At 42.6% G+C, this 72089-nt stretch overlaps 3 protein-coding genes and 2 long non-coding RNA genes across 6 annotated transcripts in view; all 5 read right to left on the minus strand.

The window, feature by feature from the left end:
* Nucleotides 1-6635, minus strand: part of LOC108882539 (UTP--glucose-1-phosphate uridylyltransferase) — a 9396-nt gene extending 2761 nt beyond the window's left edge. Inside the window, exons 1-6 of one of the 2 annotated variants that reach the window (XM_018675079.2) lie at nt 6433-6635; nt 3779-3894; nt 2821-2928; nt 438-623; nt 223-356; nt 1-143 (exon numbers count right to left, since the gene is read on the minus strand). The exon at nt 1-143 is cut by the window's left edge and continues 155 nt beyond it. In XM_018675079.2, coding sequence (XP_018530595.1) covers nt 1-143; nt 223-356; nt 438-623; nt 2821-2928; nt 3779-3877 — 670 coding nt within the window. In that variant the 5' untranslated portion in view covers nt 3878-3894; nt 6433-6635. Of the gene's footprint in view, nt 144-222; nt 357-437; nt 624-2820; nt 2929-3778; nt 3895-4837; nt 5006-6432 lie in introns of those variants that run through there. The other variant, XM_018675078.2, reaches the window with a different exon arrangement.
* Nucleotides 6636-7907: 1272 nt separating this feature from the next.
* Nucleotides 7908-15301, minus strand: LOC108882538 (malate dehydrogenase, cytoplasmic). Its single transcript, XM_018675077.2, has 9 exons — nt 15149-15301; nt 13987-14085; nt 13189-13285; nt 11813-11988; nt 9712-9834; nt 9458-9634; nt 9256-9369; nt 8617-8706; nt 7908-8372 (listed from the first exon to the last, which is right to left on the minus strand). The coding sequence occupies exons 1-9, from the start codon at nt 15149-15151 to the stop codon at nt 8250-8252; spliced, it is 1002 nt and encodes a 333-aa protein (XP_018530593.1). The 5' UTR covers nt 15152-15301; the 3' UTR covers nt 7908-8249.
* A 17359-nt stretch (nt 15302-32660) lies between these two features.
* On the minus strand, nt 32661-46656 carry LOC108882537 (uncharacterized). The gene is made up of 3 exons (XR_001960808.2): nt 46371-46656; nt 34737-34987; nt 32661-32780 (listed from the first exon to the last, which is right to left on the minus strand). It is a non-coding gene; the product is annotated as an uncharacterized LOC108882537 (long non-coding RNA).
* A 4568-nt stretch (nt 46657-51224) lies between these two features.
* LOC108882536 (homeobox protein OTX1 B-like) lies at nt 51225-56304 on the minus strand. Its single transcript, XM_018675075.2, is given in 5 exon segments — nt 51225-52270; nt 52272-52585; nt 53614-53765; nt 54268-54462; nt 55963-56304. Coding segments are annotated over 4 exon segments (1065 nt in total). The 5' UTR covers nt 54365-54462; nt 55963-56304; the 3' UTR covers nt 51225-51768.
* A 15636-nt stretch (nt 56305-71940) lies between these two features.
* LOC108882535 (uncharacterized) overlaps nt 71941-72089 on the minus strand; it is a 39342-nt gene continuing 39193 nt past the window's right edge. The window contains exon 4 of the long non-coding RNA XR_001960807.2: nt 71941-72089. This exon is cut by the window's right edge and continues 672 nt beyond it. This is a non-coding gene — a long non-coding RNA (uncharacterized LOC108882535).

A 72089-nucleotide genomic window follows, 5' to 3' on the forward strand; every position in this document is an offset into this window, starting at 1 on the left:
TGAGTTTGTCCAGAAGCCCGGAGTTGTAGAAGCTGGCGTAAATGTCTCCGTGACCCGGCGGGTACCACGCCTCTGCGTTATCGCCGCTCATCCCCATGTTTTTGGCGATCGGAAGCAGGGACTCCCTGTTGATCCTCGGATACCTGGGAGAAGGAAAATGTACCGTCTTTATAACAATTCAATGACAGAAAAAAAGTGGAGATTTGAAAGTTCATGTTGTACCTGCTCTGGTTGAAGGTGTGGATGTTGACCCGGTGGTGCTTGTACTTCTGCAGGATCTTCTTCGTGTCCTCGTCTGTGTTGAAGGAGTTCATCAGAACCAGCGGCACGTCGGCATTAAAGGTTTTGTTCAGATGCTGAAAGGAACACAAAGACAGCACATGGTTCTGATCAGTTCGGACTGATTGTTGTCGCTCGTCGTTCGGTTGCGTCTTTACCTCGATCTGCTGCACAGTCAGGTCCAGGAAGGTGTTCTCGTTGCGGACGCTGATCAGACTCTTGGGGCCCTTGCAGCCCATGCTGGTTCCCAGACCACCGTTAAGTTTGACCACGGCAAGCTTGTTGAGGCTGGCAGCGATGTTGTCGGGGAGACCCTTTGTCCTGATCTTCTCATAGGGCTGGATCTGATGAGACATAGGAGAGTCTGGTTTGTACTGTGTTACAAACAAAAGCTGAAAACATTTACTCAACTTAAAGAGTTAAAATCCTCAATTGAGTCTTTATCATCAAAGACAGAAAATATTGGCCAGATGGCCGGACACTAACATTTTCAGCCTACTTTCAGCCATTCAGTGGTAGAAGCAGTATTTGCATTCTTTATTTAAGTGAAAGTACCACACAATAACACAAACTAACAGATGGAGGCAGTGGTATTCCAGCAGCTCCTCCTAAAATTCCTGTTTCTGTCAATGGAGTCTGGTAGTTGGAGATGTTTCCGTTCAAACTCTTTAATAAAAAGCTCTATCTCTGTGGGAATCCTATCATAATGCTTAAACACTTAGAATAACAACCTGAGCCTACCACAAAAGTAATAAAACAACACCTGGTGATGGAGGAAAAATGAATAAATAAATAATAAATCAATAAATCTGCAAACAAACGTGAGTGGATCCAGTCCTCAGGAGCAGTTTTAGGACTGACGACCCTCTGACCTTTAAAACCTCACCAGCAGCACATGACAGTCAGACACACAGAAAGTACACATGTATTTATGGATACTATGTGTGTGTCATTATGTAATCTACACTACACTACAGCAGCACTTTGACAGTATCCATCCATCAGCTTTTAGTTATTTATGTTTCTTCATTTTTACTTATCTTAACCAATTTTAGGACAGTTTTTCACCAACTCTGCTTCATTATCACTTCATATAGTTTTTGAATTCTATTTTACAGTTTTTAATGTTAGCATTTTATTAGTTTTGTTTGTTTGTTATTATCGGTTTGTTCTTTAGTCATTGCAGTTTTTATTTTTGCAAAATAAATCTGAATGGTAGCACGGTCCTGGGACGAACAAATGGATGGAAATTGAAGTGACTATAATGTTTCACAGGCTTTGTTCAGCCGTCGGCCTGTGGATCAGACTCAAGACATTGGTTTTAAGGTCATTATCAGCTACAGTTGGGACTGGGAGGGTAACGGGGGGGTCGGTGGATGTGGGTGGAGGTGTGGATACGAATCCCACAGGAGATAAATGTCAGCGTCTGCCCAACCTCGCCGCCCTAAAACCCAGACTTTGAATGCTGCAGCGGTCAGACTATTCTTAGTCCTAACCTTCACTCTGCCAGGGTATTCTGGGAACACTGAGGGACGGACTGAGAGAGTGTGTGTGAGGGTGTGTGTGCTGTGTGTTGTGTGTGTGAAGGGGTGTGTGTGTTGTGTTGTCTGCGTACGAGTGAAATGTCACCATGCTGGATAAATAGTTGGCTTTAGCCCAAGAGTTCTCTGGGTGCTCAGATCTGGTTACGTTAGCTTGTTTCTGAACAACGTTAGCTTGTTTCTCAATCCTGCAGTCGCTGAATCATTTAAAGAAACAGTGCAACATTTGGGGAAATATACTCGTTTAATGCAAGAGGAAAAGTCCAATGACGGGATATCAGTTTCGTGTGTGTGTGTGTGTGTGGGTGCAGGATGGGGTTAGCCTAGCTTAGCACAAAGACTGGAATGAGGGGGAGTTACGACAGGTGGGAGTGTGGAGATGCAACATTATGGAGAGGATTCCTACAGAGACAGAGCTTTTTATCAAAGAGTAATCACCAGAAGCATCACTATATATCTCTACCAGACTCCATTGACAAAATCAGGAATTTTAGGAGGAGCTGCTGGAATACCACTGCCTCCATCTGTTAGTGTGTTTGTGGTATTGTGTTGTATTTTAACTTCTGTAATTTTCCAGCAGCTCCTCCTAAAATCCCTGTTTTCATCAGTGGAGTCTGGTAGAGATATATAGAGATGTTTCTGGATCTTCCTCTTTAATAAAAAGCTCTGTCTCTGTAGGAAAATGAGAAAATGAGACGCAGATTTAAAGATCCAGGAGTTATCCTTTAATCTGTAGACCATCAACTGACTGAGTTTTCTCCTGTGATGATGCCGACACACCTTGTGATCAGAGTTCACCTGGATCCACTCAGGTATCTGACACAGAAACCTGAGACCTGCAGTCATACAGGACTCTGCCAGACCTCCTTGGACCGAGGACCTGGGTTGAGTGTGTTACTCTGCCGTCTGACGATGACCTTGGATTACGGCAGAGGGTTGCAACATGAACTCCCCCTCCTCGCTCTGGTAAACAGTGTGACTGGAGGTATCTGGTGCTTACCGAGTCCTCTGGCGGCCGGTTGATCTTGGCCCACTCGACTGAAGGACCTTTGACCTGGAGGAACCTGTGGAAGAGCTTCTTGAAGCCATCGAAGTCTTTCCTGGAGATCTGAAACAGAGGAAACCAAACGTCACCTTCTGCTGCGTTTCCTCAAACACAGCACAGGAGTGTGTGTCTGTTTCTGTGTGTCTGTGTGCAGGACCTCTGGGTTGTTCACCTCATGTTTAACCATCAGGTCAAAACTCCCCCCAAACAGAGTCTGTGTGCTGTGTGTGCAGATAACCTCATGGACCCTCTGTATGCAACAACAAATATTTGTTCTATATATGTAACAGATACATCAATCTGTCGCCCAAAGAACATAGAAAAACCTTTTTATTAAAGAACAACATCCTTTTTATTTAACCAGAAATATCTGCTTTATAGCAATACCAGACTCCACTGACAAAAACAGCAATTTTACTGAAGCAGAATATGGGAGTTGCTAATCTACTGCTGCCTCAGTCTGTGAGTTTCTTTGTGTTACTGTGTGGTACTTTTATTTCAGTAAAGTATCTGATTACTTCTTCCTCCACTGAAAGTCACACAGTAACACAGACACACTAACAGATGGAGGCAGTGGTATTCCAGCAGCTCCTGGTTAAATCCCTGTTTTTCTCTATGGAGTCTGGTAGAGATATATAGAGATGTTTCTGGATCTTCCTCTTTAATAAAAAGCTCTGTCTCTGTAGGAATCCTCTCATCATGTTGTCAGACACTGAGAATAATCTGATTTTAACCACCTGTTACTTAGTTTTACACCATAACTACAACTTGTGGTTCAGAGGTCGATTTAAAACTTAAAAAATGTTGTAACCACGTTCCTGAGACTTTAGACAGCTGATAATTGAGCTGAACGTATCTGAGAACACACAGGTAGAACAGGGAGGATTTACTTCTTCCTCACGCCGTCTCTCACCTCCGCCTCGGCCTTGTTGGCGGTGGCGAGCAGCGCCTCCAGCTCGCGGTGCATCGACTCCTCGTGCTGCTGACGGAGTTTCTCCTGGAACTCAGTCATCACTCCTCTGGTCAGGTCTGAAAACACAGACACAGAGAAACTACTATAAAAACAAAGAGTGAAGTTCATCTTTACAAAAGAAAAGTACAGTTAATGTGAAAAATAAACTACAACTTCAGTAGTATTTCCCCAAAACACATAAAGTGTAATCAGATGAAACTGTTTTTAAAATGTGCGACTAAAACAAAGTGAGAAATCTTTGTATAATTTCTGTTTCTCTTGGATATTTGCTTTTAAAAAATCTACTTTTTCTCCACTTCACTCTGTCCTGCTTGATCAAAATTCAAAGTTTAATGTCTAATCCTGGTCTGTGCACAATTACACACAATTAGACAAAAATAAAAAGGCGATTAACAACCGCAACCACATCAAAAACCCACCAAACTAATGACAACATGTGATTCTGATTGTATATTTTTATATTTACTCATCAAGTTCCTCTTAAGTTGCAAAGTTAAAGTCAAAATGTCGTCAGTTCAGTTCTTCGCTTCAACTTTTTCCATTCATTTGCTGTTTAACTGAATTAAATCAGTTTTTTTTCAATGAATTTGATCATTTTTAAAGCAGATTGTGCAAAATCTCTGTAAGAAATCATTAAATTTAAGCTCAAATATAAAATCTGAAGCATTAAAGTAAAGAAAATATTAAAATAAATATTCAGTGACACAAACATATTGTTACAGAGTGAAGTTTGGATGCAACAATGTACCAGTCAGTGTGATTTAAAACAGTAAAAGTGTCTCATGTTCACGATGAAGTTACAGCGACAAACGTCTTAAAACGAGGAACATTTAGGACTGAAAGCTTTAAAATGTTCTGTCTCTTTGGTCAAACATGTCCGACCGGCTGTGAGAAAGAAACAGGTGACCAGCACAAACCAGAAAATTACTTATTAACACTCACAACAAATCACAACAAAAGAAAAACGTGTCCCAAACTTCACTCAGGATGAAAACTCACCAGCTACAAGCAGAGACATTTTACCACAGTTCTGCTTAAAAGAAAAAGAAAAACACTAAAGAAAATGGTCCCAAAGAAAAGTCAAAGTCAGCAGCAGCCGTCAGAGAACAACAGACGTCCTCCTCATCCTCAGCTCAGAGGAAGGTCAGAGATCTGCAGCTCCGACCCTGAGCTCAACACGAGGCCTGCCCACAGACACACACACCAATCACACACAGCCAGAGTGTGTGTGTGTCGTGGGTAGGTTGGTGTTATAAGTCTCACCCACTCAGTGTTGTTCTCCAACATAAATGAACAACAGTAACAGTAAAATCCTTTTAGTTTAACCAGAAACATCTCTATGTATCAACTACCAGACTCCATAGAGAAAAACAGGGATTTAACCAGGAGCTGCTGGAATACCACTGCCTCCTATCTGTTAGTGTGTCTGTGTTACTGTGTGGTACTTTTACTTCAGTAAAGTATCTGATTACTTCTTCCACCACTGAAAGTCTCACAGTAACACAGACACACTAACAGATGGAGGCAGTGGTATTCCAGCAGCTCCTGGTTAAATTCCTGTTTTTATCAATGGAGTCTGGTGAGTGATATATAGATGATATCTGGATCTTCCTCTTTAATAAAAAGCTCTGTCTCTGTGGACGTACTTTAACACTGGATCACACTGCAGCAGCTGTTCACTGTCTGGATCAATACTGAACAATTCAAAGATTTTGTTCTTATTAATCATTTACAGCCAAAACATGGAGATAAAGCTCAGCAGCAGCAGCAGCCATCCTTTAACTTCCTGTATGGGCTGTTTACATTTACACATTTAAGTTAAAAGAACAAAGATTTTAAAGTAGTAAATTCATATTTCTCAAAGTAACGCAACTTCTCTTTTTTTTATTTTATTCTATTTTGTTGTGGTTACAATCAGTCAGGTGCTTTAAAGACGTGTGAGCCTATATCAGTTACTTTTACCTTGACCTTTAGGGCCCCATGTAAAGGTCAGAGGTCAGGGAACCTCGGAGGAACAGTTCTGATTTAACTGTATTTTAACACAGTGTCAGGATGTTTTAATGATTCACAAACTGAGCTTTAATTAATCACTAAAGCAAACAGAACCTGTTTTATTTTGAATATTTTTAACCTGTTTCAGCTCAGATTATCTTCTTCTAAATCGCTTTATTATTTTATTAAATGTTAAACACCTGTCTCATGTGACAGGAAACTGAAAATCTCGAGGTTCTGGACAAAACAAGCAAAGATGATTTAATTTAGGCAAGAAATGATCGATTAATCCCTAAAATATTAGACAGGTGTATCGATAATAATAGGTGCAGTTTGAGGTCTTACACGCTGATTTATTTTGATGTGTAGTGAGTTTAAATGGAGGTTTGTGTTTTTAAATGTGAATTTATTGGTGAGAAGTTTCTGGCGTTTGCACATGCGCAGACACACACACGCAGGGCAGAAGCAGCTTCATGTTTCGGTGCTTTTGGATTTTCCTTCTTTCTTTACATAAAAACCTGTGAACAACATTTGTTTTGGACGAACTTTTCTCGCACGCGCAGCCACAGGTGACAGGTCTGCGTGACGGAGCCGTTACCCACCTGAACACAGCGTTAGAGCAGCGGGAGAGCCTCGACAGCACGGACAACCTCAGCCCGGGACAAAACCACCACCTCAGACCCTGCAGGACTCGGCTTCAGGACTAAGTGAAGGCAGGTTAAACGGTTTGAAGTCGCTGTGGTTTCATCCTCCTGCTGTTAGCTGCCGCTGTAGCACACACACGCACACGCACAGCCGAACGTGCTGCCGCTCACCCCGCCTCCCCGAAGACACGTGACGTAGCAAGTTCGAATGTCAACGGAGAGCGGTGATTGGTTGAAGACGCCTGTCAATCACATGGAGCTGACAACATCTCACGCCCACCGCACCTGAAGCTACAGACTATTTTTACTCCGTTTCTATTTTCACTACAAGACTTTATTTAAAATTTAATTTCATTTAAAAAAAACTCTAAATTCTAATTTTAAGAAAAAATAGTTTTATTCATTCAAATTTTTATAATTTTAGATGTTTTAAATTTTAAATAAAATAAAATGTGTATTACATTGTTACATTTTAATTTGATTAAAATTCACAATGCGTCACATTTTACACCAGTTTAATTTAATTTATTTTGGTTTCAGCTGCATGATTTTGACTCTCTGATTTAGTTGAATTTAAATCATTTGTATTAACTTATTTAATTCTTCTTTTCATATTTTCTTTTTTTCATTTAATTTTTCTTTCTTTTTGCTTGTGCTGATTATTAAGTATAATTACTCAGTCTGATAATATAGAGTTTTATTGGTATAAATTCACAGGGCAGCTGTACTTTTACTGCATAAAAAACTCAGTCTCAGTCCCATAAAGTTACAGAATCATAGAGGACAGAATGAGAGCTGTCGTTGAAATGTTTCCAAATACTTAGAGAAAACTGAGTAAAGAACAGATCCTGCTCTCATGGTTAATAAATAAATTAAAAATTAAGAATCACACAGCTTCATTTTAGATTGATGCTGCCCCCTTGTGGGTAAAATGATTCACTGCAAAACACTGGAGAATAACAGAAATCAGGTAAATCGAAACAGAGCCTGGATTTTATTTTAATTTCTCAGGTTCTCCATCAGATTTTTAAAACCCGACGTACCGTTTAAAAACGTACTGAGATTTTATTATTTATTTATTTATATTGATGATGGTGGAAAGCATCAGTGCTGCCTCATCAGGACGTACACATTTATCATATGAATGTATAGTGTCTGTATAACTCACCTTAACTTTAAAGAGATTCTGTTCTTCTTTTAACCTTTCACTCCTGTCTTGTTTAGTTGCTGCAATGACAATAAAGTTCTTAAATCTTGAATCTCGTTTTACGTCACAATTACAGAACAAAATGCGTCACTTTACATTTCTTCACATTCTGCCGTTTTGTCGTCTTAGTTTAATGTTTGTGATGAGAACTGAGGCTGAGCTAACGCTGAACCACGTCCAGTGAGTAAGAATACGTCAGAGTGAGAATAAACGAGACTGGACTCCGTCAGTTTCCTCGTTGTTTTATTGGTGATAACGTGTTCCCGTACAGTTTCTGAACAGCTAGTGTGTGTTATTGTTTTCATCTACAAACAGAGACGTCGTCTCTCGGTGTCCTGCAGACGGAGGAGGCCAGGATGTGGTCGTTAAACAGGTTTCTCTGAAAACCTGAAGAAGTGGCCAAGTGACACACACACACTCACACACACTCGCACACAAACGCACACACAGAGACCAGCTGGGACGGTTATAATGGGGGGTGGGGGTGGGGCGTTCGTCTTTAGAGTCGAGAGCAGCGAGTCTTCAGGGGGTCTAAGTGCTGCTGTTGTTGACCAGCAGGGGGAGACAGTCACTGGGACAGGAAGTCCAGGGCGGTGTCTCGCTCCTCCACCAGCTCGGCTGCTGTGGCGTCCATCTTGGCTCTGGAGAAGTCGTTGATGGAGAGACCGTCAACCACCTTCCAGGTCTTGTTCTGTGGGGCGACGACAGAGAGAAAGAACTGAGGCTCCGTACAGGTGTTTTTCACTCACAGGTGAAAATCAAAAGAGAAAATAAAATAGAATCTAACGAACACGATTTACCAGACAAACTAGTGTCAACAATAAAAGCCTGGATCTGTTCCACACCCTGTGGACCGGATTTTCAAGCACAGCGCTGACAAACATGGAGGTTGTAACGCCCTCGTTGCCGGCAGCTGATTGGACGAACAGACTCACCTTGATCTGGACGGGGAAGGAGTAGATCAGATCCTCTGGGATGCCGTAGGAGTTTCCACCAGCGTACACGCCCATGGAGATGAACTCACCCTGTCGACAGGAAGCAAAAAAAAATAATAAAAAAATCAATCTTTATTTACAACAACAAAGTAAAAAGTAAAAGCATCTTTAATCCAAAGATGTATTAAAAAGATTTACTGGTCCTTGGTCTGACATGTTGGGCTACTAAGGCTTGTTCCAAAAAAAAATAAAAGCTTTTATTAAAAAGTAAAATCCTTTTTGTTAAACTAGAAAAATAGCTTTTTATCAATACCAGACTCCATTGACAAAAACAGGAATTTTACCAAGCTGTTGCAGAAATAGCACTGCCTCCATCTGTTAGTGTGTTTGTGTTACTGTGTGACTTTCACTTCACATCAGATACTTTATTTAAGTAAGTACCACACAAGTACCACAAACAATCTAACAGATGGAGGCAGTGCTATTTCTGCAACAGCTTGGTAAAATTCCTGTTTTTATCAATGGAGTCTGGTACTGATATAAAGCAGATTTTTCTGGTTAAATAAAAAGGATGTTGCTCTTTAATAAAAACATCTCTCTGTCTTTTTCTCTGTCAAACAGAAAAATTCAGGCTCTGACCTCCTTGGTGCCGAACCAGATGTCCCTCATGTGGTCGCAGATGGCCTTGGCGGCAGACATGGCGCTGGACAGCTTCCTGGCCTTGATGACGGCGGCACCGCGCAGCTGCACCGTCTGCAGGAGGAGGAGGAAGAGGAGGTTGGACAGGAAGATAGAAACTAAAAAAAAAAACAATCTGGATGATTAATCAGTGGGCGCTCACAGAGATGAAGTCTCCTCTGAGCCAGGCGTCGTCCTTGATGGCGTCGTAGGCGGCCATCTCGGAGCCGTGGACGTTGACCTTGGCGTGGTGGACGTCGGGGTACTGGGTGGAGGAGTGGTTCCCCCAGATGATGACGTTCTTCACGTTGTCGGAGGAGACGCCGCAACGCATCGCCACCTGCAGGTCGACGGCACAGGTGTCAGGAAATGGAATATGTAGACTCAGGTTGAGGTTAAAGGTCAGAGGTCGTTTACCTGGGAGCTGGCTCTGTTGTGGTCCAGTCGGGTGAGGCAGGAGAAGTTCTCTTTGGGGATAGATGGAGCAGACTTGGAGGCGATCAGACAGTTGGTGTTTGCTGGATTTCCCACAACCAAAACCTGAGAGGATAAAAAAAGGCTCAGTGTCTGTTATCAACAGTTAGAAACACGGAGATAAATCAGTGAGGAACATCCAGGTGACTTTCTAACGCAGGCTCGTTAAGTCACGTTTTCCTTTAAACTTTCATTTAAAGGAGGTAAAGTCTGAAGCTGCTCTGTTAAAAACCTGCTCCTCAGCTCACATGAAAACCACGAAAATACAGTTTATCTCCAGACACAACATCCTCCCTCATTTCCCAGAATCCTCCAAAACACAACAGGAACAGATTTATCACCTGCGTCTAAATAAAGACAGAAAATTCTGCTCTGCTGTGTCTTTGTCTCATGTGAACGTCTGATCACATTTCTGACAGGAAACCTGAATAAACAAGGTTTTCTACTGATGAATAAATAAATAAATAAAAGGCCACACAGAGGCGAACGTTGTGTGAAACATCCTGATTGAATCTGTGGCAACTTTATCACTTGACTTTAAAAGAAAATGTTTATTTCTAAATTAACCTTCTTGTAAATTTTAAAACTGGTTTCCTCTGGTGCAGAAACACGTGAACAGCATCAGGCTGTTTTTCTGCATGTGAAGCTTTGACCTTTGACCTCAGCAGAGACTGAGCCTTTTTCGTCACGCTGACGGGTCATGAGAGGCCTTCCTGCTGATTAACATGCTGTAATACGCATTATGGTACAAGTACATACTACAAAGTACACAGAGTACTCAGAGGAACTTTGATCTCTGAGCTCTGGAGGCCTGTTGTTCTTCAAGCTGCTGTTAACATGAAACAGGAAACAGTTTTGTCTTTTTAAGCTCTTTCATTTCCCCATGTTTACAGCTGCAGCTTCACCAGGCTCAGTCTGATTTAATACCAAACACAAAGCAACTTCAAACCAGAACCCACAGGACCTGGACCTGTTCTCATGTTCACAGACGGCTTTTTTAAAGAATCTACTCATTTTTATTTGACTTTGACTAATTATTACTTTTTGAGTGCTGCGTCTTCGCTCTGTGTGGACTGGAACAGATGTCGGCGATACAAAGAAAAGCACAGTATGGGATTATTTTTAGGGGTGGGACGAGATCTAGCAATATTAAAAAGTTACGACATTTCTTGTGTCGCAAGAGAGTATCCAGCTGCAACTAGCACGGCCGACGAAATTATGGTGTGTTCCAGTTGTACTCGGAAGTTTCAACTGGAAGTTTTCCCTGAAGTCGGATTCACAGCTCAGAAAGTCGGAAAAACACCACCAACCCCGACATCATAATAAAAAACGAGCTCAGAAACTCATGAAGCCTCAGACTCGCTTCAGACCTGGTAAAAATTTACATATTTTAGGTTTATAGTTTGTCCTATGTAAACAAAATTCAGACCACATGTAACATGTCCAGATGTACAAAAAGTCTCTTGATGTCACAACCTATCACCAACAGGAAGTCGGCCATTTTGATTTTAATACATAAATTTAGCTTAGTTTTCGTCTTCTGGGGACGATGTGTTTGAACAGATTGAGAAAAAGTACGAGGCAGCTACAGCTCTGAAAAACGACTCGCAGCACAGATTTTTACTGTTATTTAGGTTTGGGTAGAGGCACGTGTTAACGATGACGTCACGACTAATCAACTTAAACTGGCTTCATTACCCGACAGTCTAATTAAAACGTTCATCCCCTGCATTACGTCACCCAGCTGCTAGCTTGCTAAACTGTTAGCCTCGCTGGCTTCTTTTGGCGTCCATGTTGCCATCGCGGTGAGCAGTGGCGTTCTCAGGACTGAACACCAAAAACATCGTGAACATGACTCCCCAGGAGGAAGCAGCAAATTTACCAGGTAACATGTGACATTTATTTCACTTTGATCCAGGTTTATTAAATAAATCCTCGTTATACTCGACCTGGACCAGATATCGATGTAAAGCTCCGAGACCAAGTACAACATCTCCGCTCTCACTTCATCAATAAAAACAATGTGATCGGACTGAAGTGTCACCTTGACGGTCTTCTTGGCGTACTTGTCCAGGGCGGCTCCCTGCGTCTTGAAGATGGCCACGTTGGCCTTCAGCAGGTCCTTCCTCTCCATGCCCTCCTTCCTGGGCATGGAGCCCACCAAGATGGCGGCGTCCAGGTCCTTGAAGCCGACCTCCACCTTGTCGGTGGGGATCACCTCTGTGGGGAGGGAAGGAGGACGCACGTTAGTCGTCATGGAAACATAAACACGAGGACATTTTGTTTGAGGGATCAGAGTTTAACTTTCTTCTTCTCTGAAGTATTTATCGCTGCATCTCAGAGGGAACTTCTTCTTCTACTTCTTATTTGAGATTCTAGAATTAAATTCTTCAGCTGCACATTTATCATTAACCTGTTATCTGCTCTGAACAAAGGCTCCACTGCCTCTACATATTGATAAGGACAGGGTGATGTATTGGCGCTGATAAGCCGTATTGATTATTTTTTTAAACTCTCCTTCACTGCCTTGTTTTTATGATTTCTCTGGGAGATTTCAACGTCATTTCACCAGATAAATTCCTGCCACTTCGGCGGATCCTGACGATAAGATGAGAGAGGGAACTCTGCTGCTATCAGACTGGACTTCAGCCTCCTCCTCCTCCATTGTCCCACCACTGCTCTGATTGGCTGCTGAGGTGCCTCAGTCGTCAGCCAACCAGAGGCCCTGTTTTAGACACTCCTTCCTCCTCCTCCCCTCAGCAGCAGCAGAGAGGAAGCTTCTCCCCCAGAGGTTACAAAGGACAAACAACACACACTGACAATCACACACACACAAACAAAGTGTGTGTGCAGTGTTTAAAATGAGTTATAGCACGACGAGCCGCTGATACAGGCTCATTTAAAAACTGAAGATCAGGACTTTCTCTCGCACTGAAACCAGAGGTTAGACGCCTAAACCCCAGGCACCATTTTAGAAAAACTAACAGGAATTTTACTGTTTTAATCAAAATGTACTAATTTAACTGTGCAAGGAGAATTGTGTAAACAACAACTCCCACGTTTCCTTCAGTGAAAAGTCAAATTTTAAAGGCTTCAGCTCTAAAAGTATCAGCTCAGACTCTGTATCAGCTGATATCCTGTATTTAAGTGACTTCAGTCTGGACAGGGACACAAACACTGTTTTGTTCCAGAGAGGAGTTTAAAGGCGGTGCACACCCACAGCAGATGATTTCTATTTAAGCACAGGCCGGTGTCGTGTTGACGTGTAAAGCTACAAACCACCGTCCTGTTTCCAGACGTCGACTTGAATCAGTGCCACAAAAAAAAAGAATAAACAAAAAGAAGAGCAGCGTTTATGTGCGATTCACTGCTCAGACAGTCGATGAATATTCGTCTAAGTTCAGGTGTAATCTGCCTCACCCCTGAGCAGTGGGAGGGCGCAGTCCTGCAGCTCCATGACGACTCCGTCCAGCACCGGCAGCATGGGGGGGATGTCCAGCAGGACCAAGATGATTGGCTGAGGAGAGGACAGATTGTTGGCGGTTGGTAACAGTGGCTGTTATGTGCAGGTGCAATAAATCATCTTGGTGAGTTGCAGATCAACACCTGCTGAACAAGGCAACTTTCAATGACTTTCAAGGTCTCTCCAGGCCGCATGCAGTGACTCATAAAGGTCATGTTTTAGATTGTAACACTGACACAGAGTCGAGCTCCACACAAACTCTCATTTCAAGCCACTTTATCCAGGTCTCATTAAGTTCTTTAAAAAACCCAAAAAGTTTCCCACATTAATTTCACAACTTCTCCTTCACTTCCATCACAAAAACCTTCATGTGGTCATTTAAACCTGACACCAAAGCAGAACATTATTATTTTAATTTCCAGAACCTTCCCACATCTTTAATGACCAGTTCCACTGAGAAAGGCTAGGACTAACCAGACTCTATTTAAAAAGTCTTGTAATGTAGCATGACCTTGTGTATACAGGACATTCAACTTGATTTAAGTTCTAATGAAGTATGTGATGATAATCTTTTAATTTGGCAAATCATCACATCCAGCAGCAAATAAAGAGTTTCTTCTGTCTGAAGGCATCCCACCATTAAAACATGTTCATTATTCATTACATAACAGTGCATCGGCCAGCTGTCAGTCAGTGGGTGAGGGGGGGGTCTGCTGCTGCCACAGGTTATGCAATCAGCTCAGACTGGGTCTTACCTGGTCCTTTCCAAACACATCTCCCTTGGCGATGCTGTACAGCAGGGAGTAGGCGATCTGGCCAGCAGCGCCGGTCACCAGAACACGGATCGGTTCAGCCTGGAGGGAAATAAAACAGGAGTGGTTCACATGTGTCAGTGACCTACAAAAACAACAAGGAGGGAGGAAACGAAGCAGCAGAAACCGGCACTGTTGGTCTGAACTGGGTGGATCGCTCACTCTGACTTTTTAAAATCAACTTATAACCACTGTATCTAACAGATGGAGTCCCACAGAGAGAATGATGAGGATTCATCACCAAACTCCATTAAGAAAATCGTGAATTTTAGACTGACCTTGCCTATTATCAGGGGTAGCTCTGAGGTTAAGTTTAATTTTAGATGTTCACCCTTAACAGTTGAGGTCTCTCTTTAATTCGGCATCCATACAATCAATCAGTCAATCAATGACTGGTTCCTAGAGCTCTGTCATTACTGTGCGAAATGATGAATAGAAAGGGGCAGAGCGGTAGCAGAAATGATGCAGAGTGATTTATTTAAGAGCCGAATTGAAGGATGTTTCCAGTTCAGTCAGAAATCACCGCGCATCCTGTTAAAAACCTGCTGCAACTTGTCTGACAAACAAAGAATCGTTAAATCTCCAGATTTGCGAACAGAGATTCAAACCGGATGAAGCTCCTGTCACGATTGGTTGCCTCGTTTGAATAATAAAGAAAAGGCCGATGATGTAATATGACGCCGATGCCACGCCACAGCCTGTCCTCATTAAGATGGAGGCAGATGAATGAATGTACAGTGAACTATGAAGTGTTAAAAACAGCGGAAACAAACCTGCGCTCTCTGCTGCGGAGACCAAACCCACATCTGCGGGTTTTCATGCAAACATCACTTCCTATCTGCGTTAGAACTGCGCAACAAACTGCGCCCCGCAGCTCTGCCTTTTGTTATTTTAATCACGGAGCAGAAATCCTCCATCAAAGCTCTGGATGTGTTATTAACATGAAGTGGAATTAAATCCAGACTCCGCCGGCCTCTCGTCAATGTCAAGTCTAAATGCATCTCTGAGCACAAACCGGTGCAAATAACCTCAAGGAAAACGGCGCCGATATATCGTTAAATAGATCTTTACTATCTGACGATAAGCAGCTAGAGATCCGTCTTACCATTTTGCTGGATGAGGATGCTTTAGGTGTGCGGTGCCTGCTCTCCCTGCTCAGAGTCGGACTAGACGGAGGGGTCACCTCTATCCGCGTATTGTAAAGTCAGGCGGTGAAACGAGTCCTGCCCCCCTTACGTCGGGACTTGTAGTCGTTTTAAGACACTGAGTCAGCCATTTCCTGCCAAGTAACTCCACAAAACGAACACACTCTCCCATAATGCACCGCTCTGGTCAAACCGCGCCCACCTGTGCCACATAAGGCAGAGGTTTTTCTGAAAAGGCTGCTTTTTAAAAACGAGGAAGCTGCAGTTTGGCGACATCTTGTGGTCGATCTGAGGAACTGCAGCGCTTCATAACACTGGGCTGTAGTCAGTGTGATGTTTGATTCCCTCTCCACAACCAATCAACACTAAGTAACTAAAAAAAACCAGCTACTTCCTGTCCCTTTAATGCTCGCAATAACAAGCTCAAAGACCACTTGGTGCACCCACAACTCCAATGTAGACCCTCCACTTAAAATCCCCTGAGGCACATGAACATCCTCAGGTGCCTGTACAAAAGCTGGATTCCTGGGACCCTTTCAAACCCCTCAGAACCCTTAAAATGTCCATGAAGACCCCTGGAACCTCCTCAAAGAACCACACACCCACCATAGATCCTCTTAAATACTTCCAAAGCACTGTTAGAAACCCCCCAAGAAGTAGTGGAACCCCAGTGAACACCCTAAAACCCATGCAACCTTCATGAACAGTCTCAGGGACCAAACCCTCTCAAGGACCCTAAAACCCTGGGAGTGCTGAAGCCCTCAGGTATCCCTGGACCAGTAAGTAAGGTCCCTTAGAATCTCATCAAAAACTAGAACCACTAGTAATCCCATATGGACCCTTACACTCTGGGACATTGGAACGCCTTGAAAAACTCAACGCATTGAGGAACCCCCCAAGAACCAACAGAACCGCTGTGATCCCTGGGAACCTTTCAACTCTCCCAGCACCACGAAACCTCCTCAAGAACCGCACAACCACCAGGAATCCTCTTAAATATTTTAAGTGCCATTAGAAACCAGTCAAGAACTAGTGGAACCCCTGTAAACCCCCTGAAACCCATCAACAACCGTCATGAACCTTCTAAAGACCCTTAAACCCTGGGAGTTCTGGAGCCCTCAGGTATTCCTGCATCACTTATGATATTTAGTACCTAAAGGTAGAAAGTTATTTTTCCATGTTGTTACCACGTGTTTGTAAATGTTACATTAATTTAATGTGTTTATATCAAAGTCAAAACTTTTCTCTTGCTGTTAATTTGTCATAATTATGAACTCTAGGGCGTAGATTATTGTGTGCTTATTTTATTTACATTTTTTTACTTTTAGATGCCGAGGTCTGGTCGTTGGTATTGTTTATGGGTATTTTGGGGTTATAATGAGCTGAGTTTACCTCACAAACTCATCACAGCTGGTGTGTTATGAAGTTTAACTCTGATATTTTTTAGATAAATGGCTTTAAATTTAGCAGTTTTTTGGCAAACAAACAAATAAAGGGGTTTACTATTTCTGCAGAAGGATTATATTTCTAATACATCTAACATCTGACAGAAACATATAAAATTAGATAGATAGTTAAAACATTCCACAGCGAGGTCTGTGGATTATTCTGGCTGACTTTTTTCAAATCAGGGTCAAAGGTGAGGGGTCACTTGAGGTCAGGTTCACTTCCCCCAGACTACAGGAAGTCGTCGGGTTCAGTCACCAGCTTGTTAAGTTGCTGGTGAGCCTGTTATCTGCGGCGTCGCAGGAGGTAAGTCTGAGCCGAGCCGAGCCGTCTGATCTGCTGACGTTTATAGAGAAGAACATCACCATGATCACAAACAGGCAAAACAATGTAAACAAACTGTGCCACTGTCCACACCAAAGTACGTCCACTAAAGTTCTGTTTTTTCCTCTGACAGGCTCAGATTGTTATCATAAATATTTGATGACATTATGGATATGATTCCTACAGAAAGAGACGTTTTTATTCACCAGAAATACCGCTTTTTATCTCAACCAGACTCCATTGAGAAAAACAGGAATTTTACCGAGCAGAACGCAGGAGCTGCTGGAAAACCACTGTTAGTTTGTTCGTGTTTTTAGTCGTACTTTTACGAATGTAAACAATCTGAACACATCCTCCATTGCTGAAAGTTGCACAATAACACAAACAAACTAACAAACAGAGGCAGTGGTACTCCAGCAGCTTCAGTGGTAAAAATCTGTAAAATTCCTGTTTTTCTCAATGGAGTTTGGTGGCTTTGAACATGGTGATAACAGTTGTTTCTGGTTTAACAAAAAGGATCTTACTCTTTAATAAAAAGGTCTGTCTCTGTGGGAATCTATCAATCATTTACAACAAACGTTGTGTTGTGTTCAGGTGCCCTCACACTTTGGACCATGTAGTATCAACCAGCAGCTACCTGAGGGACCAGGATAAAGTGAGGGAGACGGGTCTGAGGGATGTTCTTTCTTTCACACAGAGTAGAGAGGGGAGATCAGTTTCAGCTGGGGACAGGTTTTCGGTTACAATCAGAGCCCTCTCCAACCTTCAGCCCATCAAGGACACCGGCAGCCATGTTGGATCTGAGTGCTGGGTTCAGTTTCTGTAAAGCTGCCTGGAGCTAAAGCGGGCTGCAGTTCTGTGCTGCTGGCAGCCAGGCAGGCACTGACCGCGGTGCTGATAATCTGCAGCCCGGGCTGAGGCGTCAAGGCGGCGGCAAACACGTGGAACACCACCGGAAGCTCTGTAATTCCGCCTTCAAAATAAAAGCGCAAAAACTTTAAAGCTTTTTGGGGTAAACAACATTTTTCAAACATATTAACATTATTTTCCTCTGGATAAATAAAGCTCTTCATTTAAAACATTTAAATACAACATTTAATGAATTTTAAAAAGGTGAAACTTATTATATAAATAGAGCTAAAAGCTCTGGAAGCTGAATTATGCCATGCAGGTTATTTAAGACAGATGAACCAACATTTATAATATACTGTATGTTATGTTTATATTTAATATAATCACTGCTCTAATTTCAGAGTTAATTGCTGCTGGTAATCATGAATTTAATCAGTGCCGCAAAGAGCAGAGAATAATGTGAGTAAACATCATTAAACTAATGCATTCTAAATGTCCCCTTCTTTGTTTCATTACACTGAACTCAGGACAGACCAGAGAGTTAAATCAGTTACACACAAACTGCACCTTACACCTTGTATTAGTGTGTATTTAGTAGTTTGTTTGGACTTGGCGCAGTAAGTTAGTTATTCACGAAAAGGAATACAAGAAAATAAAGAAATAGTTTTAATTATATTTACACATAGACCCATTTTCATTCAAAATTTGAGCTGCTGATTTTAAAAAAAGTCAAATTTAAAAGATCCTGATTCAGACAATGATTTATTATCTCATAATTTCTACTGAGTATTTACAGTCAATATGTCTACTTCTTTAATTCTTCATATTTTTAATTTTTTGGCTTTTCTAGCTGAAATAAGTTTCCTAATTATTTGAACCATGTAGTAAAGACTCATCTCTTTAGGTTGTTTTGCATTATTTTGAAGTTATGCTCTTTGCAGTTTTGTGTCTTTCTGAGGACATTTTCCTTTTTGTGGAGGTTTAGCAACAGTGCAGCAGTAATCTGTGTCTAAGTGATTGTTTTCCATCTCTCTGCAGTCATTGTGTTTCATTTAGTCTCTTTCTTGGATGTTTTTCAGGTGTGCCCAGTGGCCTATTCAGTACCCCAGCCCTCTGTATATATCGTATTAGTATATTCATATTTTAAAAGTACATTTATGCAGCAGATTTTGTATCTAAATGATTAATCAACTTTCTTGGATAGTTAATAGTTGGATAGTTTCAAAGTTGGGCTTTTATTTTGAAGGCTCGTGCCGGATGTTGTGTTGGTTACTCTGCTGAACTTCACCTGAACACCTGAACACTTTGCCAAAGCTGCCAAGTGAAACGACTCTCACTGAATTAATGATGACGGGGTCAGAAAAAGACGCAACGTGCCGAGTTCCTCCAGTTCAACGGAGGCGGTTTAAGGTTTCCGGCGGCCATTTTCACACCTGAAAATGAACGGGAAAAGGCCCCCCGCGTGAGCTGTTCCCGCGCCAAAGTTCCCTCATCTGGTCACCACTGCAGCTCGAATAAACAGTGGTGAGATACACCTGACGGACTGACGCACACATGTACTCACTAACCGCGGGAAACGGGGTCACACCGGCCGGTAACGGTCCAGTTTAGTTACAGAATCAGTCCTCGGTGCTGCGTTCAAGGACGCGCGGCGAGCTCCGTCCCCGCGGTGGTCACGCTGAACGGAGACCGTGCGCTGCTTCCAACTCACCTGCGAGGAAACCGCCCGCACCACCAGATACATGGATGTCAGCAGCGTCAGCATGGTCCCGCCGGTGCTCCGCTGTGGGTCGTTCACCGATTAACTTGACGTTCTCTGTTGCAGAAATGGCGTCTCAACCCGACTCGGTACCGGGGAGGGAGGAAGATAAGACAGAGGAAGAGGTGGTGGTGGTGGGGGAGACAGGTAGACACCCACAGATGCAGAGGGAGAGACAGGCAGACCGTTACCCCGCGCTGCAGTTCGACTTTCACGGCTTCTTGTGCCTCGGTTTCCCGGGACTCACTCACTCACACCTCCACCCCCTACCTATACACACACATTAATGCACGCACGGGCGCGCGCACACATGCACATGCACGCACACTGCTGCAGTCAGTCTAGTCCCTTAATAAGATTCTGAGGACGTAAATAGCCGCTGACCGCTAAAGCTTTTCATGTGTGATCACAGGTGTAAATTAATAGTAATGATCGCAGCTTAAATCCTGGAAAAAATCAATGGAGTTTTGAATGTGAGGCCAGGTGACGTCAATGCGGGGGAATTGGATGTTACGGCTGCTCCAACCCAAACTGTATGTTTCAGGGTCACATGAGGACACAGAGGACTGCTGCAGACACAACATCACTGCATGTACATCTACATTTTCAGAATAAAATCTTAATTTGAAAAGGAACAAGTGATCACAGCTGTCAGATTAAGTGCCTGAAATATTGTCATTAAATGAATGGACTTCCCACCGTGTGGTTTAGACTCTTTAAAATGAATCAAAATAGAAATTTAAAGAGATTCTTCTTTAATGTGTTTATGTTCAGCTCAGAATCAAACTCAGCTCCAGCAGAGTTCATCCAGTTCTTCATTTCATCATCTGTTAATCTGCAGATTCATTTCTACTAAATAGATTCTTTTAACAGTAAAAGTTCACACAGCGATATTCTGTCACTGAGGTTAAATACGAGTCACTGAGGTCATGTCCAAGTCACTGAGGTTAGATACGAGTCACTGAGATCATGTCCAAGTCACTGAGGTCATGTCCAAGTCACTGAGGTTAGATACGAGTCACTGAGATCATGTCCAAGTCACTGAGGTCATGTCCAAGTCACTGAGAATAAATACGAGTCACTGGGGTCATGACCAAGTCACTGAGGTTAAATACGAGTCACTGAGAATAAATACGAGTCACTGAGGTCATGTCCAAGTCACTGATATCATGTCCAAGTCACTGAAATTAGATACGAGTCACTGAATTCATGCCGAAGTCACTGAGGTTAAATACGAGTCACTGAGGTCATGTCCAAGTCACTGAGGTCATGTCCAAGTCACTGAGAATAAATACGAGTCACTGGGGTCATGACCAAGTCACTGAGGTTAAATACGAGTCACTGAGGTCATGTCCAAGTCACTGAGATTAAACACGAGTCACTGAGATCATGTCCAAGTCACTGAGGTCATGTCCAAGTCACTGAAATTAGATACAAGTCACTGAATTCATGCCGAAGTCACTGAGGTTAAATACAAGTCACTGAGGTTAAATACGAGTCACTGAGATCATGTCCAAGTCACTGAGGTTAAATACGAGTCACTGAGTCATGTCCAAGTCACTGAGGTTACATGATCACAAGTCACTGAAATTAGATACGAGACACTGAATTCATGCCGAAGTCACTGAGGTTAAATACAAGTCACTGAGGTTAAATACGAGTCACTGAGTCATGTCCAAGTCACTGAGGTCATGTCCAAGTCACTGAGAATACATACGAGTCACTGAGGTCATGTCCAAGTCACTGAGATTAAATACGAGTCACTGAGGTCATATCAAGTCACTGAATGTACAAGTCACTGAGTCATGTCCAAGTCACTGAGAATACATACGAGTCACTGAGGTCATGTCCAAGTCACTGAGATTAAACACGAGTCACTGAGATCATATCCAAGTCACTGAAATTAGATACAAGTCACTGAATTCATGCCGAAGTCACTGAGGTTAAATACGAGTCACTGAGGTCATGTCCAAGTCACTGAGGTCATGTTCCAAGTCACTGAAATTAGATAGGAGTCACTGAATTCATGCCGAAGTCATTGAGGTTAAATACGAGTCACTGAGGTCATGTCCAAGTCAATGAGGTAATGTCCAAGTCACTGAGAATAAATACGAGTCACTGAGGTCATGTCCAAGTCACTGAGGTTAAATACGAGTCACTGAGGTCATGTCCAAGTCACTGAGGTTAAATACGAGTTACTGAGGTCATGTCCAAGTCACTGAGGTTAAATACGAGTTACTGAGGTCATGTCCAAGTCACTGAGGTCATGTCCAAGTCACTGAGGTCATGTCAAAGTCAATGAGGTCATGGCCAAGTTTGAGGCTGAATATGAATCCACTGACCTCGAACACAAGTCACTGAGATTAAATATGAGCCACTTAGGTCAAATGGGTCAGTTAGGTCCTGTCCAAGTCCCTGGAGTCATGTCCAGGTCACTGAGGTCAAGTCCAAGTCGCTGAGGCCATGGCCAAGGATTGGGTCAATTGCAAGTCACTGGGATCACGTCAGAGGTCATGTCCAAGTCACTAAGGGTAAATACAAGTCACTGAAGGTCAAGTCTGAAAGCAAATACAAGTCACTGAGGTCATGTCCAAGTCACCAGTTAAATACGAGTCACTGAAGTACTGTCTGAAAACACCTTGATGTGACAGTTGTGCGTTCATAAAAAAACTAAACATGTGATAATGAAATATTCAGAAATGTGTCTGAATGTTTATGAGTTTTTGTAAATATTAATAATTTACCTGATGGAAACTCAGTGTATCAGACAAGTAAAATCTTTAACATGAGTTCCAAGTCCCAATAAATAAATGTGCTCATGCCAGCAGTCGCTGTGTTTATTAACCCTGTTTAAATTGTGGACTGATCCATGGTCGTGTGTTTATTTTGTCATTACTGGCCAGCATAATTATAAGGACATAAAAATACAGGCGGATATAAGATGGGGGGACCCGCTGCTCTCAGGACCATTCTGTGAAATCTACATGGATGAATGAGTGACGGCGCCGAACATCTGACACGATTCAGACTCCGAGGTCCAAAAGTCAGAGGGGGAAAAAGCTGTTGGCTTCTTTTTTTGTTTTGCTGCAAATATTATTATTTTTTCCCTAATTTATCAGTTTGAAAATCAGCCAGTATCGCTCTGTTTGACGTGTTTTCATGTCGACCAATCGGACCACGAGGAAGACGGTCAGGTGATGTTCAAACGGTGGTAATCTGTTTATCTATTAAACGCTAGTAACAGAACAAAATATGTTTGATGCAGAAAATGTCAGTGGATGATATAGATAAAGACCTAAAGCATGAAAAGGAGGTCAAGATCGCACTGATGTCGACACTATCTGTTATTTTTCTGGTCCTGTTTGCATTAACTGTTGCACACTCTCAATATTATCATATTTATTTATTTTAAATTCAACAAATGTTGTTATTTAATGGAAGAGTTGACTAATTTTATCTCCACATTTGCCCTGTGGCACTGTGACTAATTCCTGTTCTTCCAGATACTGTATCATCTTAAAATAAAAACTCAGACATACTGGTGTTTGACAGTTATCAGGGTGAGAAACCGACATGTGAGAAAGATTAAATCCCCCAATATCAAAAAACGAAAAGCATATGAGTGTGATTTAATGTTTGTATTTTACCTTTAACAGATCTGTAAAGATGAGGATTATTTCTCTACTACAGTACAAACCAAGGGAATATGTCTGACCTTGTAAAACTCTTATGAATCTGAATGAAGTCTGGTTTAATTCTGTGTAGTTTGACGTGTTGTTTCTCCCTGCTGCCAGCAGATGGCGACACATGCACGACAAACTGATTTTAGTGACGGAAATGAGGCCGTTCTCTTCTTGTTGGAAGTTGTTGGTTTGAAGTTGGCCGGCTGCTGGTGGTCAAACATTTACAGATTAATGACTTTATTCATGATGCAGAACTGGTTTTAGCTTTAGACTTAAACAGCAAACAAACATCCCATAATTAACAACAGAAAGGCTGAGCAGAACCTTTGATTAACTCTGATTATTTAGACTGTAATGACTTAATTTCAGCCATTTCTGTGAGTTATTATCATCTTTACTTTAATGCTCAAACTTTAGTCTGATAATGTGTCTACAATTCTGTCTGTGTTTGTGTTATTTGGTTGATTCTGTTGTTTTATAACTCCCATGTGTGGGATGAATCAGTGAGTTATTTTTATTCTGCAGTATGTGCTACTGAACAGACGGTTTAACCTTTGTTAGGTGGAGGAGGAGGACCAACATGAAGGAAATATCACACGTGGTGTCTTTCAGTCGGTTGCTGAAGGTTTTTCTCCTGATTTTTGAGGCTGAACATGGATTTTAAAATGTTTCGACTGATTCTCCGGCAGTTCACTCAGTGTTAACATTAAGGATTATGAACTGTTTTCACTTTTTAATCCCATGAATTTGTAGTTTTCCCATAAATGTTTCTGTTTATCAACACATTGTTTCCTTTCTTTAGTCATATTTAATCAGAATTTGTCCTGCGGCTGTGCTCTACAACAAATAAACTAAAAACCTAACAGACCTTAATTTAACCACTGAAATTAAGAATTATTTTACCAAATAATTTTGTGTATTTGTGTACATGTATGTATATATACAATCAGGCTTCTGTAAACTGCCTTATCAAGTCAAATCAAACACCTTTCAAACAGGTTAGTGCCTTGCAGGTGATTGACAGCCTAATAAAAAGACTGGACAAATACGAACACTCATTGTCACACCTGTATTACAGCTAATAACTGATACTTAACTCATTATGTCTCTGATACATAGATATGGTTTCTGAGCGTGCTGACACAACTCTGACAACTAAATTACAGTAGTCTGCAGCCAGAATCCAAACATTTGAAGAGCAGTTTTAATTAAATTAAAATTAATTTTAAAAAACTGAACAACTTGTTCTGCAAAACAAACTGTTCTTAAAATTAGCAAAACCACAACACAGGCTAACAAGTTTTAGAGTTGTATTAGTTTCTTACTCTCAGAGATTTTCACATGAAATTAACTTGTTAACTTTAGATGGTGGTTAATAACACATTTTTCTGTGTTGCTGCTTTACACAGACTTTAAGATTCATTTTAAGGTGCTTCACATACAGAACCCTGCATGGTCAGGCGCCTGCACACATCTCTAACCTGCTCCAACCTTTTATCACCAGAGGGTCGCTTAGGTCTTCAGACCGGGGCCTTATGGTGCGTTCCAGTTGTTCTCGGAAGTCGGAAGTCGGAATTTTCCGAGTTCCTAGTCGGAAGTTTCAACCTGAACACTCCCTGAAGTTGGATTTCCAACTCGGAAAGTCAGAGAAACCCCACCAATCCTGACATAAGACTTCAAGATGGCTGCTACTCACAACATTTCAACTGGTGTTGCAAATGATGGTCCGGGATACATTTGAATCGGTTCATGTTTATGGTTTAACGTTTCCTTTTCTTTCTCGAACCATCAAATATGAACAGTTTTTTAAGATTGTTCTAAAGTGTTTGAATTAAAATCTAATGTTCACAACTGAGGTGTTCTTCAGGTGGAGCAGATTTGTTTTGAAGTTGTCTATTCTCTCATAGAGCAACAACAACAAAGGCTTTCCTGTGAGCGTCCATGTTTTTCTGACTTCTCAACTGGAACGTCATCAGCTCGGAGGTAACATCACTTCGTTCCGACCTCCGATGTAAATGGAACACAGCGTTACTGTTCGTCTCTCGCGCTTGTCTTAAAGGTCATTTAATCAAACTGGCTATTCTCACCTCAAGTGTTGTTGCTTCGTTTGTTATCTTTACTAATCTTACTTGTGCAACTTTTCTGTGTGAAAGGTACTTTGCTAAATAATCTTTACTCTCTTTGTTTAGTCTAACTGAACTGTTGTCTATGTGTTGTGATGTATTTCTGATACAGGACTTTAAACACAGTCTGTCTGGATTCAAACACAGGACGTCACGGTTCGATGGAACCTGCAGGACGTCTCCAACATGGGTGGTCCGACAGGGAAAGTGACAGCGCCTGTCTCCACTGCTTTAGCCTATCAGTACATTGATGATTTAGTTAAGCATCATGCAAACATGGCTGTGATTTAAAAGCACAATGCTTGTGATGACAGAGACGATCAACAGGGGAAGTGCAGCTCCTCTGACCGACTGGACGGCCTGTCACTGCTTGAATCCTCGAGGCCCGCGAACAGTGACTCCTCTGACCGCGAGGTGAATTCTGGCATTCCTTCACGCAGCCATCGCTGGCACAGACAATGCATGATTAGGCAGCCTTGAGTGATTTGCACAGCAGGTCCCAACCTGCCGGATAACAGCCAGTCAGTCCAGTCGGTCAATTAAAGTACGAATCCTGGACTGTGAAAATCAAACACACGAGCTAGAGCCTGATTTTTGCAGCTGTAATTATAGTTGGAGGCAGAAAGTGGAGTTCAAATTCAAGGAGGCAAGGAACCAGTTTTTCATGTTGCTGTCATGTTGTGGGTGTGAAGATGCCGCATACTTCAAAGGTGGAACAGAAACAGTGGTCATGTCAGGTTGATTAGCCAGCTACAACAGATTCCGCTTAAAAACACCATCAAAACTAACCAGAAACTCCTCCACTGTTCAACCACAAACACTACATGTGTGATATGCTGCTTATTTTTCAATCCTCATGAACAATCAGGACAATCAAGTTTGCAAACGACGACCTCGTCCAAGACCTTTTGCCGAGAAGCGATTCTTCTTGTTTTGACCGTCACAAAACTACTTTCACCTCCACTGTCCTGGAAGCCAAAGGATCAAGTAAAATATGAACATGCATGTAAACTCAGTGACTGATGATGTACCCCCCCCCCCCTTGATCTTGCTGGATGTATTAATCTGTTTGATGTCTGATGAATCATAATCTGTGTGTGATGTAACCGTCACCTCATGAACCCACCCAGCCTTCCACCAAGCTGGTAAAACCAACTGGAAATACATCAAATGACTGACAGGCACACGACTCTCTGGATTCATGCTTGATTAGATTCATGGCTCCTGTGTAATAACAGAATATCTGACTGTTTTTTATTAACTGACCACAAACAACTGCTGCAATGTAATCCAACGGGCAATCGTCCATGTCAAGTCCATCCACTAAAGTGCTTGTTTAAGTGTCTGACAACATTCTGATAGGATTCCTACAGAGACAGAGCTTTTTATTAAAGAGGAAGATCCTTTTAGTTTCACCAGAAACATCTCTATATATCACTACCAGACTCCATTGACAAAAACAGGAATTTCCTAAATCGCAGACTTGTACAAATCATATTTGCCCTGACCCTGATTTGAGTCTTTGGTATTGGATATCTACCAGTAACGACCTTATTTACCTAAATATTGAGTAAACGGATCCAAATACTCAAAGTCCTGGTTCGACACTATGACGTTTAAAAGCTTAAATTATTGATGTGAAATGAAAGATTAACTGGGAGAATGTGACTCCTGAACTTAACGTGACACTAAAGAGAAGACACATCACTCTGTCGGACTCGTTCAGACTACGAAAACACTCGGTCCACCTGCAATCGTCCAGTGGATCGCAAATGACCTTTGACACCAGCTGCAGAGAGGCCTTGAACCAGACAAAAGATAATTTTTATCTGTCTGTTATCATGTTACTCGCTGCATTAACATTAATTAGTGACAGCTGATATGATCTGCCACGGGAGACGTTTGTCTTTTTAACCAGTGATGCTCCCTGAGTGACCGAGGGAGGAGGAAAGGTAACAGCTTTGTTAGCAAATATCTTCTGTCATCCTCGGATCTTTGCTTTGACTTTGTATACAGCCTTGAAATTTGCTTTGTCTTCAGTATTAACAATGGATGTATCTGAACAAATAGAGAGCTGCAGGAAAGAGCCTAACCCCGAGCATAAGTTAGCATGTTAGCTCTTCCTGTTCCCTCGTCCCAGAGTCAGTGTGTTTCTGGTTAAATGTCTGAAATAAGGTCTGTGGTTTTAACACAAGCTCAAGACATTTTCAGGTTTGATTCTCCGACATAAAATGGGTCAGTAAATCCCCCACTCCTGATGTTTGAAGCTTTTGAAGACTGAAGACTACAGAGGTTGTCGAGGACGTTAACATGAAAACCCATCAAGGTTTCTGTTGATTTAGGCAGAATTTATAAAGTTAATTTCTCTGATAGGTTTTGCTTTAATTAGTTTAATTAGTTTGATGCTATAAAAAGGGAGTATGACATCAGGATTGACAGCTGACCCCCAATTGGTCGGGCAGGTGTATCTACAGGAACAGTTTGGCTTAATTTTTCTACAGTGGGAGGAAGTGGAGACACATCGTCCATCTTTATGGACAGTCTAACATCCAACTGCTGACTCTTCATTGATTTAACTTCGTCTTTGTTTACTACAGATTTGGGCTCATTTAAATACAGAACAAGGATCAGATTTAAGGAGTAATTAAACTCAAGAATATATAGAGAATGAACGCTCACCGTTTGGGGGGTTGAAACTGGAATTACACATTCTCTTCTTTTGTTCTAAAGTTGACCCTAATTGATTATGACATAGTGAAGATTTCAAGATGCTCTGACCTTATTGGACACAAAATGATGAGCTGGTGTTGTGCAAAGCCACATCCCTCAACACGCTTTTACTCTAAAGTCTAATAAACATTTACCAATTAATTTTTTCTGCTTTCCCAACAAGAAAACATTGATGGAGACAAAAACATCCCAATCAGTGTAAAAGCAGAAAGCAGACAAAGCTTCAGCCGTGTGTTTTGTCCATGAACACCTGTCACATGTTGGAAATATTAATCATCGTCTGGTACTAATGAGAGCCTCTTTTCCACTTCAGTTCCCTCTCGAAGGTTTGACAGGTGATGTGTATACAAAGTGCCGTGGCGTGGAGCTGACATGTCACGTTAGCTGCGGAGGCATGGCCGAGCCTGTTTACCACATCTCTCATTACTCCACATTGTCTGTCCTCCCTGCCCTCCGCTTTAGCTGTCAGTCACCGGCAAACGCCTCGGGACGGGGATGACTGCACCGCTCACCTGCCCACGCTGCCAAATAACCCCCCCCCCACACACACACACACATACCTGAGTCATACATGTACAGCACACACACAAACATGTAGAGGCGTTTATGATCACTTCCTTCTCTGACAGGCAGTTTCTGATGTTTAGAAACACTCTTCACAGGAGAGTGTGAGGCTCAGACTGAACAGTTTCCTCCATTGACAAATTATGAGACATAAATTTGGACTGTTTTTGCAGCTGAAAAGAAAACAAATTCTTCTGGTCTGTGTCTCTCCCTGTCTGACTATTTGATAAACGTCATCCACGAGCTGATACAAAAACAAAACAGATGAGTTTGTGAGGATAGAGTAGGGCTGGGCATTCGTCAGACGTCTGCAAAATACGTTGATGATCATTCTTTGTTGATTGTTCCAAAATAAAATTCGAGAAACGGTTCGTCATCGGTTTTGTTTTCCCCACACGAAGACAAAAATTGATTGGTCGTTATGTACATGGACCGACCACACACACGACGACAAATAATGTCAGATTTCACAGTTTTGTTCTTGTAGTGTGTGATGTGAACAGCCACACCACACACTAACAGATTCACCACCAACAACCAGAGTCTGGACTCCCAGAACTCCAAATCTGACGACTTCAGAGTAAACAAACATGGTGGACGACAACGTCTCTTGTTTATTCTGCTTCCGTGCTTCTGTCAGCTGCTTCCTGATTGGCTATCATTCCGTTCCATTTGACAATCCACAGAGACAAATATTGAACATGTTTAATATTTATCGGGGTGGCTTCAGGAGCAGATCAGGGAGGGTAAACTCACTCTGAACACACCTCACACCACAGGAGAATCTGACAAGATCATCCTTACAACCTTCAGATAATCAGACCTGATGACTTTGATTGGGAGGAGGCCAAAGACAAAAATAACTAGGACCCACAGTGTACAGTCACACACACTGACACATGCTGGATGTAAAGGAGTTCAGAGAGAGAGAGTTACTTCATCTTCATTTTCACACAGAATTTGGGTCGAATCTGTGGGTTTGCATGGATGAAACCAAACCTCTGACTTCATTTTATCTGATATAAGAGTCAGAGATCGACTCATGCTCATTCATGCATGCAGATATGTTGCATAAGAATTCTTATGGCCATTTCCCACCATATCACAGTCTTCGACTGACGCTTATAGAAAAGAAAATTTAGTATCAGCTCACTAGACTTTAAGAGTAGAATGCTGCATCCGAGTTATATTTATGTGCATGTTACCAGCTTGTTTCTGTTCATTACTGCCCTGCAGACAAGCTGCTTGGGGAAGTACAGTGGTTTGTTGATGATAATATTTCCTGTGAGCATTGGCAGTAATTTCAGCTCTCAGTGAAGCCATCTGTCAGCAGCTCAGGTTGTCAGGACGGAGGAGGAATGTGGGGAATGTGGTTCTCTGACCGCTGAGCTGGATCTGAGCTCCAGCTTTCATCGCTCCTCCGCTGAACTTATAAGGACAAACAAGTCCGTTTGGTCGTCTGAGCTGACTGTGACCATTTTCGGGGCTGGGCTGGCATCATGCGGCGCCATAGCTCATCGTTTTTGTTTGTTATGTCTTGCGAACCCAACAATGTGGGGATTATGAATATCTTTGGGAGCTCGCAGCGCCACAACAACAACACAGACAGCAGAGAAGAAACGCGATTGCATCGGGGGACGGTTTTCTTGGTGGCGTGGCCGATGCTGGCGTGGAAACAAGGGGCATTGTGGGAGCATCTCCTGGCCTCAGGTTGAACTCTGTGTTGGTGATCTCACCTGCGATGGCCGGTTATCTCCTCCTCCTTGCGTGACTCAGATAGCAGAGGCAGGAGAGGGGCGGGCGGCCTGGTGTCTCCGAGCTGCCGCCGCCGCCGCCGCCACCTTTCCTCCTCACCCCTATAAACCCAACACCCGGCGGCCATTTTGGTGCCTCTCCAGGCGGTTACACTGCACCTGCGCTATCTCGACCTGGAGGCGGTTTGGCTTTGTTCGAGCACTCTGTGAGGCCGCTCGGCAAGGCCACATCAGTCGATCGGTATCTCGGTGAAGGCGACATGCGCCCGGCCACATTCCAGCGGGGATTTGCAGAGTGGATCGGGGAAACTCATCTCAACCAAGGATTAAAACTCTGAGGCTGTTCAGATGCTCTGATAGCAAACGCCGGCTGCTTCCCCGTCACTGTTGTGTTTTGTTTCATGGGAACGGCTGTCAGGGCGGTTGGTGGAGACAAACACAGGTCAGGAACACATGACTCACCTCCACCACAAACAGAACTCATCGACGAGCTCCTGGGTGAAGCTGGAAACCCGTCATTCGACTCTGAAACTTTGTCAGAGCGCCAACACTTGGCAACCCTTTGGGATAATTAAGAGTGGTCACGCCCCACAACCCCCCCCCACACCTCCCAATTCACCGCACCCTCTTATCCCCATCCCCACGCTCCCTGGCAACTGTATCCGCTCTGTCGCTGCTTCTTCCACTTCTCCTGCCAATCACACTTACTCCACCATCTGCCTGGAAAGGCGCTGATAGAAAAAACGCCCTAAAGTGCTGGTGCGGGGCCAGAGCCGTCTGTCTCTACGCTGATTAATGGTTAATGGTGAAGACGGGGGAACGAAAAGCGTCCTCTTCTCTGGAGGCTGGAGCGATGCTTCACCCTAAAAGCTGCTTGACCTCAGACGAACACAACAATGTGAAGAATTCTCCGTCTGTCGCCTCAGATCACGTCGCTGTGTCGGTCCGGGTCAACACCTCCACTCAACTCTTACATAAACAAAAATTCATTATTTCTCTCGCTCTCTGCACAAACCTGCCTTCAGCGTCACAGAGCGAACTGTACATGCAGCTCCGGTGCACTGAGGAGCTGCATGAATACAACAAAATGTGCAAGAAATCGGGGTTGGGCAATATGATGGCAAACAATATATAAAGAGTGACTGGGAGAGAGTTAGTTGCATCATTTATCCCGGCTGTATCAGCTCCTTTAATATGTTCCATACTGATGTGAACAGTTAATAAGCAGGACCTTCTTATGGTTACATTAGTCAGGTGTTTAATCTGCTGGATTTGACAAAATAACATAAAGCTCTGGTTATTTTATCCATTATGTAGAGCTGTCGACGTTTCCACTTATCTGAGTGTTCAGTATCTTGGTCACACATTTGTTAAATAAGAAATTTACACTTTAGTACAACTTTGAGCTTCTATTTTACGCTACTTTATGTTTTTACAGTAATCCACTACACTTCAGGGGTAAATATTGTTCTCTCCATTTCATTTATTCAACGGCTGCAGCTTCTCATCAGTTACAGTTACAGCTGTTTCCACCTCCATGAGTTTGTGTTAATGCATCAACGATAATAATCCACGACAGATATCAGACACCAACACCGACGATTCTGCATAACAAGATTTACTTTTGAACTTTTAAGTACTTTTGTTCTTGATCCATGATCCAAAACTTCAGCTTTAGCTTTGTTAGTTTCTAAAACCGAACGAATGCTCAGAATAAATTTTTAAGACATTTTTTTAAAACTCTTTTTAAAGTTAAAATTCATTTAAGAAGCTTTAAGGAGCTGCACGCAGCCGTCAGATCTAACTTTATATGTAGAACTGTCACTGTTTATTCATGTTGTTGACTGTGGACTCACAAACTTAAGTGATAAAATAGAATAAAAAACAGAATAGAGTAGAAAAATCAGGGTCTGGAAATGATTACTCAGCCCAAAGGAAGCACACACCGTCTCAGTTTACGCTGTAAAACACTCACTTTTGTACTGCCTATTATTTGTCCTCTGTCACCTTAGCCCAGGCTAATCCTGTTCCCCCCACCCCCCAGTCCTGTCTTCATGTCAGATTTTTGCATGACTGCCTCGCTCACCTTTCTCCTCCTCTATGGATGAACTTTTCAACCCTTCAACTCTGCCCTCGTCCTCGGGGACAGAGGAGACCGAGTCCCGAAGGGGCATTCGCGTCTTCTTCTGTCTGAGTGTGACCTTTTAAAGTCTGCCGTCTCACAGAACTCACCCTGACGCCGCCCACGCCGTCATGTCACCTCTTGCCCGGCTGCGAGTCCCGCGGCCATGTTGGATACACCTAGACGCTGCGACCGACAGATGTGCTCTCTCTCTCTCCCTCCGTCATTGACGAGTCTGCACACAGAAGAAGCAGATTTCAGAGGAGTTCAACCGTCTGTTGATTAGAAATTCACATTCCAGGCACGTGCACTGACACGACATCCGTCATCCTGCGGACACTTTCACCGAAAACACAATTCTGGACTGTGGCGGTGCACAGATCAGTCTGGGAACGAAAGCTCCCATGTTAATACTAGTTCTGTTTTACATGGTTAGAATAATGTACAGGCCCTTAGGTGAGGAATCAGACCTCAAGGTGAAACCAGTTTGTTAAATTTGGCTGAAGATAGTTTTTAAGATATTTAACCTACAGATCAACAGCATCTAAACAACTTATTTCAACATGAATCAGGTTTGATCTACAGGCTGAAATACAGTCTCTGAAAATACTGAATCAATGCAACGTAAGCTTATTAAAATCTTTTACTTTTCAAGTCTTGAAAACGGAGAGAATCCGTTGCGTAGATCAGACGTTTCATGGGTCGACTCAGAACTTAACAAGTGAGACCTGAACTCAGAACTCCAGTCCTCCAGGTCATATTTAGTCTGATCAGTACTGCTTCATTTGTTGTGTAGCTGCAGGTCAGAGATCTGTGTCTATACGTCTCATCTGTATCTTCTGATCTACTTCAGACCGGGTCTGACTGTTCTAGAGTCCAGTTTACATCAGATCTCCATCTCCAGATTAGACGCATGAGGACATCTGAGGCCTTTTGAGCATGAATCTCTACCTCAGCCCTGCAAACTGTGTCTAGTGTGTTTAGTCCACAACGCACTGAGCTGATCATAAGAGAACAAACTGCTGCAAAAACCCCAACAGAGAGCTGCAGGACTGATCCTAAAACCAGGAAGTCACTTAGCATGTTAGCTCTTCCTGTTCCCTCGTCCCAGAGTCAGTGTGTTTCTGGTTAAATGTCTGAAATAAGGTCTGTGGTTTTAACACAAGCTCAAGACATTTTCAGGTTTTATTCTCCAACATAAAATGGGTCAGTAAATCCCCGCACTCCTGATGTTTGAAGCTTTTACGTGTCTTAAAAAAGGCGGTTGCTAACGAGTGTCTAAATGAGACTACAGAGGTTGTCGGGGACGTTAACATGAAAACCCATCTACTCACCAGTCCACCTTTACAGCCTCGGTTGTGTTTCTACTCACGCTCTTTCAAACTCTCACTAACTTTCTAAGAAGAAAGGCTTTTGTAGAAGAGCTCAGAGCTAAATGAAATGACCAGTTGGAAGCTTAGTGGTGGAGACGTTGACGTCATGTGACCGTGGTGTAGTTGGTTTATAGCCTAATCATTAGCTTCTTACTTCAAACATCAGAACAGTGGTGTTCATCTGTGAAGATGATCTGATCAACTAAACCTGAAGGATCAGAAACTTTAGCTGCTCACTGTTTATTTTCTGGAATAATCCAAAACACTATGAATAAATCCCACTGGCTTTTTGTGGAGGAACCAGGCTGATGCTCACTTCAGGACTGGACTACAGAAAGTCCCTCCAGGACTCTATAAAGACGTATATTTCTAAATGTGTAGATGTTGGTGCGACTTCAGTGGAAATCTAATAAAAATGTGAAGTCTTACAGGTATATATTAGACTTGACACATAGGAGTTGAGTCTGTGGTGCACATAAAGCAAAAGCAAAGTCAACAAAAAGAAAACATTGGATTCAGTTACACTCATATTTCTACAAGCTTCACCTCGACATCCAGCTTAAGTTTTGGGCTTCCTCCTCTTTGACTGGGAAGAGTCCAGTGTTTTTTAAGTGCTTTTTAAAGGCTCAGTTCACCCAAAAATGACAAAAAGCAGATGTATTTTCCTCTTGGTATCAAGCCATGCAGATTGTTTTGGTCTCAGAGGGTCAAACCAAAAGAAAGAACAAACAAAATATAAAATAATCTTTTTGTTATTAAAGGAGAAAATCATGAATAATTGAAGCATTTCTGGTTCTGTAGCGTCAGTCCAAACATACCAGTATCAGCGATGACACTTCTGCAGCGGGTCAAACTGCGGTTACTTTCACCTGACATGTCACGTCTCAGTCTGCTCCCGGCGGACCTGAGGAAGTCGGCTGGATTGTGGCGGTGTGTGTGTGTGTGTGTGTCGGTGGCGCCGCTCTGTCCGCCCTACGCCACGTCCACCTCCTCAGGCTCCTCGCTCCTTTATGTTGCTTTTATTTCGCCTTTCTTCTCCGTAAGAAATGAGCCAAAAACCCCAGAGGGTCTAAAACAGAGAGAGAGAGAGTAAAGGAGAAATGAGAGATAATAAGAGAGAGAGAGAGGGAGAGAGAAAGAAGGTGTAATTTAAAACTTGGAATTAGAGTGACGCAAATTGGGGTTAGGTGTCAGGAGAGCAACAACATGGCCGCCAGCGAGTGCATTTATAGTCCCACTGTTTACAGAGATTTCCTGTCAGTTCTTTCTGTGCAAACTGTGTGTTACATAAAGACATGCAATGGGAGAAAGGCACACACACACACACACACACACACACACAGACAGACATACAGACACAGATGAACAACACTGTCAATTTTCAACTGACTATTGTCATGGAAGTTTAACAGTTTTAGTGGTTTTTGTTTAACCAGAAACATCACTATATATCACTACCAGACTCCATAGAGAAAAACAGGGATTTTACCGGAGCAGCTGCTGGAATACCACTGCCTCCATCTGTTAGTGTGTCTGTGTTACTGTGTGGTACTTTACTTTTTTCCGACCAGGTAAAATTTGAACGGTGTTTTAAGAACGTTCTAAAGTGTTTGCATTAAAATCTGATGTTAACATCTGAGGTGTGGAGGTGGAGCAGTTGCTGACAGTTAACGTAGCAAGTGTTGGTTTAGTTATGCTAACACTGATGTTTATCTAAATATTTTTTACGTTATGATGCTGTTTTGGTGACCAGTGAATTAAGCCAACGTTAGCAAGGTAACGTTAGCTATGTAGCTAAACTTTAACATTAACTGAAATTAATTCGGCCACAGTTCAAATCTATAAAAATTTATTTGATTTGACAGAAAATTCATCTTCTCATTTGACGCAGTTTATCGTAACACAAAGTATAAAGTTGGTATTTTTCTTTGTTCTTCTTTACTTTTTAAAGGGGATCTCGTGACTTATAATAACCTAAGGATTGTTCGATTGTTTTCACTAAAAAAGAAAGTGTCTTTTCTGTGATGCAATAAAAATATTTTATAAGTGATTTCAGTGTGTTTTGGAGCCATATTTTAAAGCATATTTTCACGATTATCACAATAATACAGTTTATCGCAATTATTTTGACCAGGATAATCAAGACATGAAATTTTCATATCGTCCAGTTGCAGATTCACCAGTAAATATATATTAGGAGAAACATTATGATGTATCTGCAAAGTTGGACCCTGAACGTATCATCGCAATGAGAAAAAATGATCTGATGTTGCAAATCACAACTTGCATGAGGTGAATTTGGTGAAACAGGACTCGGGAAAACCAGTTTAGATGCAGATGCATGAGTTTATAGTGCAGCCACAGAGTTTCTCTTATCTATTGTCATGTCAGTCAACACTTTATCTTACTTTTCATTGACTGGCGTTGTTGCTGTGGAGTCATAACAGACAGAAATAGCCTCACACTCTGTATCTGTATGAATACGCTGCTCAATCACAGAGAGCAGGATACCAGGAAGAAATTAACCCCCTTTAAATGAAGGCCAGATGGATGGATGAAAGGATGAGAAGAAGAGGGAGGCAAGGGGGGGTGGAGGCATGTATGATCTCACTGCTCATTCTAATGAATACATAAAGGCGTCTTTCCGAGCCCCTCGGTGTCCCACCAGAGCCGGGGCATTATGGCGGCGGCGGCAGTGCGTCTTTGTTCTTCCCCCGCAGACGGAGCGACAGTGAAAGCAATCTGTCCTGTAGCGGAGCTGCATCCAGCAGCCCAGCCCTGATAAGGAGACCCCCTGGCCTCCCCCCTAGTATCTGGTCCAGCGGGCTAAGCTTCGCCTTTCTAATCCCTTTCAGAGGAGAGAGAGAGAAAAAAAAGGCGCTTTGATTATTTGCTGACCAATAAAGCCCAAACTGAGAGCAGAGGTGTCGTTTGTTTCAGGGGTTTTAGAGAAAGGTGGAGGTCTTGATTGGCACGTTTATTGGACGGCGTTTATCGTTTCTGGTGATCTGTCCGGCCACTTAATAACGTCCGCAGCATCAAGAGCAAAAGGGGTTTGTGCTTTTTGTTCATCCCCTTTCTCTCTTCTCTTGTATAAAAACAACTACTTAGAGAATGGATGCACTCTGAAAGAAGCTAATCTCGCCGTGTGGAGGGGCTTGGTTCAAAGGGCCACTCGGGCTGCAGTGGCAGGTACACGGTCCGGTCCAAAACTCAACCACAAAGGCCTAATTATAGCACACACAACCCTGCTCCCCCTTCATCCAGACTCGCAGAAACCTCCCGCGCAAAACCATCGACGATGCAAATGAACCAACGTAGGTTTGGGCGAGATAGCACCCGCGCTTTAAGCTATGCAAAAATATTCACAATTCCAAGCTGCAGAATGAACAGAAAAATAATAAGATATGAAAAGTAGGAGAAGAAATTATTATATTTTGCTTTGCTGGCTGTATATTTAGGCTGTCTGGAGTGTGCTGGGGATTTGTTACCGTCTATCACCTTTTTCCTCCCTCCCCTTCCCCTGCATCATCTTCCTCTAATTAAAGTGTTTGTTGTCACCCTCAGATCCGGGGTGTGAAATCAAGTTAGCAGTTTATGTAAGAGCCGTGGTGAAAATCAAACACTTTGTTCATCAGAAAGACAGGGACTTCAATCACTCCGAGCTGGGATATATGTTCCCATTGTTGACTTTGCTATCTGCATGCTAAGCCAATTTTCTACTTAAGTCTCCCAGCTTTTAAAAAATGTTATTTGGTTCCCTATGTGGTCTTAATTCTTACCCCTCGCTGATAAGCACAGCCGCGGCAGGCCGGGAAAATATAGGCCCAATTATAGAGGACTTTAAATTCCAAATCATTCTTGGGAAAATGGAAAAAAAAAAATTCTAATGAAAAAGTAGAGGAGGAGATCCGATGGTCAGACGGTCCAATGGTCCATTTCAGAAGCCCCTCACCCCCAATACCCCCTGTTCCCCAGAGGGACTCATCCAGCGGAGTTTAATACTTTTACCAGAAGAGCCAAGGGACACGTGGGGAGGAAAAACGACAAATTACAATCAGTTATTCTCGCCCAAGAGTCACCTGATTTCTACAAACCTCTGAATATTTAAAGCAATTAATCATATTTACACCCAGCTACTCTTAAAGTCAGTTTTTTGGGGGAGTAATGGTGGCCATGTTGGAGGACATCAGCTCCATGAGCAGACATATAAAATCTGTCTGATGCTAGCACAGATGCTAATATAAAGCAAGTATGATATTTATAGCTAGCAACACTAGCTGTTGTTTTTGGCTCTTAAGTATTATATGTCCTATCATTTCCTATCTTTTCAGGTGGTTGAAAAGATTTGTTGTGTTTCTGATGTTTGTTGGTACTGACTGTCTAAAGGCCACCACGCGTTAGAACGTCCGACATCAGTACTTCGTGAACTCGAGTGTTGAGTGTCACAGACTTAGTAAGATGGCTGCCGTGACTGTTTCGTGATTTCATGGGTTTGCGTATAAACAGTGCAAACTCACGTTTCACGTCTTCGCATTTTAAGCTTTTCACGTGTCATTTTACGCCTTAAGAAGAGGAAGATGGATGTGTAAGAAATGACGTGGTGTGAAAAGCAAATATTCGTAGTGATAATGCTAAATTACTGAAGGAAATAGGCGCGTTTTTCGTACACCATTAAGAACAGCGTTTTTTTCATGCAATTAATTCACACATCAATTAATTTTTCCAAACTACTGTTTTTGTCATGAGTACTTTCACACACGGCAAAAAAGCAACGTAATTTTTTTCAAAAGGCATTTCACATTTTTTATTCACGTTGTGCTGGATGTGAAATGGTCTGCTTTAAAAAATGTGACCAGGGTGCTTATTCAATCACAGGACCCACATGTTAAAGGATTTGACTCTAACTTAGCATAACTCAGGTTTGTTTGTTTATGAACAGGTTTTTACAGCCTCTCAGCCGTGACTTCGTTTGAAACAATCGGCCTTTAGAAAGTTGAAATCCATCCATCCTCTCCTCTCAGAAACTACGCACAGAGTCACAGCAATGCAGCACTATCTCTGATTTCCTTTTACCCAGGATGCCGTGCTCGCTGCACATTATTTTCACCCAGCGAGTTCCTCCATTATGGTGCCGGCTGCGGTTGCTAAGAGATTTGTGATGAAACTCCAAAGCCTCTATTGATATCGGTCAGCAGTGTTATTGTCCAGCTGGGCGGAGGCTCGGCCAGGTGTTGCGTCCCGTGAAGATAAATAAGCCGGCGTGGCGTGGAGAAGACCTCGGCCCGGTCCGGAGACTCAGACCCCCGGCCGGAGCTGCAGCTGCTGCCCAGACACAAATCCTGAGGGCGTGGGGGGGGGACAGGTGTGGCCTGATGTGGGCCGACCGAGGTGCTCCAGTGACAGCGACCTGGCAGAGATCTAACCTCGTCGTACCACCCACCCCCCCACTGCTAACCCCCCAACCCCTCCTCCCCCCTTTGCCCCCCCCTCCCCTCGGGGGGAAACAGGATCTGGTCCAGAGGGATAACAGAAGAGGAAGAGAATCCAATTCCTTATCCAGCCTGGCAACTGACTTAATTCCATTTTTGGCAGCCGACAACCAGACGACTGCTGCTGCTGCTGCTGCTGCTCCACCGCCTGCAGCCTCCCTGAGCTCAGGAAAATATGTAACTGTCTGGAAACAAGGAGGGAAGGAGCGGAGGAAGAAAGAAAGACGTCTCACAGGTTTTCATTTAGAATAGATTGGTAAAATCTTCTCATTCTCATTCTTTTGGTAATAAAACAGCTATAAATTAAATAATATTACACTGGACAAACACCAGCTAAAGGGATATTTCACAGCCTGGCAGCCCGGACGTCTTTCATATTATGTGGTTATAACCACCTCCATAGAAACCTATGAGGTTGCTGAGGTCTGGACCTCTGTAATTTTTCCCTCTCAGGCTGACGTTTCAATGAAAATGATTTTATTTTGTGAATTAAACGCAACATAAATCCACCTGCGACACATCAATCAACGGTCGAGTCAATACGTCAAATAAGTCTTAACTTCAAACAGTCAGAACTTCTTTCTCAGTGGAGGGAGGAACATTTTAGTTTCTTCAAAACCATCACATAATCACCTTAGGTACATATTAACACATTTACCACGTTCACATATCTGTTGAACCGGTCTGTTCACAACCTGTGGGACAGCAGTGCCTCCGAGTGGCATTTTCTATCAGCTAAACGATATCAAGCTAGCTAGCTAATTAGCTAGCGTTAGCCAATTCAATCTAGTGTTAGCTAGCTAGTTAGCTAGGCTTACTAGCAGTGCTTAATTTGTAAATCAGGAGGTCCTGAACACAGAGAGGGAGCTGTTCAGGTGGGTCAGGGGTAGCTAGCTAGCTAATGGTGCTAAAGATGTCACAACAGGTTGCTTTCAATGAATTCTGATGATTTGTGATATTGCTCTTGTGGACTTTACTGAAAACAAGTGTGTTTAGCTCATGTTTAAGGCTAAAACCAATACTGTGTTTGTTTTGGGTTCATGTGTGATGAAAATAAGTCAGTTTATATTGTAGTTAGTTATTTTATTTACTTATTTGTTTCAGAAAACTGTTAAGATAAACTATTTTCCCAAAATATTTTCAACTATTTGTCCTACAATTTGATTTGCTTTCTGTTTGTAGGTTACACTGTGATTCACATGCATCAAAAATTCACCAGACTGCAGGAGATTACATGTCTGAAACTCAAATTTACCTGGAAAAAAGGTAAAATAGTACAAATGTATAGCTACAAGATAAGCCACTCCACTTATGCTTTTGGTTAAAACTGATCTATAAATAATAATAAACGGGACATGGAAATACACATATAAAAATAAAGCTTGAAGAATAAGATCAAGAATAAACTAATTTCTGGATCTTGAGTTATTTTTTTAATTTGTCGGACGACTGAGGTCAAGAATTAACTCTGATGGAGGGAGGACAGAAATATGTAAAGCAGCAGTGACGGAGGAAAAATAAAATAAATGGACATCAGGAGACAGGTGAGTGACATATGGAAATATCAGAGAGTTTGCATAGGAGAGGAGGAAGAAAAAGATGAAAGCATGGAAAATGGAGGGATGACAGAAAATATGAGGAGGAAGGGAAGGAAGCAGGAAACTGCATGAAAGTGGCTTGGGTTGATATTGTTTGTCTAACGTCCATAAAGGAAAGAAAATGAAAAACAAGACTCAACCAACACAAAGTTAGGAGGGAGGAAAGGAAGGGAAGGAAGGAAGGATGAAGGAGACACCTCTTAAACCCCCCCCCACCCTCCCACCCACACATGAGAGGGAACAGCAACAGTTCCAGTCCGTTCGTCCTGTAAGAGTCGACCGCTGAGCCGAGCAGATTGAAAAGGAGGAGCTGAGGCCGTGGAGCATGAAAGAGGATAGAAGAAGAAGAAGACAACAGAAGAAGAGAGAATAAGAAGAAAGGGGATAGAGGGAGGAGGGGGGGAGGCAAGAAACAAGAGGGGAGGGTCAGTCTTCAAACGACCCCCCACTCCCCTTCACTTAAGAGACACTTTGTGGTGGTGGTGGGAGGGGGTCAAATTATTAACACTCCTACGGCCACTTTAAAGATGACAAAAGAGAGAGAGAGAGAGGGACACTGACGTTTCACCCAGTCGGTCACTTTCTACTTTAATTAGTCACTAAATTAACCCAACACACACACACACACACACACACACACATTATTAAAGAGGAAGATCCTTTTTCTTTAACCAGAAACATCACTACATATATCTGTACCAGACTCCAAAATCAGGAATTTAACCAGGAGCTGCTGGAATACCACTGCCTCCATCTGTTAGTGTGTCTGTGTTACTGTGTGGTACTTTACTTCAGTAAAGTAATCATGATTACTTCTTCCTCACTGAAAGTCACAGTAACACACACACACTAACAGATGGAGGCAGTGGTATTCCAGCAGCTCCTGGTTAAATCCCTGTTTTCATCAATGGAGTCTGGTAGAGATATATAGAGATGTTTCTGGATCTGACTCTTTAATAAAAAGCTCTGTCTCTGTAGGAATCCTATCATCATGTTGTCAGACACTTATAACAACTCAAGCACTTTAATAGACATACTTTTTAAAATCCCTATCAATCATTCAGACCCAAAAACATGGGAAATAAGATTTAAAAAGTGCCTCAAAACAATTTAAAGTTCTGGTTTAACAGAAAGTTAAAGGACATATTATTAACTTGTAATCAAAGCTGTGACATAAAGAAGCTGTGCAGGAAATGCACACAAAGTAGTATAAAATTAAAATACTGGAGCAAAGTACAAGTATATGGAAATTGTGCTTAAGTGTAGCACTTGAGTAAATGTATTTAGTTACTTTCCACTGCTGCTCATGTAACTGAGGGAGGAGGAAAACTGTCTTTCAGTGGTGGAGGAAGTATTCAGATCCTTTACAGAAGTAAAAGTACCACAAACACACTGACAGATGACAGCAGCTCCTAAATCCTGTTCTGTCAATGGAGTCTGGTACTGACAATTAGTTAAACTAATTTTCACTTTTTAATGCATTAAAGTGAAATTTATAAAGGTTCTTGCACCATAACAACTGTGCACCTGACACTGGCAAACTTTTACTTTTAAATCCATCCACGGCCACGACGACAGGAAGTGTGAGATGGCGTTTTAAGAACGGAGAGAGAGAAGGTGTACGTATGTTCGTTTCCTCTCTCTAATCATTAACATTACCTCGCTGTGAGGTCCAGATGTCGTCATCGCACTTTTCCAAATTGATTCCATTTAACGGAGATCTCATCTAGATTGGCTCTCAGAACTTAATTCTTTGTTTTATAATTTGCTCTTAATCGCCTTCCCTCTCTGCTAATGATAAGGCTGCAGCTCTGCTTAGACTAAAGCCTCTCATTGTGAGCCCCCTAAAGCTCTTAAATAAATAAGATTAGTGCATATCCCCTGTTACATTTGTGAATAAGACGAGTGCTATCAGATCTGCCCGTGATCCGTTTTATCCTCAACATCCCTGCCTGCTCCATCCCTCCATCATTTCTATGTGTGCCCTTTACTTGACCAAGACAAACTGAACTGAACAGGAGTTACTGGAATACTGCTGCCTCGATCTGAATACTTCAACAAACAAACTGAACGATCGAGGCAACTGTTATATATCACTACCAAACTCCATTGGGAAAAACAGGAATTTTACGAGGAGCTGCTGAAATAAAAAATGTAGAACAACAATCTGAGCACATGAGCAGCGGCCGGATTCACCTGTCAAACATCAGAAAATAAGGCCCAGGTTCAAGTTAACCTTTAGGTGTTTCCTCACAACAGAGCATGGTTTGCCAGCTGCAGATCTGTAGATCTGAGGAATTACATTAAAAAATGTCAGGATGTTAATCAGAGCACGTGGCGCTACGAGTGTTCAAAACCTGCACAGGGCACCTTTAACCTCTGCAGGACGATTTTGTGTTTTTGACGTTCCAGTTTCTGGCTGCAACAAACAAAGAAGAAAAACAACAAAACTACCCAGGAAACGTGGGCAACACGAGGCTACAGAGGCACCGGCAGCTTCCTGTTATATAACTGAATGTTTACATCAGTTACAATCAGTTGGCGATGGAGGGGGGAAGAGGTGAGTCTCACCTGGAGACCGATGAAGCTGAAACATGTGTGCACCTTTACGTTTACTGTTTCTCTGCAGCTGTGGCGTCTCTCTTAGAGCCACTCTTTGTTGATTTATCAACAACATCCCCAGAGTCTGGACTCTCCTGCTCTTAAAAAAACCTCAGTGTTTGTTTACACTCAGCCAACTTTAATCCCGGGTTCCCTGTGTTGCGCCAGCCCTGTCAGTCAAATCGGTGACAGCAGCACCGAAGGGCTCCTCAAACAGCCGGCACCCATAAACAAGCACCGACTCGTTACTGAAGCACCGGGGGAAAGTCGACCACAAACAAACCCCTCCCTGCGTGAAGCTCAATTAGCAAAACGCCTTCAGAGTGATCGGATAACGACGAGAAGTCACTGAAAATGGATCAGGGGATTCAACAGTTTACACTCAGTGTTGGTTACAGGCAGAAACGCTGCTCCACCACACTCCTCAGCGAAGGTTTATTAACATGCTGTGGGAGCTTCTTGTCATGTTCTGAGGTGATGGTGTTGGGTGGTTAAAGGTTGTTGCACAGGCAGCAGGAGAGCTGTTTTAACCCAAACCCTAACTCTGCCCAACATTTTAACCCACACAGCATGAAAGAGTTGGGTGTACGCACTGCACACGGTTTAAAAAGGTAAAGTCCTGTTAGTTATACGCAGACTGACGAGGCTGAGTTTAGAAGTTATTCTAAGGTGGTTGAGATGTACGTATTTATGGTACGTTCTGTTTCTATCGGAGGTCGGAACAGAGAGCGACGTCACCTTGAGTCAGAAAGTCAGAAAAGCTTTTGTTGTTGTTGCTCTTTGGAAGAATCAGAACACCTCAGAGAAGAATAAAAGGTGCTGAGATGTTTGTTTGTGCTGAGTCTTGAATTCTTTTTCAGGGTTGGTGGAGTTTCTCCGACTTTCCGACTTCAGGAGGCGTTCCAGCTGAAACTTCTGAGTACAACTGGAACGCAGCATGAGTCCAACATCAAGCTGTTGAAGCATCTTTAAACAGCATCCCACATTTTTAGGCCATTGTTGTGATTCGGTGACAAGTTTCTGCTTTAAACATCGACCATGTGAACACACACACTTCAGTAGAAACAGGTTTAACTACCTGAACAATTCCTGCTGTGACTCATCTCCCAGTTTGTTTCCAAACTGTCAACCTAAACTTTACAGAGCTCTCTGTCCTACAGTAATAACGTCTGAGCCCTACAGCTGATATGAAACCTAACTCATTACAGTCATTATCTTAATTTAGACTCATTCTTCCTTATTTTTTGTCCTGACCTGTCTGACGGTGCAGATTTATGTTTATCAGAGGAATCCTCCTTCACAGGAATTAAACCACGCCGCCATGTTTCTGTAAGAAGTCACAGATAAAATGTTGGAGCCCAGTTTTCCATTAGCGCTGAAACAGACCTGGATCACAGCTCAGCAGAAACACATTCCTCTCTGGCACTCCAAGACTCGACTTAATGGGGATTCCCTGGAAGGCACCGGCTCTCTTTTTTCTTTTTCTTCTTCTTTTTTTTTCTTCCTCTGCTGCTTCTTTAAGTGTTAATCCTTGGGAAACTTCCACCCGTAGCGGCTTGTTTGAAGCGAGCCAGTGGCTATCCGGCTAAGTACGGCCCCCAGTCATCTGAATCATTAGATTAGGCTTAGGCACGGCCCCGACAAAGAGATTCCCCATCGCCGTTTGTTTCGAGGAGAGGCCCCCGCTTCAGCCAGCACGGCCTCAGAAGTGAGAGGCACTTGGAGAGCGAATACATCAAACGTCGGAACCTGAAAACAAGATGCACTCCAGGTCTGCAGGGTCTGAGTTATGGTCCACACACCGGGTTACAGAGGAGGCCGAGAGCGCAGGAATCTGCTGCTTCCATTATTACCCTGAGGGCAGTTTACTTTATTGATCTTTTCTCATTATCATTAATCAGCTGGTCAGTGTCAGCCCCCTCTGATATTGATAAAGTAATAACGATCGCAAAGGGAATGAATGATCAGTTAATTGAAGAGAACAGACAGAAGTAACAGAATAAACGTCTACTACTTGGAGGATGAATGAAGCAGTAACAGTAATATATATATACATTATACAGTGGTGGAGGAAGTAATCAGATTCTTTACTTGAGTAAAAGAAGAAAAAAAAACACAGACACACTAACAGATGGAGGCAGTGGTATTCCAGCAGCTCCTCCTAAAATCCCTGTTTTTCATCTATGGAGTCTGGTAGAGATATATAGAGATGTTTCTGGATCTTCCTCTTTAATAAAAAGCTCTGTCTCTGGTAGGAATCCTATCATCATGTTGTCAGACATGTATAACAACTCAAGCACTTTAATAGACATACTTTTTAAAATCCCTATTATTCGTTCACATCCAAAAACATGGGAAAAAATTTAATAAATGCCTCAAAACAATTAAAAGTCCTGGTTTAACAGAAAGTTAAAGGACGTATTATTAACTTGTAATCAAAGCTGTGACAGAAATGTGCAGGAAATGCACACAAAGTAGTGTAAACTGATAAATACTGGAGCAAAGTGCTTGAGTAAATGTATTTAGTTACTTTCCACTGCTGCTCATGTAACTGATGGAAAACTGATCACTTTTGTGTTTTACTGCTTCACAGAGCTGATCTGTTTTCACATTATAAATAATCAAGCAAAAATCTCTAGTTTGAAATGTTGTTTTAGTTTGAAATGTTGTTTTTGGTTTTAAATTAGACACCATGAAGATAAATGAAGCTGTGGTGGATGAGGTGGAGTGTGTGGATGTTAAAGGAGGTTTTTATACTCACTGAGAGCTCAGGTTCCAGGTGTTCCAGGTCAGTCCTGATCAGGCCCCGCCCACCTGTAAGAGAAGAGGAAGTGACTTAAACGTCAGCCGAGCTTCCTCACATTGATCCATCATGTTTTCCGTCATCTGACCTTTGACCTCAGCTCTCACTTCTCCTCGACCTCGATAGGAAAATGAGGTGAAGAAGAACTGATAAGGAATCAAGAAAAGAAAGAATCCCACGGCACTAACACCGGGCTTCTTTTTAAATTAACTTTATTTATAACACAAGGAATTATGGGACGGCATTCTCTCCTTTCCTGAACATTTAGAGACCTGGACCAGCTCTGATCAGGGCTGGCACTCAGGATAGTTAAGTGTTAAAGTCTGACAGAAGTTTTGAAAACACACAAACTTTCATTCCACCACAGCCTCAAAAGTTGCTGGAATTTGAACTGAAATCACTTCAAAGACTCTGGTTTTGTCTCGTGCAGCATCTAATCTTCCTCCTTTGAAGACAAACGTCATTGTTTTTCCCGTCGCTGACAGCCCTGATAGGAATATTCATGTTGGTGGCGGCGGTGAGGAGGGTGAGGAGGGTGAGGAGGGGGGCGGTGTGTCTTTAGATTGGCTTCTTAAACAGCCGAGGAGCCATTTTGTGCAGAAGGAGTCCCGGACATGTCAGGGCTGTTGACAGTCTGTGCTCGGGATTAGTGGGCCAGCGGCGAGGCAATCCCTAATCCCTCACTGTATCGTAATCTATTTACCCGCCGTGCTAAAAGGATTTCCATATGAAACTATACACACAGAGATGCTGGAAGTCTTCAAAATCATAACTCATCATTTGGCTTTTTACCCACTTTTCCTCTGCTTTTTTTCTCCCCCTTCAACTTCGACCAAAGCACAGCTGCTGTGTTAGTTTGACTCGCAGCAGGAAATAAAGACGAGGACGAACCCACGAGAAAAACATCTCACACGACCAGAGAGAAGTTAAAATCACTAAAATCATTCTGTTATTTCTCTAAACGACACCATGGATTAAAGGAAACTGTTGTTGGCTACGAGAGGATTTCCTATATTGTTTCTTACCGTGTTAGATTATATTTCAGTATCAGGGATCATGTTGACAGACCTGCAGTGTTTTGCAGCGCTGCTTCATTTGAAGCTAAAAAAACTCATTATTTTAGGTTTTTTTAATGTATACAGTCAACTGTTGTCACAGCCACTTCAGTGTCTGTGTTTCCGCAGGCAGCAGCAGTGCTGTGTATTTAATATCACCTACCCACCTGTCTGTTATCAGTTGTGTTTAGTGTTAGAGAGCAGAGCCCTTATTTTCGGTTTACCGCTGTCGCCCATTTGTCCAGTGTCCTGCACATGTCCCATCATGCACAGCCTCTTGAAAAGTAACGCTGTTTGGCTCTATTTAAAAAAATAATAACAAAACAGCGCGTGTCTTGCTCGTGCCTGGGACAGAAAGACATTTACAGCAACCTGAGGCAAAAAATAACTATACCAGCAACAACATATGAAGGCAAGTTTGATATATTGTACAAATAAAGCACCAAACAGGTCTGTTTAATAACTTCAACAACCTGACGACACATTCTTCACCAATAATCCAGGTTCAGCTCCTCAAACTAAATAAAAATCTAAATAATTAAATGAAATAATTCATAGATTTCTTAATATGGACGCGCCGGCGAGTGACAGACGAAACCATTTGTGCATCATAGGGGGAACAAGTAAGTCAATAAAAACAACTAGGTCAATAAAAATTAGGAAGATAACAATAACAAGCAAATATGACTCGTAAACACATTAGATTGTCATAAATATGTATATTTGGCAAATTATTCAGGCAGATTATTAAAGACTTAGACAGCCCCCGTTGACCCAGGGCTCAGGACAACTGACCCGGAAATCACTACATCAACCCCGTTAGCGGCTAACCGTTAGCTGCTAGTAGTCGGTAACACAAACTCAGTAAAGTTGAAAGTTCAAACCTGGCGTTTTCAGAGCAAACAGTTCTGGGGTACTACATACCTTACAGGACCTTCTTCTGTTTCCATTCGGCTCACACCGATGAAGTGACAGAAGCTGGCCGGTGGTTAGCATGTTGTATTTCCCCGTTGTATAAACACTCACTCAATAAAGCCTGGATTTCACTGTCGGTGAATTGGTCCATGTTTTGTTCCATTTTTAGGAGTTAAACGTCGTTACGAGATGTTGTTTACACGGAGAACGTCTTACGTCCGTTTTTTAAAATGGCCGCTCGTTTTCGACCAATCAACGGACATTTACGTCACTCAAATTTCTTGACAGTCTCTACTGTGAAGAAGAAGCTCAAGATGTCCGTCAAAATGGCGTCCTAAGAACGACGGTCGCTCTCAGTTCTCGCAGTGAAGACACTGAGAGAAAGATCGTGTGATACGACCAAAAGCTCCAGAACAGCCATTTACAATCCTCAGTAATTCCAGCAATCTCATCGCACAAATGCTAACAGTTAGCTTAGTTGTTTGTGTTATACCTCCCAGCCACTGGTGGCAGCACTGAGCGCACTGAAGCGGAGCAGCACCTCAGTCAGGTAATGAGGAAGAAATCCAGCCACATGTCAGATTTTATTCATGTAGTTTTACCAGGTGTTTGATAATTATTGTATTTATATGATAATTTAGCTTCACAGCCTTTAAAAGTACTAGAAATTAAACGAGTTTAGTTTAATGTTTTTTTTTTGTAAGAGTAAAATGACAGAAAGCTAATTTGGAACTAGCCTCAGTATTAACCCACTAAACATGTCAGTAATGTACTACTGAAAACTGACTCTGGATCTGCCGTTAATGATCACCACTGACATCCAGTGACTGACCACTGTCGCTACTCTCAGCCCAGCCACCTGTCATTTTATTTATTAAAGAAACCTCCTAAACCACGTCACCCACAGGTGAGCCACATGGTGACACCTGCACAGCATCTGACCAGTCCTGTGCTCACAGCGGGGCGTCAGGCGACTGTGTTGAACAGCAAAACCCTCTGTCTTTCCAGACCCAGCGAAGAGTCTGTACACAAACCTCCAGCCTCCTGTCATGGTTCAGGTCCACATGAAGCTGCCTCCTCCTCTGTGAATCATTTATTCTGGGACCGTGGAGCTGCTTCTTCAGGAGGCCTGAGAGGACACTTTGATGTCTTCTGGCCTTGTCAGGAAAACTGAGGTGATCCCCTGAGAAGTGTTTTCTCTTTTTCTTTTTTTTTTGTTCCAGGGGCTTTCTGCAGGATTGAAAAGCTAAAAAACCCGAGTCACTTTGTCACTACAAAGGCGAGGAATAGAAGTTCATGCCCCCGGGGGAGAGGCTGGTGGGGTAATAAGACATCCAGAACAGCTGTTCAGAGAGGGGCGTCCTCTCCGCCTGAACACGGCCTGGAGATTAGTTTGTCCTGGTGTGGTAAATCCTGGCTGGTGTTTGCACGAGGCCGGTGAAGCCCAGCAGGACGCAGAGCGGGCAAACACGCGGTGTGGACGCCATGTTTACCAGAAAACTTGTTTGTCCAGCTGCTGGAGGGGACGCCGCCAGGAAGCCGGGGACGGATGTTAATTAAAATCGTGATTCGTGCCTTTTTTCCTCGGATCAAATGAGTTGTACATTACCGACGACACGGACAAACAAACAGCGGCCGATGCCAGTGTACATGTTTGCTAACCTGCCGGGCTGCGAGTCCACCTCTGCAGGAGGGGAGGGGGGTTTGATTATTGACTCACCGGCTGGATATTCCTCCGGGTACCAGAGATAACATTCACACTGCCGTCACATCCCGGGAGCCTCGGCAGGTTCAGATGATTGTTTCAGGCTGGAAACACGTCACTGTGTGTGTTTTAAAGCATCTTCATTAAAACTCACAGTTTGATCCACGGCTGTGTTTTCATTTCTGGTGTTTGGACAGTCGACTGACATTTATACCAACGAGGACAGGAGTTTTAAATCAGAGCTCATGGGGGTGAAGTTAAAGGACATAGACCTGTACAGAACAGAACAGCAGATGATTTAACTGACGACACATCTGATCAGAAATAATCAGAACCAATGTTTGGTCTTTTCTCTTGGTGAATAATCAGTTTATTCAGATTCAGTCTGCTCACTGTGATATTCATTTGACTTGTTTTAACACTCGTGATTTTGCACCGTCAGGACCTGCTCTGTTCCCTTGAGCAAGGCACTTAAAGTTTGCTCTCAGGATTGTGCAGCTTTTCATTTATGGAGAGGATGTTTTTCTTGTCTCATAAACGTCTGTAACTTCTTCAGTTTGTACGTCACATGTTAGAGAGACGTTAAAGAACATTTTTGCCACAGGTAATAACGTTGGTGATCAGTTCTCCTGCAGCTCCGGGTTCAGATGAACATCTGCTCAGGAAAAAGTCAAAGATTCGAGTTTCACATAAAAAGTTTTTAGATGAGACTTTAACTACGACTCCCATGGTGCATTCAGCGAGAAACATTCAGCACTGAGTTTAAACCTGTCAGGTGAGCCGTTTTCTCCTCTCTGCAGCGATCGCCGAGCTCATGGTAGTGTAGTGTTAATTATAAAGCTGTAGTCCTGAGAGTGAAACAGGAAACAGAAACCAGCTCTGACTTTGCATCAGTTTAAAACTCACATCAAGTTAAATTTGCCGCAGCAGATGAATCTGAGTTGACTGTGAAATGTTGCAGGTTTTTACTGAGACGGATCCTTTAATCCGACAGTCAGCCTGTGTTTACACTGGGCAGCTTCCAGGTGAGAATGTGTGTGAATAAATAAAAGCAACAATCGTTTGTTTCTGGATCGAAACCTGCTGCTGATTTGAACTGTTCTGCTGACTCGACACAATCACTGCAGAAATAACAGGTGTTTTAACAAGACTTTATTATAAAGACACGAATGTACATCTCTCAGATCTCCATCGAATACTCACATTGCGTGTCTAAATTCACATTGTTATTTTTATTTTTTCCTCTGCAAAGAACAAATAACCAAAAAAAAAAATCTTTCACCTTATAAACAAGTGCTGCAATTCAGTCTCCAAAAATACAACACCCACAGGCCGGACGACGAGTTTCTGAACAAGATTCAAGTTGGAAATCAGATAGAAATGAACATCAGCAACCTGAAAATCATAGCAGCATCATGTTTGTTTTTAAAGAGGAGCCCACTGAGTCTGATTTCTGACTTTTTGTTTTTAATCTCAGGTTCCACTGTTAAAGGCCTTCAGAAGTTCTGGAGTAGAAAAATAATCCCGGTCATAACGTCGCCTCAGTTCGTTCACAAATAAACTTTTCTTTTTAAAAAAACGTCTCTACTGTCAGTTTAAAGGATCTTCAAAAAAATAAAACCACCGACGACGGAGAGAATACTTCTTTGAGAGCGTAGAAGAAGAAGAGGAGGAGGAGGAGTCACAGCACCTGGAAACGCCACGACGCCTGGTCTTTGTAGTCCAAACAGTCGGAGGCGTTGAAGTTGAGCTTCCAGGCCGAAGCCGCCGTCTGCTCTTTGTAATCCAGACAGTCTGTGGAGTTGAAGGCGAGGCCGGGCGCGCTGTACGCCTGGTGGTGGTGGTGCGGCGGGTGGTGGTGGTGGTGGTGGTGCCCAGACGTCTGGCCGATGTGGTGGTGCGGGTGCCCCGACATGGAGCCGCCGGTCATGGGGCTGAGCTGGTGCGGGTGGTGCGGGTGGTGGTGGGAGTGCATGGGCGCCAGGTACGAGCCACAGTCCACGCCGCCGAAGTAGGAGCCTGAGGCGGAGGCCGGGTAGCCCTGACCGTACGCCGCCGCCGCTGCCGCCGTCTGGCTGTACGACACCGGATAGGAGGCGGTGGAGGAGGAGGAGGAGGACACGGAGCGCTGCATGCAGGAGGCGCTGGCGGGGGCGGCGGCAGCGGGGTCCGGCAGCGCCGCCTGGAGCCGGGGCCGGGGAGATGGGCGCCGGGCTCCAGATGGACGACACGGGGGCGGTGACGGAGGTAGAGGAGCTGAGGAGACCAGGACCACCGAGACCGGAGGAGACAGAGGAGACGGAGGAGGAGGAGGAGGAAGAGGAGGAGGTGGTGGAGGAGGAGCTGGACACCGCCGGCGGCGTGAACTGACCGCTGCTCTCCGAGCCGGTGCTCTCTCTGGTCGGAGACGACTTCTTCTTCAGGGGCTTCACCTTGGAGCTGCTGCTGCTGCTCTGCTGCTGCTGCCGACATTTAGCTCGTCTGTTCTTAAACCACACCTGAGGAGGAGGAGCAGAGGTCAAAGGTCAGCGTCACGTATCAGCTGGGTCACAAATAAAAAACTAAAACCCTGACTGAGCAGGAGCTGAACACACTTTACTGACGGCCCTCTGCACATGAGGAGCCGTGACCTTTGACCTTTACTGTTGGTCAGAGTCCACACACTTTAAAGGAGCAGTTCACCAAAAACCACCTCACTTTCATCCAACAAACAACAAGTCTCTCTGCAGGTCTGGATGAACTGACCCGTTAAATCTTCTTCTGTTGTTTTTTTACGAGTGTAGAATTTCTCTGCCACAACAACGAAACGTTTTTAGTAAAACTGCAGCAGAAGAAAACAAAACTAAAAGTGTTGAAATGAAAATGTTTTACTTGAGACGGAAGCAGGAGGATTTTCAAAGTAAAATGACACAAAAACTGCATTTAAATAAGTACAACAGAGAAAATAACGTTTTAACCTGCTCTGCTTTTATTGTGAAAAGTTCCAGTTTTTAGTTTCATAAGGATTTAATTTAATTTAATTTAATTTAATTTAATTTAATTTAATTTCTCTTTGAGCTAAAGCCAGGCTGCACTTACAGACTATTTTTACAGAGCTTTTTTTTTTACAGTGTGTGACGAGAACATTTTATTTTTTCTTGTAGAAAATGTTCAGACATGAGTTTAACACCATGTGAGTGAGTTACCTGTCACAGGTGAATCAGCAGGAAACAGGAAGCAGCTTCATCACAGAGAGGCCGCACTCTGATTAAAGACCTGTCTCTACTTGATTCTACTTCACATTGACTTGTTTTTTTCTTTTACTCTCACACCGGAGCTGATCCTGAACACACCAGAGACCAGAACACAGAGACCACCAGAGACCACCGGAGACCGTCAAACCCGGGCTCCGGTGTGGACTAAAACCCTGTGTCGGATCATCAGATGATCAGACTCTGTTTCCTGCTCCTTTCCTTCTCTTTCCCCTCAGACACTTTTCAAACTGTAAATCGTCTCCTCCTCCTCGTAGGTGAGTGAAGAGTCTGACCTGCACTCTGGACTCCGGCAGGTTGATCTTCAGCGCCACCTCCTCCCTCATGAAGATGTCCGGGTAGCGCGTCTTGGCGAACAGCGACTCCAGGATGTCCAGCTGCGTCCGGGTGAAGGTGGTCCGCTCCCGGCGCTGCTTCCGCGGGTTGGCTGGAGGAAAAAAAAAACAAAGAAATAAAATGAGTGTTGATGATCGGAGGCTTTAACATCTAGAGACTGAGTCCACGCGGCTGCGGTCATTTATTTCCCTCACGTTTACCCGCAGTTTCTCCAGCTTTTAAAAGCCTCTGTCCTCCTGAGGAGCCCGCGGGTTTCTGAGCGTCCATCAAGAAAATAAAGCGACTGACACTTTGACACATTTCAGAGTAAAACCGGGAAAAAAACAACGAAAACACGTTTGAATTTACGGGCCTTAAACGCACCACAGCGCAGACTTTAACTGAACAGGTTATGAAAACACTCTCAGACTAAATCGATATTTTCCACTTTTCTAAAAGTTTTCTTTCTCCTTCAGAGCTGACTGAGTTTTTCTGGACCTGCAGAGGAAGTTCAGACCAGGACCAGTTCAGTTTCAGGTGGAAACTCTGGATCTTTGGTGTGTGTGTTTTAGTGTGTGTGTGTGTGTGTGTGTGTGATCCGGTCTGGTCCGTACCGGGGTAGCCCACAGACGGGTGCAGCAGGTCCATGGCGGCTCCGCTCAGGCCCAGTCCGTTCATCCCGTACGGGGCCTGTTTGAGATAAGACATCATGCTAGAAGCGGGGAGAGGGGAGGGAGAGGGAGGGAGAGGGGGGAGACCGCGGTCTGAGGACGGACAGAGGAGCTGCAGATCTCCCGGTGTTCAGGCTCCTGGAAGAGACAGAAACCCGGTCTGAGTCTGAGTCTGAGTCTGATCAGGCTGCAGGTGTGAGACGGAAATAAAAGAGTGAAACTCATTTATTGAAAACATCAACAGTTTTAGAGAATGACACAAAGAGAATGGAAATGACACTTAAAGTTCAGATTGTTGGCTGATTCCAACCTGTCTCCAGACTTTCCTTTAGTATTATTATTATATTATTATTAATTATTATTAGTATTTATTTATTATTAGCAGAGAAGCTGGATGAGTTCAGGGAGAAAAACAGGAGATATTTTCTTGATGTATTTAGTTAATAAATCAGATGAAAGGTGAAGCAGTAAAATCACTTCATCTTGTTTCTGTTCATTCTGCAGTGAAATAAAGAAATCAAATATCTGATCTTTAAAAAACACATTATTACATTTATTTACTCCGACAGGCCTGTTATCACTCTCACCTTCATTACGCTTTAATTAATTCAATAGCTCACAATTAAATCGACACACGGTTTAAATGACTGTTCTCACCTGCAAACACACTCAGATACTGTCTCACACACACACACACACACACACACACACACACACACACAGTTTAATCTGTTGAAAAATAAAATTCAATAATTTTTTTTAAAATTATTTATTATCACATCACCTCCTGCGCTCAGATCTCTCAGAATAGAAATGAATTGTTTATAGATTTTAAACCTGCGCTGTTTAATAAACCACGTGTGTTTTTATTTGTTTATATCTCAGGTTTTCTGCTGTAAAGAAGAATCCTCATAAAATCACAAAAACTACATCAATAAATTCAGTTCTGACACTTTACTGACGTTAAACCTGCAGTTTCCTGAGAAACAGAAATAAAACCAGAGCTGTGTTTCAATAATTCAACATCACACAGCTGATGTTTTCTAAAAAACAAAAGTGCTCAGACGGTTTTTTCCTGCAGTTTAATTTAACTAATGACCTGTTAAGTTAATTTGATGTGAGACAATGTATTTAGATAAGAGTTCCCATAATCCACCGGGCTCCTTTCAGCAGGTAAACGCTGCTCACACTGAGACTTTATTTCCATAAACCGCAGGAGGAAAACAGCCTGAAAACAAACTGTGTGTAAATGAAGCGCCATTAAAATTCAGAGGAGCTGTGACCGGCCAGGAGAGCAGGGCCGAGCCGAGCCGAGCCGAGATAAAACACACCTGGGGGAAAAAAGTCCAGGTACACCTAATTTATAAAGTTAAACACGAGCTTTTAACGCGCGGATTTTACGCAAAGAAAAGTTTTATTTTAACGTGCAGATTATTTTTTTAAATCTGTATTTTGATTTTAACATTTAACAGGATAAAGTTTGATTTATTTTAAGTTTTATTTTTCACATTTTAAGAAATAAAAACTTTTCCAGTCATCAAATATTTTTTTTAAAAACTTGGAGCTAAATATTTTTTCAGCAGGAAAAACACACCTGAGGAATAAAATAAAATAAAATAAATCAGGTAGATGTCTCACCTTCTTCTGGCTCCTTGTTTTAAAATTAAATTTAAAAAATCCAGTTAAAAGTCAAAGCTCCAGAGTTTGAGAAATATCCACATGGAGGACAGGTGATCGCCTTCAGCTCCGCGTGCAGCTCTCACCTGTTCGTCGGTTATAAAACGAACATTTCACCGTGAAATAAAAAAAAAGAGAAAGAAATAAAACAACCGGAGCGGTGTGTGTGTGTGTGTGTGTGAGGAGAAAAAGAGTTCCGCTCTCGCGCGCTCTCTCTCCAGCCGGTGTTGACGGACGGAGATTGATGCTTCGTCTCCGGGGCCTGCGCCTCTATGAGTCAGGAAAGCACGCGGGTCTGAGCCGCTCTGAGCCAATCGCGGCGCTAAGAGGAGTTTACGGGGCCCACGCGGGCGACCAATCAGACCGCGCGAGGTTCCGTGCCCCCCCAGCCCCCACCAACCCACCCCGCCCGAAACAGAAACAGAAACACCCTTTAAAAAAGAAAAAGGTATATGTCACGTGACACGAGTGAAAAGTTTGGGTCAGAAAGTTGGATCCCGAGAATTAACGACTCATACGATCGTTTTACAGCGAAGATTAAAAAAAATATTAAAGTCTAATTAAGGTGTTTATGTGTTGGAATAATGTTAATATTTAATTATAACAACAGCCGAACCACGTGTCTCTGTTTTTAACCTTTACAGCAGGATAAATTTAATTAAAAATACACATTTGTGTTTTTTTATTTTGCTTTTATCGCCTTGTATAAAACGTGGCCGCTGTTTGTAGCCATTTCAAGCAGAAACCAGACCCATAAAATGTCACTCAGCGCCACAAAATAAACCTTTTTCCGTTGCAACAAACAGCCTCCGAGCTGCTGTAAAGGCCACGGCTTATATCTTGTTTCCAGTCTAAATATTACCGCGAACATATTTCCACGAAAACTCTTCCCTCGAGTGATACACGAGGTGTTTTCATCCCTCATTCACTCCGGAGGAGGTTTTCAGAAAATAAAGAAAAGAAAATAAATAAATACTGAGGCTTCAGTGCAGCAGCTGCAGGAGAAATGATGCTGTTGTAATTTATTATATTTGTAAATGAAATAAACACGTCGCTATAAGACGACCGTTGCTGTAAAAACGCCTTTATGTTACGTAAATGTAGATACGCTCAAAGTAAACATAAAAATAAATGACGTATTTATAAATAAACAAATAAATAACTGGTTAAAATCACGTGCAGGAAGCACCAGCTGAAATCTAACGTTATGGCGGCCGTGTGAGGTAAAAATAAAATAATCATATAATTTAAAAAAAAAAAAAACGAAAATAACATAAATAAGCTGAAAAATCTTTGTCGCCTCATTTCCTGCGCGTGTCGAAATTATCCGCGGCCGACGGCAACAAAGACGGTGATTGATCACAAGTATCAAGATATCAAATGGACGGAGTCATTGTTGTTGTGAAGAGGGTTTTTTTAGGGTCTAATCCCAAATTGCAGGAGTATTTTCTTAATACTAAGCCCGTAAATCCAGGGATCAGCGGCCTAAAGAGGTGTGTGTGTGTGTGTGTGTGTGTGTGTGTGTGTGTGTGTGTTGGAGGAGGTGGTGGGGGTTAAGTTTTTGGAGAGGCTTATTAAAAGCATGATGCATAAAATCCATGGAGGAGGTTGCTGCTGCTGCACACCATCACACTTTATATAAACAGAGAGAGAGGGAGCCTGCAGACTGAGACCAGGGCAGAAAAAACCCTTTTAAAATCAGCTGACAGCGGTGAGTTTGGCTGCAGGCTGAGCAGGTGAAGCTGGGACAGAGGGAAAACACATGGAGCAGCACGAGGAGGAAGGAGGGAAACTCTCAGGTAAGAAAAACCTCAGCCTTTAAGTGTTTGTAGCTAAAATGAATAAACTAAAAAGTGTTTTTAAAAAGCTGCTAAAAACACTTTTATCATCACTGAAACTCTTCCTGGAGGGTGTGTTTGTGTTTATAACTTCAGATCTTTGTGGTGATAAACTGATAAAGTCCAGCTGTGGTTTTAAAATAAACAACAAATAGAAATGTTGATCTGATGCTCTCAGATCAGTTTGGAGGATTTCTGCTGACTGAAAACTGAAACTGGTTTTAAAAGTAATCATGGAGGGAAAATAAGGATTTAAAATCTTTTCTGGGAGACATTAGGTGACGGGTCAGTGACGTAGAAATGGAAATAAGCCTGAATGTGGTTATGTAACAGCTCCATGTTAACTCAGAGCCACCTGTTGTTTAAACCACTGATGCAATTTTAAATATCACTGATTTTAAAAAGTCGCTTTTAAATGAGGTCAAATTTCCTGTTTTATTTACATTTATAATCTGAACTTTTCCTCTAAAAAGACCGGAAAATGTATTTAAAACAAGTGTAATAGCTGATTATCTTTGCTTGGTAAATGATTTTACAGCAGCTGAAATAAAATTAAAAAACTTAAACTGTATTAAAACATTATTAAAAAGACTCATTTTAAAACCATTAAATTAAAAACATTCCTGAAGTACATTTGGTCGCAACAAACTCAAGATGGTTTGGTGGTCAAAATGTTGTTTTTTTGTTTTGTTTAAAACAATGAAAACAATATTTTTAAAATTGTCTCTTCTTCGTCTTCCAACCAATTATTTTTTAAAATGTCGGCACAGACTCTAAAAGCTTTTAAAAAATTGTCCGGTAAAACTATGAACGACATGTTTCTGATTTTCAGCTCACAGGTGTTCACGTGAAAATCAAATCTCTAATTTACCTCTAAAGGGTTTAACACCTGACAGGATGCAGGGCTGTGCAGGATGATTTCTACATGTAAACATCACAAACTCTGGGAGAGCAGGGACTTATGGGTAATGCCATGTGTCACCTGACTGCTGCAGGAACGAGCCTGAGAACTGGAAATAAGTTCCTAAAGTCAGATGTTAAATGTCTGAAATAAGGTCTGTGGTTTCAACACAAGCTCAAGACATTTTCAGGTTTGATTCTCCGACATAAAATGGGTCAGTAAATCCCCCACTCCTGATGTTTGAAGCTTTTACGTGTCTTAAAAAAGGCGGTTGCTAACGAGTGTCTAAATGAGACTACAGAGGTTGTCGGGGACGTTAACATGAAAACCCATCTACTCACCAGTCCACCTTTACAGGGAACCAGACTGATGCTGACTTCAGGGCTGGACTACAGAAACACATTATCCCTGCACCACTTTAATTTATATTAATTACATCATTTTCTATTCTAAAAGTGAAACAACCAAATAAAAATACAAAAATGTTGAATATATTCTGTCTTGACTGAAGAAAATCTGACTTGTTGTCAGCTTCAACTAAAATGTAATGATCGTCAAGTCAAGTCAGTTTTATTTGTGCAGTCACAACAGAAGTGATCTCAGAGCTCTTTTCATACAGAGCAGGTCTTTATCTTATTATTTACAGAGACCCAACAGTTCCCACCATGAACAAACACGATTTTCCTCTGCACAGTGACAGAAACCTCGAGCAGAACTGAGCTTAAATCCACAATAAAACAGTAGAGGTTTTTTACCTTCATGTGAAATGTGATCAACCCTTTAAATCAGCTGTAGACCTGCAGGTATACGACGCCTCCCTCTCTCTCTCTCTCTCTCTCTCTTTACTCTGGATCGTACAGTCTCTTGACCTCGGCCGCCTCGTTTTTCCTCTCTGCATCTCAGTTCATGATGAACTTGGCTGAGCAGACGACGGCAGCTCGTCCTCGTCGTCTCACCTGGCTGCTGCACAGCTGCCTGAGAGGAGGGAGAATAAACTGAAGTACCAATCAGACAAACACTTGACTCAAAAACCACAACCTCTTACACTCTGAAATACAAGGAAGTAAACTGTATCTGACTGGCAGCGTGTAGTTTTAACGACATAATGACGACAGGATGTCTTTAAAAGCTGGAAGCTAGTAAGTGAAACTAAACAATCCAACTACGTCCAATAATTTTTGTGCCAAAAATCCAACAGATATGTCCGCTGCAGTGTGGTTATTAGTGGTTATTATTCAGATTTGTACGATTCATCGCGTTGAGATTGCAAAGACACAAAATAAGGAGACATAATGAGGCTGTGATATTTGTAACAGTACAAATTATAGAACGATGTCACCTCCGAGTTAAGAGGTCGGAAAAACATGGATGCTTGCTCAAGACAAATATGGACTCCACCTGAAGAACACAGTGAAGAGTTTCATCGTGTAAAAAACTATTTTGATTTTGTTTGTCATTCCGTTACCGAAACACAAAACCGACTTAATGTGAAACAAACTGTAACATTAGCAGAGTGTTCACTACTGTTGACGTGAGTAGCAGCCATCTTGAATTCTTACGTCGGGGTTGCTGCAACTTTCCGAGTTGGAAATCCAACTTCAGGAGGTGTTCAGGTTGAAACTTCGGACTAGGAACACGGAAATTCCGACTTCCAAGAACAACTGGAACGCACCAACATTTTTGCAAGATGCCTTTTATTAAAATTACATTTTTGTTTGTTTTAAAATGAACTTAATTGAGATTTAAACAAAATACGAGGACGGGTTCAGAAGTTCATGAGCAGCTGCCGGATGATTTGAAATGTTTCTGGATGTCTTGGGATGATCGGATGCCCTCAGGCCTGTAAATGTCAGAGAGGGGATGCCTTACAGCTACAGGTTTATTACCTGTGTGCTGCCTTTTTTTTTCCAATGGGAAAAAACTGCTGCAAGAAAAAAAAGAAATGTGGAAATTTGTCTTCTTAACTGAACTAAATTTAAATTAAAAATTTAAACCCACCGGGTGCCTTCAGTCGTCCATATTTCATAATAATAATATGTAGTTTAAAATGTCTGCAGTGTTTTTCATGAGCAAACGGCGTGAAACTCTATCACTGAGGGAGGGAGACGTCTCAGCTGGTGTATTTTTACAGTACGGTTGTGAAACTCACTTGTGCGTCAGGCGTCGGTTGTAACAGCTGCTCTGACTGACGGACACCTGACAGGACACCTGACAGGACACCTGAGGAGCCACGGACGAAACAGGAAACGAGGAACGACTCGTCAGCGTCCAGCCGCCGGGTACAGTACAGAGTCCTCATGGAGACACGGCGAGGAGCTCCGAGAGAGGAGTGTGTAGCTGTCGATCACAGCTCCCTGTGGTCCCGCCTCTCTCATTAGGAAGGCAAACAATGAAGAAGAAGAGGGGGTGAGGAGGAGGGGGAGAGGGGGGAGAAATCAGACACCAGAGCCACGAAACCAACTGACCCCATCCAGTACCCATCACCCCCTGAAACACAGAGGTGTGTGTGTGTGGAGGGAATTACTCAGATGTGTGTGTGGGGTGGTGGTAGTGGTTGGGGGGGGGGGTAACTTCCAATCCTTTTAGGATTATGCCCCCCCTCCCCCCTCCTCTCCCTGGCTCTGTTCTTCGCTCTTTCACTCTGCTGCCCCTCGGGCAATCACGTTAAAACTTGCATGGCCAGCGCTCATTCAGATATCTCTAACAATGCGTAGCAGCGGTAACCATGTGAGCGCTGGCAGAGCTCACAGGAATGCACTGATTCTGTTCCCCGTCACCCTCCCTGTACTAAAAATATATATATATATATTGAAGGCGATGTGATTTCCCAGATGTCTTGGAGGAAAATGGCTGTTTTAAAAATGAATTCGAAACACGTGATCAGTGAACACTGGATTTCTTGTGTGAAAGTAAAAGTTTTTCTTTCTTATTTTGAGGAGAAGTTTTATCAAAGAGTAAGATCATTTTAGTTTTAACAGAAACATCTCTATATATCACTACCAGACTCCACTGACAAAAACAGGGATTTAACCAGGAGCTGCTGGAATACCACTGCCTCCATCTGTTAGTGTGTCTGTGTTACTGTGGACTTTCAGTGGTGGAAGAAGTAATCAGATACTTTACTGAAGTAAAAGTACCACACAGTAACACAGACACACTAACAGATGGAGGCAGTGGTATTCCAGCAGCTCCTAGTAAAATCCCTGTTTTTGTCAGTGGAGTCTGGTAGAGATATATAGAGATGTTTCTGGATCTTCCTCTTTAATAAAAAGCTCTGTCTCTGTAGGAATCTTATCATCATGTTGTCAGACATTTTTAATAACAATCTGAGTCTGTGTAGCTAAAATGGCCCAAACACACATACCAGTGGACAACTGTGAATTTGTCCAAACACGACTCTCTTCTTAGAAAGTTAGTGAGAGTTTGAAAGAGCGTGAGTAGAAACACAACGAGGCTGTAAAGGTGGACTGGTGAGTAGATGGGTTTTCATGTTAACGTCCCCGACAACCTCTGTAGTCTCATTTAGACACTCGTTAGCAACCGCCTTTTTTAAGACACGTAAAAGCTTCAAACATCAGGAGTGGGGGATTTACTGACCCATTTTATGTACGTATGTACGATTATATATATATATTTTTTTTTGGATGAGGGAACAGGAAGCTAACATGCTAACATGCTAACTTACTTCCTGGTTTTGGGCTCACTCCTCCCTAAAACATAGACTTTTGTAAACACTGCTGATCTCGTTTTAGTTTGAAAACTCTGGGGTTTTGTTTTAGCCTGCACGGGAAGAAACTGAGACCTTTCGAAATGATGACGGAAACCCTGACACTCGTTTCCTGATTGGTTCTTATCAGTCATGATGTATCCTTCCCTGATTCGTCAAGCTCCAATCACATGACCCCTTCCAGTCTCGACTACCAGCGGAGACCGCAACATCAGAAATGAATCGCCAACATTAGGAGCTGTTGTGGAGTTAAATTATTACATTTCGCCATCGTCGTTTCTCGTAGTATTTTCCTCAACTAGTCAACCAACAGTCTACTTCCTGTTTACACTGACACGCACATGCCCAGTGTATGTGAACGGTCATGTGATCTACGTTTTCAGGTGTGTTAGCATGGACGAAGATTATTGGCTACACTGGTTGGATAGAAACACTTGCTGGAAAACATTACGAATTATTGGGGAAAAAAAAGAACAGAAAAAGTCGGAGTCCTCATCTCCAACTTCCGAGTCATAATCCAGTCAGTGCTCGAGTCCGAGTCGAGTCACGAGTCCTGAAAATCAGGACTCACACTGGACGGAAAAGTGGTAGAAAGCGTTAGACGATAATTGAATTAGACGTTCATTTTTAAAGCTTCCTCTGCTGTAACTGTAACTGTCCCTCGGCTAAGCGTCTTTAAATGTGAACCTCCCAAACAGAGGAGCAGAGGGCAGAAACCGGCGCCCCCTCCCTGCCCCTCAGAGCTCGGGAGGGGAGGGGAGGGAGGTGAGGAATTGCCATCCGGCCTTATCTCCAGGTCCAGTCAACTAGAGGCGGTGAGAGAGTTTGCTCCATCATCAGAGCCGGCCATTTGATAGGATTCTGGCAGTGCAGCTAATCAATCTGCAGCACAGAGCTGCCAGAAGACCTGTAACAAAGCTCAAAGACCCTCACAAATGGCCCAGTCCTGGGGATAAGCCCCTGCACAGGATTACATATTGATTTTGAACGTCTAAAAAAGCTTATCATATAAAACCGCCACAGACTACAAAAGTAGCGGAGTCTATGCATGAATCCGTCTTTTAGTGAGGAGCATCAACTTTCAAATACAGAGACCCACGAGCATGAACCAAAACAGAAATAAATGGTGGAGAAATCAATGGCTGGGATGAGGTACGGTGGCACATTGTTAACTGGGGAATCACAACTCGGCCTCGCTCCTCCTCAGCGGGGGAATGGGGGTCGAATCGTGTTTGCTTCTTGGCATTGTGTTGATTTATTTATTTTTGTTCTTAAAATTCTTTCCACATAGCTCAGTTTTAGGTGGAGATGGGCTGTTTTTAATATGTTTCAAACGCTTTAACTAGTTTAAATCCTTCTGAAGTAAATGTCAAAAATTAGATTTATTTGGCAAATTCAATAAAACAAACCTTAATTAAGATTTATTTGTCTCATTAAATAAAGCACTTTTGGCCAGTCCACCATCCTGACAAATATTCAAATAGAATATTTAAATAGATATTCACAGTCGCCAGAGGATGAATCCTAAAGATTTTGGTGCCTTATAATTTTTTTACTGAGCTCCACCAGCAGGTTAAACTTCTCACTTTGTTTAAGAAGCTGATCTTTATTTCACGTTGGCTGCATTGTTGAATGACTTAGCCTCAGTTAGCATCAGCGCTAGGGGTAAGGCGCTACAAACTGACATGTTAGAGTACTCTGATTACTTTTCTCTTGACATAAGTAACATAACAGGGTAGTGTTACAACAAAAAGAAAACAACATAGTCTTTCTTTCCTACTGCTGGCCTACTAGTGGAAGGTTTTCCGTTCAACAGTGTGTCAGTGTGCAGGTGTAGCTCAGCTAGCGATGCTAGATGCTAGCATGTATGTCGTGGAAATATTCGCATTATTTTGAATTTGTGGGTGAAAAAGAAAACAACAACACAGCTACAACAAGCAGCTACAAGCTAAGCTAACAGCTCCACAACACTGTTAGCGCTAGTTAGTTCGGATAAAGTTGTCACTCCAATAATAACACAAAAATACTCCAAGTTATTTTCCTAGTAGGTAACTAATGCAACGAGTTACCTTTTTAATATCAGTAATTTTTAAAGTACTAATCACTAATTAAACCACCAATATTCACAGTAAACGACTAAACAAAGCAGAGGAACAGGAGATTATTGATTTAAAGTTATAATGTGTAACTTCTCATTTAAATGTCTGAAAACAACTAGATCTATGTTACAAACAGAGAAATAGTATTTGTTTCATTTGGTCAGTGTGTCAGTTGTGTGTTTTCAGTTTTAAGGCTCATTTTTAATATACATTTTATAGATTTTGGTTGTTTTTAGTTCTATATTTTGAGCAGTTATCAGAGAAACAGACGTTAGCTGCAGCTCTGCTTCGCCAAACAGCATCAGAAAAACACTGATTTTTTTAACATGAACCAGCTTTACTCAGTGTTTTTACTGGATTTAATCAGCTGGCTCTTTGTTTTGAGGAGGAGGAGACCTGACACTAAAGGAAACCTAACCAGACACACCAAACTCTGTTCATAACTCTTGATATTCGCTGTCAGTTTCCTGGATATCAGAGATGAACACTGGTTTTTAATGACTTCTAAGTCTTTTTAACTGATCTACAGTTCAGCATCACTCTGAACTCTCTGGGCCTGATCCCAGCAGTTTAAGCTGCTGACTATCACTCAGTTCAGAGATTGAACCTGAAAAACTAAAGTTAGAAACAACAGGTGTTCAAACGACAGAGGCTCCAGTCTGTGAACCATTAAAATGACTCTAAAACTTATGTTTTCTAGAAATCGGACACAAACTTGTGACTTTTCAGACAGGGGACGATGTCTTCACCTGTGACTGAACATTAACTGATAAAATGTTCTGCAGATTGACGGCCACTGGCTCCAAAAAATCCTTTTTAGATCCCATCACTTTACTCTTCAGGCTGGCAGGAAAACCTTTATCAGGAGAAGTTTGAGGACATGTTCGACCACCTCCACCCCTCCTCCACCTCCACTCCTCCTCAGAACACTAACAAGCCTAAAAACAAAGAGAGGAAACAAAACCTGCGTGTCCTTGATTCACGAGGCAGCGCCGAGTACAGCCGCTTCCCTCCCATCAATAATCCGCAGTTAATAATCAGGAGATTAACTGATATCAGGTGTGCAGATGACTGGCGGCTGAAAACAACTGAGGATGATGGGAGGAGGCAGCAAAGCACAGCTCCCCCTCCACCTCCTCCCTCCAAACATAAAACTAATTAGAATTGATTTATTATGGATCAGGTACCTTATCAGGTGAGAGAGGGAATTACCATGGCGAGCCGAGGGGCTGCAGCGGGTCGCCGCTGAATGGTAAAATCAATCTGAGTCGACTGCACCTCATCCCGACGAGAACACAATTAAAAATAAAACGCTTTTCACCGACTCATTATCATCCAATAATTCACATTTTCACATGTGAATTTCTTTCGGTAAATATCAGCGTTTCTCCGGATGCAGCCACGGTTTAATAACCAGAGGAAACTTTGCATCACTGAGTGGTTCTTCCTCTCAGCTCCTCTTCTTCCTCCTCAGCCTCTTGTTTTTTCGGCGGCTGGCGACGGTTCAGCAGCTTGTCGAAACCCCTCTCCAGTTCCGGCTCCTTTTCTCTCTCCCTGGGCAACTTCGTAAAAAAACTTCATCAATATGTTAATGACTTAATCTTTAAACACTTAAAGAAACCATTAATAAACATTGATTTGAACACTTGCCACCAGTGACTCACATTAATCCAGTGCAAACAGCTGATACACAAACTGCAACGGAGGAGCAATTTGTGGAGGATTACCAATAGAAAATGGACGTGAGAGACATTGATCACGCTTTCTGTGATGGGGGGATGAAACGAGGCCGATTCACGCCGTCAGAGGACGAGTCACCTTTTTTCTTCTTGTTGAGGTCAACAAGCTTTTTTTAAAAAGGAGAAACTCCCTAAAATAGAAATCACATTATTTAAGAATTCACTCTCAGCGAGGCCACCCACACACGTTCAATAATTAGATGCTGTTTTTATCCCTGTGATCCACAACAACACAAAGACGGTCAAACTAAACAGACAAAACAGGCTAAAGGCCAACAATCAGCCATGTTAGCGTCACAGAAAAACGTCGTTTTAAGAGTTCTTATTTCTTTAAATCGACATAAAATGTTATGTACAACTACACTGATCGTTCCTCTGTCGCTGTTTTCCTTGGACATTAGCTAGCTAGCTAGGTACGAAGGAGCATGATGTTCCTGCGTACAAAGCTCTGATTGGCTGTTCTTAAAGGAGAAAAAAATGCAGGTGTTGCATTCAGGGACAGGGTGGAAAAACCATGAGATTTCCAAAAACTCCCATGTGATTAAAGACTCAACATTCAAAACAGACGTATTTTCACAACATTCCTGCTTTTTGTTTGTTGCTTTCATGTGACTCCAAAAGTATATTTGACACTAACAAAGATTTGAAGATTTGAAAACTTAATTAACAACTTGAATTGCAGATCTAGCGCATTACATTACTGATTTCAACCAAAAAAGTAATCAGAGTACTCACATCTGATGTTGTGAGACAATTAAAACTGAAATAACAGTCCTGCAGGAATGTGAGCATGCACAGACAGAAATATGAGTCTGAGTGAGAAGAATTCAGTTTGTATCTCAGTGACTGGAAGTGCTGGGCCTTCAGCCAAATCACTATTAACCAGAAAACACCAGCACTGAAAGAACAATACCCATAGCAATACACAGATGTAGGATTCTCTTTGTCGGGTTACAGATTCGATTACAGACCTCACACGGGGGCAGGTGAAGTCGAGCGGACGCTGCCTGACACATTTATATACACAGGAGAGTGCTTCAACACACCGGCTTCCTTTGGAGGACTGAGGTGGATCTGAGGGCAGATTCTTCGCTGTAAAGAGGTTTTTGTGAAGCACTTCAGGACCGTCGAAGAGCATCCCCTGTACAACAATGTGGACCCGGAGCTCAGGTTTAACGCTCAGCCACCCAGGTGGATGGATGACACCTGTGCCGGTCCAGAATCTGAATGAGTTACATCCACACTGAGTGATTCCACAGCTCATGATTAATGTCCTGAGTCGACATTAAGAGCTCGGTGGAAGTGGTGCTGTCACATATGAAGTGATGCAGAAACTAATGGTGTGGTGGATGAGTGGGTGCCTACTTTAATCTAAGGGATTGTTTTTTCTATTAAAGGCACAATATGTAACTTTTCTGCATTAAATATCTAAAATCGACTGGAACTATAAGCTCATTTTGTTGAGCTGCGTTCTTAAATTATCAACGATGTTTCCAGCATCGAAACTGACTTTTTAAAGATCTTTTAACTTTATTTGAGTCGTCAGACGTCTGGATCTGAAGTTATCAGAGCAACAAGCTGAGCTAATGTTAGCAGCAGCTCAGCTCTGCCAAACTACATCAGAGAAACACTGATTTTAACATGAAACAGCTTCATTCAGAGTTTTAACTGGTTTTAACAGCTGCTCTGTTTGTTTTAAAGAGGAGGAGACCTCTGAGGAGAATTCAGCTCCTGGTAAAAACCTAGCACAATCCCAGTGTGCTGTTTATAAAATTAAAAACAAATTCAGTTATTCTGGTGTGAAATTTAGCTGCAGAATCCAGATTCAGATTTTACAGGTGGAGCCTGGGTCTAAGTTTATTAATTAAATGAATGACACACAACCAGCTGTGCTGCTGTTGCTGAGCTCCCGAGTCATGTTCTATTTATGCAGTATTTTCTACCATTATTTAGCATTTAAATCTAATTATTTTTTGTGTTTCCTCTTAGGTTTTTCTCCTGTGACTCTTATAAACTAAAATATCATGACAGGTTTTAGTGCGTTGCACCATGTTTGTGCTTTAAATTGATGATTTCAAGCCAAAAATTCTGCATGTAGACAGAAAGATGAAATAAATTCAAGCAAAAGTGGAAAAGAGGATTTGACAAAAAACCCATGAACTCAAGGTCCACTTACTAGCTTTTCCAGAGCTTTCATCGTCAGCAGATGGAGTTTGTTCGAGTAGAACAGTAAAATAAAAAAATGCTCATGTGTTTTAAGATGATACATTCATCATATTTTACAGCTGATATCAGTAGAAACCTGCAGAGATTTAAATAACTACATTTTAAAGACTGATGTATCATATTTTATTAAATTCCTGTTCCGGCCAATGACCCTGTAACAACACGACTTTAAGCTTGGTGGGGAAATAAGAGCGAGCGAAGGGTTGGAAACAAAGACTGGAGTTTTTATGGAACAGAACAGGAACGGGCGACAGGCCAAGAGATTTAAGGCTGCTCGGTCAACTCGACCCCTCGAATCACGACCCCGAGGAACAAACCCAAAAGCCATCGCAGACAACAAGGCGCTCTCGGATTTGCCCCCCACCCCCAAACCACCACAAAAAAAAAAAAAAAGAAAGGTCTTTGTGCTTGTCGGGAGCGACGAAGCCTCCATAACCAAATAAGATTAAGATCACAATCTGAGTCAGTGCTACATTAAAAAGATAAGGCTAATGAGAGTGGCCTGCTCTCTCTCTCAACACCGTTACCTCTCATCACCCGCTGATTAAAAACAGGACATTTTCTGAATAAAGGAAGAGGAGTGTATTTGTTTCTCGTCTTTTTTTGTTACCAAGATCACAGATATCACTTTATCTCAATTTACTGGCCACTCTTTAGCATTTACCTCAGTTTATTGTTGGTTTTTGAAGCAGGAAACAGCTCTATAACTGCAGCAATTGAGCAGCAATTATTATATTTACCCACATCCAGATTGTCCTAAGAAGGTTTTCTTCACCTGCTCAAATAAATATCTCAGGGATAACACCTTTGGTACAAAGCTAAAATCTCCCAGAAGCCCCACAGACATGGATTTAAAGCCCTTGTTGTGTTGTTATAGTACATTTTTTCCTGTTTGCTTTAGATAACAAATCTTTGGTTGACCCCGAGGGTTAGGGGAGCATTACAAATTAATCCCAGTTTTAATAAGTCTGTCTTAAGCCTGGGATCTTTACTCGAAAAGAAAGAAAGAAAGAAAAAGGGAGGGAGGACGGGGGGAGGAGAGAAGAAAGGGATCGGAGAGGAAAAGAAATATATTAAACCCTGTGATCACAGGCAGCTTTTCTTGTTTGTTATCCCTCCGTTTTACCTTTAATCCAATACTTGCTAATCCAATTTGTCTTTCGGGCTCTGACCCTAACTTCTCCTCATCTTACGGCTTTCTCTTAAATATGCCTGAGCCTCCAGAGTTCAGTGACCGCTCCTCATTTCACAGCCCCTGCAAAGCGTACGTCTGCTGGTGGCGGTGGTGAGGATATATGTAAAAGTTTAGGGGGTTATAACGAAGAAAAAAGAGGAAATCGGTGCATGTTGGCTGCTCGTGACGCGAGTATTAAAAGTAAAGAGGTTGTTTTAGACAAGTTGTAGCTTCAGCCTGAATATGCATGAAGAACCATAATCAGATCTTGGGCAGTCACCCACTGAAGGGGAATATTGGGGAACACAAAGGGATTGATTTAATTACTTGGAGTGGGCCTGTGCTTTGGAGCCGCCTTGTTAGGGAGGGAGTGAAAAGGCTGGCAGTATCCTTGTGCTATTTTTGTGAGAGGAGGGGGGTGGCAGTTGCAGATGGTGGGGGTACGGAGGTAGTCTAGCTTCTTAAGTCACCAAAACTAATCCCGAGTATAAAGCTCTCCTGATTGAAAGGACCTGCATTGATTGCCAAAAAAAAAAAAAAAAAATGGACATAGTGCATTCTGTGTTTAACGTCAATCTGGCCAACATTCATTCTGCTCAATCGCCCTCTCTCTGATTGTACGACGCTATCTCGCTCTTATTTTCTCATTTAACACCTTTTCGTTGGGTTTTTTTTTTTGCCTGGGGATTGTTGCTAAACCTGACAGAAACGTTTACGATTGGCTGAGCGCGTTGAGATTTGTAGAAATGCTACAAAAACAAGCGATTTAGCCTCATAAAGCTCTCGTAAAGGAAGAAAACGATCCGGCTTGTTATGTAACTCCACTTGTTCCCTTTTTCGTGAGGGTTGGTATCTTAGAACAAGACGCAGAAAATAAGATTTTTAGATTCAATAAAAGGTTGAGATTTAGTTTCGTTGCCTTTTAAAGCTTTTAACATAAAAAAACGACCTTAATCTACCTGCTACAATAACGTAAATTAATTACAGACGTGCGTACATATTGTCTTTATTCGAGGACCATTATCGGCGAGTTTCATCTCTTGTGCGCTGTTTGTCTTTGTCTGGAAATGATGACAGATTCAAGGGTCTTTAGAGGAAAACAAAGCACTTGAGATATTTTGAAGACTCCAAAGCAGAGCTCACCTGATAGATCCCTGAGAGGTGTTTTCATCAAAAGCCACCCCCTCTTTTTCCTACCACATAGGCTCAGACAATAAAGCCCGGCCGAGTGGATTCTAGTGCCTTGTGCTCAACAGGCACCGGTGACAACGAAGCCCTTAATCATCTCATGACAAAAGCCAAAAGGCATCATCCTATTAAGCAGTGTGCTTCGCCGCTAATATGAGCTACTGCCCGGGAACCTTTCACAGGGCGCTGTGCTATTAAAGTGCTTCTGAACCAGCCAGCGGGAACCTAGGCCCATTCACCTTTCATCTGGGAGCCTGTTGTTTGGCGGCTATAGTGGAGGCCGGCTCAAGATGTTAGTGATCTCATTACAGCGGTTTGTGAGAAACAGCCTCCAAATTTGAGCATCTCCCTCCCCCCCTCCTTCCTTCCCTCACCCTTTTCAATTTCCCCAACCCACGATTCTCCCTGCGTCAAAGGCTTCGCCCTTGCGTGGCCATAAATTGATTATTACTTCAGGTTCGCAAATATGCCATTTTCCTGAAAAGTTTACTCATCCACACCCCCTGTAGCACTCTCTTTCTTATCTTTTTTTTTTTTTCCAGGGGGGGAGGTGTACTGAATGGGCGGCCAGGTTGAAAAGCGAAGAGGCCCCCGGCGTCACAAAAAAACGTTCAGATTTCTCATTTAGTTGTCTTTATGCTGCGAGCGCCATGTGGTCCTTGAAGGTGTTGAAAACATGGGAAGCACCGGAGGGATCAGAGCAATCTCATTAGCATTCGCTCAGAATTGGAGTGGCCCGGCTGCATTGGCGAAGCCGAGTCCTCTGTCGGGCCCAGAGACCAGCAGCCTCTGCCGCCGCGCCCTCCGCCTCTTTGTGCCTTTGTGTTCTTTCAAGATTTTTTTTGTCACGTCGGGCCTACGGCGGGATGTTGCCAAGAGGATCATGGGAAAAGACAATGTCAACACTATCCTGGATTAGGCTAAACTATCCAGCTAGGCTAAACTAGCTAAACTCAAGTAATAAAATCTGTCGTCTAAGACGCCTAAATTCTCAATGGCCCCAAAAAGAAAGAAAGAAATTGTCTGTAGCACCGTGTTTTTGCGTTTTATTCCACCAAGTGTGTAGTGTTTGAATTCATCCAGTCCCTCTTTAACTGTAGTCAAAGTCAAACCTAGCTAACTTGCTAACAGCTTGTTTACAGATAATCGCAGACTGCTAACAGAAGTAGTTGTAGGGTAGATGGAAGGGTTTAGCT

The sequence above is a fragment of the Lates calcarifer genome, linkage group LG5 (assembly GCF_001640805.2).
Source record: "Lates calcarifer isolate ASB-BC8 linkage group LG5, TLL_Latcal_v3, whole genome shotgun sequence".
NCBI classification, from domain to species: Eukaryota; Metazoa; Chordata; class Actinopteri; family Centropomidae; genus Lates; species Lates calcarifer.

Bases quoted from the DNA above. Each gene is read 5' to 3' on its own strand.
- LOC108882538 (XM_018675077.2), bottom strand. The intron at 11,989-13,188 runs GTGAGGCAGATT...CCCTCCCCACAG, and splicing joins CGCCCTCCCACTGCTCAGGG to AGGTGATCCCCACCGACAAG. The intron at 8,373-8,616 runs GTGAGTCTGTTC...GTCGCCCCACAG, and splicing joins CCTTCCCCGTCCAGATCAAG to AACAAGACCTGGAAGGTGGT.